Source organism: Malurus melanocephalus, unplaced genomic scaffold (genome assembly GCF_030028575.1).
Source record: "Malurus melanocephalus ecotype Western Australia unplaced genomic scaffold, MMel_1.1 scaffold_17, whole genome shotgun sequence".
In the NCBI taxonomy this organism is placed as follows: Eukaryota; Metazoa; Chordata; class Aves; order Passeriformes; family Maluridae; genus Malurus; species Malurus melanocephalus.
The window spans coordinates 922,529-994,204 of NW_026623249.1; the positions used below are offsets into that span (position 1 = coordinate 922,529).

Genomic DNA, 71,676 nt, shown 5'->3' on the forward strand with positions numbered 1-71,676 from the left:
TAATGCAGTTACTKTCCATTGAAATGTACTCTAGTGGTTTCTTTGTTTTGTGGTATCTTTCAGGTTATCAAGTTGAAAGATAATTAATGCAATATATGCTTTGCCATGTTTGCAACTTGAGGAAGAAGTATTGAGGAGGATAATTAAAACTTCATACAATGAAAAGAAATCTTTGAAAATCATTAGAATAGYTGAGTTCTGTCTCAGGAGAAATAATATTGATAGTTGCAGGTTAAATGTGGTGCTCTTTTGTCCTTTGGACAGTATTAGCAACTACTGTTACAGTACTAGAAAGTATAAAAAAATGAAGTTGATGCTGTGACTGACTGAATTAATAATCTTCCCCTTTTTTCCACTTACTAGACTTGAATGTGTTTTTAGTAAAACTGATACTTTTGCAGAAAAATTTAAACTCAATTTTTGGAGACAGCTATGTTCTTGCCTGCCCTGGTTCTCAGCATTTGCCATCTTAATTGTGTCATTCTGGAATTGTTGCTTTAAGATGTGCTGCATTAGATTAAAATTAATAAAATACCTACTCCCTTTTTTTTCCGTTGATAAGCCTGTAACTGAGTGGCCTCAAAAAAGACTATATAACTTTTGAACTCAAGGAGAGATTAGGAAGTGCTCTTTGGAATTCCCTTGCCATGTTAAAATATGCTGATATGTAACATTTTTGTATAATACTGTGCTAAGTTATTAAATGGCTATATCAAAATGATACAGGGTCAGGCTTCAGTTTTGCAAAGATGTGGAACTGCTTTTTTTTGTGACAGTTATTTTCCTTAGCAGCTAAATAACCTGAAGAAAAACAGGGTATTGGTCAGATGCAGTAGTTATGTTTCTGGCAGCACAGTTAGTCTGCAGTAGTCTTCAAGGACATGAAAGCATAGACAGGGTTAGTTTGGCTTGCAGTTGGCAGTTTCACGTGCAGTGATGTATGAAAAAGGCACAATACACAGATAGCAACAGCAACAATATTTAAGAAATGCTGTATTTTTTTTCCTTCAGTTTAGGCCTGACCTTTAAAAAATTATCAAAAAAACCCTTGGTGAATGAAGTATATCTAATTAATTTCTTTATGAATGGTTTGAGCACTGCTCAAGGTTAAGAGAGATGTCACAAAGTTACCACATTTTAAAGAAATGTATATGCATTGCTAAGGATTTTGGCTGCCTATGAAATATATATTGATGAAGAATCTGGTAGGTTGGGGACTATGTTATAGATACAAAGTATTTATATTTGCAAGTTTGCAGAAACTTAAATTAAGATACTTAATGCCCAAATGAGCTGGGGAGAGGCATTRCTGAAGTTTTCCTCAGCTGCAGGATTACAGCACTCATGGCATAAAAATGCAGATGATATTGAGCATCATGAGAGGCTTGAAATCTAGTGACTGAAACAGCTGAAACAGTGTTTTGGTTATGTTTTTAAAAGCAAGCTTCTGTGTAAATACACTCAAAATTGAATGCTTTGACTTGATTCTAGAAGTTCTGTCAATTTTACTTTTTGCTGTAATTGACAATCTTCTAAATGTAGATGACTAATATTGTCTATTTGGAAAAGAATTGTGTTTAGAGCCAGCAGGTTTAGTTAGCTGATAGYACCTGAGATACTGAGTATGAAGTGAGTAGGCATAAGATATAGCCAAATGTGAAGTCTGCMGGGTTATTGTTACCTCTCAAACATGACTGTAAATGGTGTTGCTGATTCTTGGTGCTTACATGCTCTGCTCCTTGGAAACCTCCCACTGGTATAGATTCATGRAATGGTTTGGGTTGGAAGGGACCTTTAAAGGTCATCTGGTTCAAGCCCCTGCAGTGAGCTGGGACATCTTCAGCTAGATCAAATTGCTCAAAGCCCCATTCAGCCTGACTTTGAATGATTTCAGGGATGGGCATCTTCCACCTCTCTGGGAAAACTGTTGCAGTGTTTTGCCACCCTTATATCTCYGTCATGCACTGGTTTTGCTGAGTGTTTTTTGTGACCTTCCCTGTTATCTTGAGATTAAACTTACCCTGGCAYAGAGTGCTGTTATCTTTACTTCTTTGGGGTCTTTATCATTCCAGATGCAGTAAGTTCCTTTTGCTGAAACATCAGAAGATGGGTTGGAAGCAGTAGTTTCTAGCTTTTTGTTAGCTATTGTGTCTAATGCAGTTCTCTCTCATGTCCTTCATCAATCCCAGGCACATTTTTGCCTGAATTGAGAACAGAGGAATATGAAGTAGGACTTTCTGAAAACGCTTTCTCTGAGCTATATTTTTCCTCTGATATGTTTAAGTTGTCAGCTTTCAAAACTATTTTCTTAGGTCCGTGTTTGGTGTAGGGATGGAAAATGCTGATGCTTTGGTGGCAGGTTCTGGATGTTGTCTTTTAATCCATTAAATTCTTCTGCGAGAGAAGTGCTTCCRGATAGTCCAGATGCTTTTGTGTCTTCTTCGAACTTCTTTGGTTCTTTAAGATCATTTTATATTCACCTGAGCCCTTTTTCCTATAGATGGAGAGGGTGAAGGAGATGGAGCAACTGGGAAAAAGAAGAAGAAGAAGAAAAAGAAGAAAGGACGTAGGTATCAAGCACAAAAATRTAGACTGTGTGATGATTTCGTATTAAGAATATGCAAGTGCTATTCTTTGCAGCTGAAATAAATTTTGGGGTGCAGTTTGTGTTTGTAGGCTAAGCCTGGCCAAGTYGTCTTATTTCTGGATATCACAGAATGCCACTGAGGGCATTCATTGGCCTTGAGCACTGGCCACATAAAGTCTCATGAGGGTCATATGAGGGCATTGTGCTATGATGTTGTCTTGGTAGAAGCCCAGATTCTAGTTAAGGGGATCTTAAATAACTTTTACTGTTAAACTTCTATCGTTGAAGTAAGCTGGTTAGTATTTCCAGAGTGTAAAACTTTGTTAAATTATACTCAACAGCTAAGGTCCAGACAGATCCACCTTCTATTCCAATATGTGAATTATTTCCCAACAACGTATTCCCAAARGGAGAGGAATGTGAATATCCGCCAACACAAGATGGGTGAGTGTTTTCAGCTTAGGAAATAAATGCTTTTATTTTGACGTGCTGAAAAAAAATGTTAGTTCACAACAGAATGGACAAAATGAGTAATGTACTTGGGGTTTTTCCTCTTCTTCTTTAACTGGATCATCCAAGAACTCAATGAATACAAGTCTTCAGGCCAGAAATGTTTGTCCGTCCCTACCCTTTTAATTAAGGTGTAGCCAGTATGAGCAGAATTGCCATGAGGCAGGGGGCCCTTGAGACCCAGGGTACCAACAGGCTTTCAGGAGGCAGTTTGTAAGAAAAGATCTGTATTAGAAGTGAGTCAAGATTTGAAATTTAGGGAGATGAGACACTATTATGCAGAAGTTTTGTGACTATTGTGATGCCAACTTTTTRTTCCTTTTTTTTGGTAGAGACATGTCAGTGTCCACTTAATTTAAAAGCCTATGTGRTATATTCTGTACTTTGCTTCTCTCCCTGTGAATGAATACATAGTTACTGTAACCTCACCTGTTTACTGTAATTCTTTGTGATGTGGGAATAATGCGCAATTGCACTAAATAAGCAACAGCTTCTAGTGGCTTACTGGAACAGAGATCTGCATCCTTATATTTTTACTACAATTTCTTTTTTCTTTGTTAGGTACTAGGGCATAAAGAACTCAACTTCACTGAGTTTTCCTGATTTTTTTTCCTATGTGAAGTGTTGTGGAAGGTCATATTTTACTGWGAGAGACACGGGATGTGTGGCATAGAATTAGCTTCAATTGTATGAAAACCTAAATGAGAAAACCAAGTATTACTGAAAACTGTGAAACTTAACAGAAAATATTGAATCAAAGCTCTGAAAAAATAGTCTAAACCAAAGGGAGAGAGTAGGTAAATATTTGTATATCTGAAAGCATTGTCTAATTTTCAGTGACTTTTTCTTCACAATAACTTAGAAATTTTTTTGTTGGTTATTTAACACAATGCCTGTTTCTTATTSAGTGTAACTAGCATAAGTTAGAGTCCAGTACTCCCTATGAATTGTCTTCAGATAATACTGTTACATTTTTATGAGATTAAAATTCTGCTTTTGAGGAAGCTTTTTCTTCTTTTTCATGACTTCAATTTGAGCACAAGGTGTACTCCTATTTATTTATAAATGTCTGCCTTGTTTGCATGCACAAGATTAGCATGCTAATGAAGAGCTTTCATGGGATAGTTCAGACAGGCTGATCCAGGAGTGATTCTTCAATGTTTAAGGGTTAAGTTTTTTTCTGTATATGCATATTCTGCATTCCTAAGGGTATGATTGAAGTAAACCAGGAAATTAGGTGATGAGCATCTTAAGCATGTATATAGTTTATTTACAAATAACACACTGTTTTTACACCTCTGATACATATTCAGCTTTGAAGATTAAATTATTTGCTCTGGTTTAACTACTATTTATTGAAAAGAAAAAGGACAAAACAATAAAAGCAAACCTCCTTTTTCATAACAGGGTTTAAGTGGGGTGTCTTTTCTCTATCACGAGTTTTCTTGTATGGAGGAAGAATATACTCTTCTAAGGAACCTGAAATAGTTTTCCTCATCCCTGTAATGTGCTTAAGCAAATACATGCTTGCTTTTGTTCCTAATATTTAAATCTTATGCTACTTTATTATTTCCTAATATAAGTAGCTACTTAAATTAGTAGCTGACATTAATGCCAGGATATTTCATATTTTGAATAATAGCTGCATTTATATATCGGTGGAGCATTTTTGTGCCACGTTTCTTATTCATGCTGAGATCAGTAGGGTTTTGTCTTTGATTTTTTTTTTTTAAGAATTGCACTTCTATTCTTAACTCTTGATGTCATGTACTTACTAAAGTTACCTCTCATCAACCTACAATTGTGTGTTTTGTGTGAGAAGTTCACCTAGACGTGGGTGTCAAATTTCAGGAGAAGAAAAAGCAGATAATCAATACTTACATAGACAACRTACTAACAGGTTTAACATTTTTATATCTCCTGTATTTATTTTTGTCTGAAGCTTGTTTTTGTTCTTAAAGACATCTGAATTTGAAATTACACAACTGGGAAGGCAGAAAACAAATAAGCAATTTTTCATGATACRCCAGTTTTGTTCAAGTAGAATTAAGGAATTCTTGACCCTGCCTGCTAATTTCTGCCTCTGTGCTGTTAYAGAGTCACAGAATGATTTGCTTTGGAAGGTRCTTTGAAGATCATCTAGTTCCAAACCCTCTGCCATGGGCAGGGACACTTCCATAACTTCTCTGGGCAACCTGTTTCAGTGCCACAACACTCTCACAGAAAAGGATTTCTCCCCAGCTTCTAATCTAAACCTACCATTTTTCAGTTTATAGCCATTACCCACTGGCTTGTCACTACATGACCTTGGAAAAAAGTCCCTCTCCAGGTCTCCCTTGCAGATTCTGGAAGGTGCTATAAGGTCTCCCTAGAGCCTTCTCTTCTCCAGGCTGAACAGCCCAAACTCTTCTTAGCCTGCCTTCATAGGAGTGGTGTTACAGCCATGATCATCTTCATGGCCCCCTTCTGGATTCATTTAAACAGGTCCACGTCTTTGTTATATAGGGGACCCCAGAGCTGCATGTAGTACTCCAGGTGGGRTCTCAYGAGAATGGAGTAGAGGAGCAGAATCACCTTCCTTGACCAGATGGCCACAATGCTTTTGATACAGCCGAGTGAATGATTTGGCTTTCTAGGCTGTGAGTGCACATTGCTGGGCATGTGGAGCTTCTTGTTCACTAACATCCCCAAATCCTTCTCCTCAGAGGTCTCCTCAATGCATTCTTTACCCAGCCTGAATTTGTGATGGGTTCAACCTGACTCAGTGTGCAGAACCTTGCCCTTGGCCTTGTTGAACTTCATGAGGTGCACACAGGCCCACCTCTCAAACCTGTAGTGGTCCCTCTGAATGGCTTCCCTTTCCTCCAGCATAACTGGATTATCTAGGTGAAGATTATCTGATGAAATTACTTTCTGGAATTCTTTGATCACTAGAATGTAGTTTACAGTGTGATCCTGTAAATGTGCTAGTGAAAACTTCAGGCTGTGAACTGGAGTGAAAAGCTAGACCAAATGTCTTGGGGCAAGAGTTGAACGTCTTCAGCTGACATGTGGTGGGCAGCATATTCTGAAACTCTCAAAAGCTTGTTAGCTCATRTATGTATTGAAGGCCTTGATGTTTGGTGCGAGGCCTTCATCTGATTGATTGATTGATTTTTCACATCCCAAAGTGCTTTGGCCCAAGCATGGGTTCTTGTTGCCTCCCTTCCCAAGCTCCCGTAGGGCAGTACTGCGGCTTTGTCAGCAAAATGGTTTGTGTCTGATACCGTTTTCTTTTACATGTAGAGGCTATTCTGTTCCCGGATCACTTGCGTGAGCTGACTGTATACTGAAATACAGTAAGACAGAGTGAGGATGGCTTCCTGCCAGTTTGCTRGAGTTTGCAGTCAAGTCTGTGACAGATGGCAGAGCAGCTGCCCAGACTCTGTCAGCAGTTCTTGCTCCCAAAGGGTGTTCACTGCTGGAATCCAGAACAGTCTGAAAGGATCCTTGAGTGTCTGTCCCTAATGTTTTTCTGCAGTGCACCTTTTCTGTCTTCAGTGACTACTATGCTGGCAGAAGTCCRATTTTCTAGTGGCGGTGCAGGGGCCCAGGTGCTGCAGCCCATTGCTTTCTTTTTTTTTGGTAGAATTTGCCAGAATTAGACAAATTATAAGAGTAGTATATGATGCTTGCTGTTGGAGCAAGGAAACTGCTCAGAAAGGTAAATGTGGGGTTCATGCTTTGCACTGTTGTTAGCTGAAAAGGAACAGAAAGTTCAACAGAAACAAGCAAAAGGGTCTCAAAATATTTTGGGTCCTCTCATCATCCTGAGAAAGGTTTAGGGAATAGCCTGTTATCCTCCTTTGTCTTTTCAACTCTTCTTAAATACTTAGTATAAATATATATGCTTAAAAAATTAGATATAAATATATATTCTTAGTTCAAAATGCTGCAAAATTGCAGTGCATAGTCTCTTGGTTCACTCATACCTGTTTTTTGGCTGTAAAGGAAATCCTTGAAGTGGAGCTATGTTATGTATCTGTGAAACAGGTAAAAAGCTACACCTTTGGATTTCAAATACTAATCCTTTATAATCTGTGTATTCAGTTGTTTGCTTAGAATCAACCCATTTGCATTCATTTCTAAATTTGAAAACTTTGGCCTATTTCAGTATCTTTGGTCCATCTTGTCCACCACCCATTTTCTTTTAAGATCCACCTGCCAGCATGTGTAGCTGGGTATTGTCCTTAGTAGTTTTTGGCTCACATAGCATGTGCAGAGTTCTTTGAGTTATCACTAGAGGTTTTTGTACTATTACATGACTGCAGCTTTGCTGTTTGAAGGGTTATCTCTACTTTGTASTCAGAGTAGCCTTCTAGGTCAGTTCTGACAGTTGCCAGAGAACTTAAATTACTTTTTGTTTGTTTGCTTTCATAGAACCTTAGTTGCATGGGATTTTTGCATAATGAAAAACATATTCAAAGCTAATTGTATCCTTAGTCCTGTATTATAAAATAGTCTCGTATTTGTTCTATGAACCTACCAAAGAGCCAGAATGAGAGTTGCTCTCCTGTAACAAATGCTAATTCACCAYCCAGCCAATTAAAAAAAATACGTTCTGGTATGTGTCGTAGTTACCATGCTTTGTGTKGGGTGTTACTACCTAAATATTCTGTGTATGAATGAAAATAATACTGAAACTGCAAGCTCTTAAATTTTGAAGATGTTTATTGTCTATGTCAGCAACAGTTTCTGGGCCAAGCAGCCACGTTACAGTGCTGAATTTCATCTCTATACACGAACAGCACTATCTGAATGAGTAAGATTTTGAAAAAAGTAAACTTTTTGCATGAGCAAAGCCTGTTGCAGTTTTTTGCCCTGCCTAAACTTAAGGTAGAATGGCAGRCATTAATATGAATTTTATATGCCTGCTCCATCTTTTTGCAAACTTACTCATTCTTCAAGTGCCCTACTTATCTGGGCATTTGGTAGGATGTTACTGCCTTTACACACAGCTGCTAGTCTGTGGTACTGATAGATATTTTTGATAGGCTTCCCTTCTTTAATAGGCTTCTGAAAATTGTATAAATCAGGATCTTTTCTGTTGCACAGAGGAACTCAGACCTGACTGGTTAATACACACTTAGCAGGTTTGTTCTGGTTTTACTCGGTCTGATTTTTGGTGGTGGGGGGATGGGACCAAGAAATCACAAAGATRGCTCCTGTGAGGAAGTTCTAGAAGCTTTCTCCTTCTTCTCCAGCAAAAGAAGCCTTGCCCCCTGTGTTTTAGAGCCAATCCATTGTGGCTCTGAGGTTGATGGACAGGCTGCTCATCAGGCCTGGGCCAATTGCACATGCTAGTTACACATCTGTGATGATGTATGGTCTTGTACCTAAGAAGAATTCAAAACAAGATAGAGTGTGGCCGCCATTTAGTTTTTAGGTTGTTAGTATTTAGTTTTAGTATCAAGCACTGGGGAAAAACAGAGCAGGAGGGTGAGGACATGTAAGAAAAAAAATGGAGACCCAACATCAAAGTAAGGAGAAGACAGGTACTGTTGTGCTGTGCTGTGGTTCTCGAACGTGGAGAAAACCAGCTGTTCTCGAAAGGACTACTTCTTCAATGAGAGACCTGTATAGAAAAGGAGAGCGACCTTGCTCTGAGAAAAACCTGGCCTTTGAGGATTCGACTGATCAGGAGCCAAAAAGGGGAAGAGGCTTGGCTCCCCTTCACGTCTGAAGCGAGTTGACGCTTAGAAGAAATTGTGTTCTGTGGGGAGGGAAAAGGTGCCCCTGCCCCACGTCTGAAGCAAGTGGATGCTTAGTAGAAGCTGTATTCTACCAGGAGATTTGTGATAGTGGCCTTACGCCGCCGAAACAACGCAGTGGAGAACATTCTTTCCTTTCTCCCATGAGGTAAAGAAAAGAATCCCTTGCCATCAGCAGTTATACACTGACTGTTTCTTGGGAAAAGAACTTCCACAGCTTGGAGCTGTAAGGACTCTTCTCCTGTGATGCTGGATGATAACCGTAATGAGTAGTCTGATCTATGTTAAACTTTCATTCCTGCCCCCCTTTGTGTGCAGGAAGGCATGGCGGGGTGGAGAGGGATGACCCRAGACAGAGACAGGTTCCCGGAAAGAATAACAGGTGTCTTAAAATGTCCGTTTTTATTTTTCTTCTCCCTACCTTTGTTCCCCTCCCCGGTGAGGTAGTATTCTTAGTAGTTTTTAGAAATAAATCTATTTTGCAACTTAAGTTATTTTTCAGCCTGTCTGACCATTTTCTGGAGCATATATTTCTTTTCTCTCAATTATGTTATGTTAGCCATGAATTTTAGTGTTAATTGGGCTTTTGCTCTCCCTTCTGCCTCTTCGGTGGGGGGGAAGGGAAGGATTGTTGTGGGTGTGGTGCTTTTGGCCCAGTTCAAACCATGACATTTTTGGTGCTGTGACTCGGATTGGGAAAAATGGGTTTAAACTCACAACACAGGTTTTAGAAGTTGTAATGACTGCTGTGTCTATAGTAATTTGCTTGAAACACTTCCTTTATTTCAAGGCGAACTGCTGCTTGGAGAACAACTAGTGAAGAAAAGAAAGCGCTAGACCAAGCCAGTGAGGAAATCTGGAATGATTTTCGGGAGGCTGCAGAGGCACACAGACAAGTGAGGAAATACGTTATGAGCTGGATAAAACCTGGAATGACAATGATAGAAATCTGGTGAGATCACACATCTTCAGAAGACTTCTGCTGTAGATTTTCCTTCATTCTCCAGAGGGGGAGAGATTAAGTCTCAGTTTTGTGTGCTTAATTCATGAGCATTGGGGAGATTTGTTTCTGAAGTACGCAACCAGTGTTGCTGGTTACTTCCTTTAAGTTTCTTCTTGTATTTTTAGCTTGTGCAGCTTTACAGGGCTGGGGATTATACTGAATTTTAAACTAAGCTTCCCATTATGTTCACTTACTTTGATTATATGCTTCATTTAGATCTCAGTGCCTTTGCTACTCTTGAGCCTAAATTCTGCAGTGGTGCTGGGAGAAGCAGCAATAGCAGTAGCAATGCTGGCACTTGCCAGAATTGTCATGAAATGCCATGTGGACAGTGCAGGTGCAGTCTGTGGCTGGGACTGGGCAAAGAGGATAAAACCAGCATGGCTGTGTATTCAGTTCAGGGCAGGAAGGTTTGGACTATGTTTAGTCTTCATTGACTGATGTTTCTGGTGAAAACACAATGGGGTTTTTTATTCTCAGTAAGATAACTGAGCAAATGGATTAAAAGGAACATTAATTTGATTAAGTTTAAAGAAATAATTAGCCTGGACTGATTTTTGTGACTCTTCCAACTATTACTTTTTCTGTCCTTCAGTTTATCTAGAGTGAATGTCTACTGTCCAAGTACTGCACTGATCCAGAACAGTTTAGCTTCCAAAATCAGGTGCTTTCAGCCTGGTGTGACTGAGGACTGTGCTGACAAGAGTAGGATAGTAAGAAAGCTAATGAGAGCTGATCCCCAAGGTAACTGTGAAAGGATAACAGAAAGAAATAATATACCATGAAGGAAAGTAGAAGAAAGGCAGCTCACTAGGCTGGTTGAAACAAATCTKTCATAGTGAATTATACGGTTTGACTGTTTTAAGCAGTCATTTTCTCAAAACATGACTATTCTTCCTAAAGTACCTCAGGCTGTGGGGCCTTGCTGATTAAAATATGCTCTCCTTTTTTCATATTTTTCTGATTTAATGGCTTTCTTAAAATCAAGAATATGGTGCACTGCTGTGAGCTGCAGTTTACCTCATTCACTGACAYTGAAGGAGAATGCACTGGTGGGCACATATTTGCAGATCTGCAGTACCTAACATCTTGAGATTAGACAAAACCGAGAAACAAATGCTAGTCTCATGAGGTTTTATTTTATAATAGTTATCACTCAAGTTTTTAGAAAATTTTAAAAATCCTTTTCTAATCAGACTTCTTTTAATAAATGAGAGGCTTTATCTCCTTTTCCCCACCCTCCTTTTAAATGACAGTAATTGTAAAGAATTCATTTAATTTGCCTAAACTTTGGTTATCCAACCTCTGCTGCTCAAGAAGAATGGGTTAAATGTAGCTTGTAAAGGATAAATATTTTAAACTTAAAGTAAAAACAGTAGAGAAGTACTCATTTTTGCCTAAGAAAGGGTAGAGGAAACAACACGAACTGAAGATCATTATGTTGTGCTTATGTTTTACAGCCTAGGGTGTCTTGTCTACTTAGCATACAAATGGTTTGATTTGACATGAAAACATTTGCTTTAATACTTTTCTGAGTTTTTGTTTTGCATTGATTTATTTGAAGTCATCATAAGAAATATTAATGATAACCTTTTTTTTTCTTCTCCCTCGCCTCTGCCTTTCAGTGAAAAACTAGAAGACTGCTCACGTAAGCTGATAAAGGAAAATGGTTTAAATGCAGGTCTTGCATTCCCCACTGGGTGTTCGCTGAATAATTGTGCTGCCCACTACACTCCCAATGCTGGAGATCCAACAGTCCTGCAATACAATGATATTTGCAAAATAGATTTTGGAACGCATATTAGTGGTTAGTTTTCATTTATAAATTAAAACTTTGAAAACAATTTTCAGTGCAAAGTCTATGAAGCTAACTAACTTCTGCTGATTTCAGGTCGTATTATTGACTGTGCTTTTACAGTCACATTCAATCCAAAATATGACAGACTATTACAAGCTGTAAAGGATGCCACAAATACTGGAATAAAGGTATGATCGTTTTGTAAGTAATTTACAAAGTCTTTTTCAGCAAATGGTGCGATTATTTTCCATTTATATTTGCACTTTGTTTTCAGTGTGCTGGAATAGATGTACGTCTCTGTGATGTGGGGGAGGCCATACAGGAAGTMATGGAATCTTATGAAGTTGAAATTGATGGCAAAACATACCAAGGCAAGTTCTTTTCTTCTTGAAAAGTGTGTGTATATGTGTATATATTTGTACAAATACTGATTTTGATGTATGATTTTGAAAAGACCTCTGCTAGAAGTATGGTATGAGTCTTGCATAAATACATGTTTATGGCTGGCATGCCTTACCTCTGGAGAAATATTCTTGGCTTATCCTTCCAAGTATTGTTTCTTTAACAGGCAAGATGAACCCTAAACAACAGCTTCAAACTGTGCCAATTATTTACTACTTGCTGTTTGGCTTTATTAATATGCTTTTGTTACTGTTGGAGTTGCTGCTGTTCAATAACGAAGCTTTGCTGTAGCATACAAAACTAACTTGTGTCTTTGCTGGTGTTTATACAAGGTGTGTGGATAGTTCTGTGTGTAATTCCTCAGCTGTATCCTGAGTCACTATTGTACGTTCACTATGAGCTAACTAACCAAATTGCTTTAAAGTGTTTAACCATTTGTTAGGAAATTGCCTGTAATATTAATGTTTCCTTCCAAAGTGAAGCCAATTCGCAATTTGAATGGACACTCCATTGGGCCGTATAGGATACATGCTGGAAAAACGGTACCCATTGTGAAAGGAGGAGAAGCCACAAGAATGGAGGTGAGTTCTTTAATCTTTCTGTTAAATTTCCTTGGTGTTACTGCAAGAATAGTATTTCCTGTGCACTTTYAATTTGTAGTTTTTGTGATCCTGGTGGATAATTCCAGCAGAGTAATTGCTGTACTGTGTAGTGCTCCTGTAAAGGAGTGGTTTACTATCAGTGGCTTCTCCATTTCACCCCTGGAGCATTCAGGTATCTTAACACTTTCTGAAATTGAAGCYTTGGAACCCTACTATTTCAAAAACAAACCACCAAACAAAAGAAACCCACCACTGCTGAAATCTGAATTGCCATAGTGATTGATGTTTACTGTGATTCTTAATTATTTCTCAGTGTGTATATGTTATATAAGTGGAGTGTTGCATTTAGGAGCATGGAGAAGGACAGAAATTCGTATTTAGGAGTGGACTGGAATTCAGGAAATCAGAGTTTCCTGAAACGTGTTTGAACTTGCAGGTCATTTATACTTGTTTGTTTATTCTGTAATGAAATCCTGTCTTGCTCAGGTAATTCCTGATAAATATATCTGTAGTGTAGTTTTGAGTGACTTTTTGTGAGTAATGTTAGATACAGTATCGTTCTTAAAAAGCTTCCAGGGCAGTTTTTCTTTGCAGATGCAAAACAATTATGTGTATTTGTCATTAATGTGAAAGGCTAGTTGAAAGATGTTGTTTGGATAGCTTTCTGGAGCAGGGGAAGGGCAATGGCTGTACATGATGTGACAGACTGCCAATTGGGAAGGCAGTATTCAAACATGGAACCTGAGATTTAGCCACCATTTTCACAAAAGCTTGTGTTCTAATGAGATAAGAAGGCTTATTTAAAAGATGGGTGATAAGAAGCTTTTAATTTCATTCTAAGCCTCATCACTAATGATCACCAGTAAATCTGTCAGGGTAAACAAGACTTATAAAAGCTGAATAGGCAGAGCTGTGTCAGGACAGGAATGTTTTTTTGAGGTGGGCTCACTCTCCTCACTGAGAACTTGTGTCATAGTTGTTGACCTATGATGTGGGTAGTTTGCATCAAGGTGCAAAAAGACAAAGTTCTAAATACCATCTTATCTACAGGACAGTGCAAAGGGATTTAAGAGTTTTGGCGAAGGAAGATAGAAAAACTTGTGYGTTCTTCTTAGTTTGACTTGGTTAATGGGTTGGTTATGTCATCATCAGTATATTAGCAGCATGAAACTTAAATTTCTTTAAGTAAGTACTACTTAATGATTTCAGAGCTTTGAGATTGTTTTAACTGAATATTGAGACATGGGAGAGAAGACTTTTTAAAATTTCTTCATCTTCTGTAGGTTACTTAGGACACAAACCTACATCATTAAACACAGTTTTGCCAATGAAGAATGTGGAGTGTAGCCAAGGTCTTACTGTACTGTGCTAATTATAGTATCAAACTGCAATCCAGTGAGTTTTTTTTGTGAATAACAGAGCCTCTGGTGATCTTTATTCTGAAAAAGTGGGTGTTTTAAGTGAATCTTGTGGCAGCAGTGTGTGTGGTTTTTGTGGGTTTGTGTTTTTTAATGAATCAGTTGAACATTCAGGGCATCTTCAAGAGTTTGTCTTGAATTTGAAGCCTGTGTTACTGGTTTTCATATGGCTTAACTTGGGGTTGCGACTCTCAAAGCAGCTTAACAAACTGAACAATCCAACTCATGGTGTCCAGCAGTGTTTGATACCCTGRCTTGTTAAGTCCCCATCACAGTCCTGCCGTTAAGGATGTGTGAATGCACTTGGCAGAAATGAGTTTGTATAATGGCATTTCAGTATATTCTTAGCTAGAATTCTGATAATGCCCTTGCAGATGCATATCACCTTCATTTCTTGAAGAAATTCATCTTGTGGAAAGGAAATGAGCAGGTTAAGGGTATATACTAGCACCGTTACCAGAAAATTTTTGCAGAAATTGGGCAGAAAGTTCATCAGTGCAGTAAGTCTCTGTAATCAACATCTATTTGCCATGTCTAAACTATACATTTCCTAGGACTTATATCTGAATAGCAAATGAGAAGTACTTCCAGGTAGCAGATGTAATTTCTTAGCTATGTTAGATGTATGCCTTGACAATGTTTTAACTGCAGTGACTTTCAGAAGTTGTGACTAGAAACATGCTGATGCTTCTGGCTTGAAATAAAATGGTGCTAATGTAAATACTTCATTATTTGGAGATGTCTGTAACTCTAATGTGTGAAATTTCCATGCTGAATTTTTTTCCACATTGATTTGGCGATTGAATTTATTTAATTCCTTGTATTCAGAAGTTGTGATACTGAGATGTTGTATCAGAATGATCACAATGTCACATTTTCGTATTGTAACATGATCCTTTTTTCCTTTTTTCTATCCTTAGGAAGGTGAAGTGTATGCTATAGAAACCTTTGGTAGCACAGGAAAAGGTGTTGTTCATGATGACATGGAATGTTCTCATTACATGAAGAACTTCGACGTTGGGCATGTGCCAATAAGGTTGGATTTTGTTGGTGTGTTTTGAGAGCTACCACCCCCTTAGGATTCAAATTTGACACAATGCATGTTCTTCACCAATTAATAAGTCTGTCAGAGGATTATAAAATACGCTCTGTAAATCTGGAATAATCTGGAATTATTTCAAAGAAACTGAAAATGAAGAAAATATATTTTCAGAATGTTATATTGTTTTTTTAACCATCTTGATACCATTTTTTWAATTAATATATATTATATTTATGTGTTCATCTGCATATTAAGTGTACAGTGGATTTTTTTCTAGTCAATATTTGTACTGTGGTTGTGTGTCACAATCTTTGTCTTACTGCTGTTCCCAGAATATATTCTTTTGTGCTGTCTGTTTTATTTTGAGAGTTTTGAGATTTTGTTTTAGTGCATTGCTGTAAAGTGAAGAAATGACTCGTTTTTAGTTTCCCTGGGTTTGCATTTTCGCATTTTAAGGGGTGCTACTTATTTTTTGAAGCAAAGACTACCCTGGTTGGAGACCAGCAGGCAGACATAGCACAAACTAGGAATGTAAAAGAGAKAGGATGGGAAGAATTAGCCTAAGGATTGCAAAGGAACTGCTTGACTGCAAATAAGCTTAGTTCTTAATGGATCCATAAACATATTTTTTATGCCTATATATTGTAAGAATTATGAATAAAAAACTTATTGAATATTTTACTTCAGAAGTGGAAACTCAGCATTTTAAACCACCAAGTTTCTGCCAAAATTAGTTCAGATTATTAAACACTCTGGACCAGGGAGAACTGTGTTTTTCGTTATAAAATGCAATGTCCTTTTATTTTTTTGAGAAAATTATTCCTGTCCCTGTATTTAGTTTAGCTTGCAGTTAGGTTCATGATCTATTTTGAAGGGTATCTGTTTGCAGGAGGAAAATGCACTTTTACTTTCTAAAGAGAACATCTGATAGATGTGTGTGATATAGAAAGGCATCCCAGGACTAGGCAGTCTGAAAAGACCTTGCAATCTAACCTTATTCTTAATCACTGTGCTTTATYTCTGTAGTGAATGCTCGCTGGTAATACCTCTTTGGTCTCAAACACGTTCTTGTTTGGTTTTTTTTGTCTTCAAGGCTTCCAAGAGCGAAACACTTGCTAAATGTTATCAATGAAAACTTTGGTACTCTTGCCTTCTGCCGCCGGTGGCTGGATCGCCTGGGGGAGAGCAAATACCTGATGGCGCTGAAGAACCTGTGTGACCTGGGCATCGTGGATCCGTACCCACCGCTGTGCGACATCAAGGGCTCGTACACGGCGCAGTTCGAGCACACCATCTTGCTGCGCCCCACGTGCAAGGAGGTCGTCAGCAGGGGAGACGACTACTAATTCAGAGCCACCTCAGCACCTTTATACTCTAGGCTTTCTTGGAACATACTCTACCAGAATTAATTTGCAACACATTGTCTGTTTTAACAGTGGACTGATGTTAATACTTTCCATATTTGGAAAGGAAGGAATTTAATCTATGGCAAGTCTTCTAATTGTAACTAACCATGGAAAAAGCTTTCAGGCCTTTAGAAATATTTCAAAAGTTACTTATTTTTTTCTGTTCAGGGAAATACGTGCTATAAAGCTCAATTTTTAGTTTGGAATGAGTTATACATTTTGTTCTGAACATTTATGATAAAAGATGCTTTTCAAATATTTATATGACCATATTCCTACTTGAATGCTTTGAATGACTACACCTGATTTCTGCGCCCCAGTCCTCTATGATATTGCCTTTTAAACTTCCTGAAATCCATTTTGTAAAAAATAAATACAAATTTTCAAATCTGAAAATATATATACTTTTTAGAAGTCTGGTTATGATTCTGGTCAGGAGTCCACTGGGAAACTGCTCTATTAAATATTTTGCAAACTTGATTTGCCATCTCGTCTTGAAACTGGACCTTGGCTTACTCCTCATACGAAACTTGGCTTTTGATGCTTAAATAGTCTTGTCAGTGTTGGGAAACAGGGCAAGAAGGYGTCAACACTTCACAGCACAAAATGTGACAACTACTGTAAAGGTGTGTGATAAAGTCTTCAGTTTAGACTTCAGGTGTATTAGAACATGTCAAATGCAATTGGTGGTCTCTGCTGCTGTTAGCAGCAAACATGCACCTTTGGGCTGAAATCAATTGAATTTTAGGATATGTCCCTACATACTCTTTGCCATTGGCATGCCTTTTTGCACAGTCAAATTTCATGTGATTCCCAGTCTCTTTAAAGTTCACATTTGCTTGCACACGTGGTGGAGACAAGGAAGAGAATTTATTTTGGAGTGTTAAAAGTTAACTTCGTGCAGGCCGAATAATCTGGAGTATTTGATGTTTTCTTGACGTAATTATCTGCAGTGAAATCTGACTTTGAATGTCATTTGTAAAGGTAAATTAAATCCCATGGCTCTTAAGGCCTAGTTGCAATATGTCTTCCAGTGCTGTACCTTTACCTCATTACTTGCATATTAAAATTTTAAATAGTTACTGGTGATAAAATGACCGCTCTGTTAGTTAATAGGTTGATAAGAGTGCCTTAAAAATAACGGCTTAGGAAACAGAGACACTTCACCTGCTCTTTTCACAACCTCTGTTGAAGAGTTCTTATTAACTTAAATATCAGTTCTTTTCTCCTCTGTCTTTGGGTAAAAGCTGCAATTTTGTCCTGTAAAACGTGAAGTGTGTGAGCTGCTGTTTAGAGGGGAGCAGTCTCCTGTACTGCCTACAGTTTAAAAATAGACACTTGGGGGGTTTTTTTTCACCCAATGACAAGTATTGTTTAAACTCAGTACTGTTTCAACTTGTAGAAATGGATGAAATGGGACACTAAAATGTGTRTTTGTGCTGTTGCTGTTTGGGAATCTTGGCATCCCAGCAAGGAATTTTAATTTATGCAGCTCTGTAGTTGTATGTGTCTCAGCCTCCAAAGAAACAGTATCTAGTGTAGGTGCTTGTGCATTGCAAAGTAAAAGCTGGCACTTGAAAGAATCAGTGATGAGTGGGGTTGTTGGGTACATTGCTGCTGCTATTTTTATTTATGCTAACAAGACCATATTCTTCATGCACTTCTTGAYGTGATACGAGCAGGTTCTTGGCTGGCTTCCAGCCTATTTTTGTACAAAGTCTGCTAGAAACAAGACCAATTCGTTTCAGTTCTTGCCTGCTTATCTGCAATTGCCAGACTTTTCTCTCTAGAAAGTGCCTGTTCAGTAGCTTAGTGGCACTTGGTACGTTTCTACAGCTTAAGGCTGTCATAACTCCACTGATAGTTACTTTAAAAACATTTGGTTTTACAGATCAATGATGTGTTTTCTTGCCTTTGTAATTTTTTCACCTGAATATAATACACCCAGACTAGCAGAGCTAGTTTTGACTATGGCCTCTTTTAACTTTGAACTTGTTGGCTRTTAGTTCACATGTAAAGGCTGCTAATCATGTGTAACAAGTTGWAGTGGTAATGACTCAGAAAAATACTTGCAGACCGCGATGATTATTGCTCTTAAATTTAACGTTGTAATCTGGATATAAGCGTCCTGTGCTGCTGGCCCTGTGGATTTATGTCTGGGAGTATAAAAGGCAGGCCCTATTTCTCTCTCCTTAAAAAAAACTTAYCACTGCTTTCATGTTCTTCAGGCTGCCTTTTACTGTTGCTGTGTTAGTTACAAAGTCCTGGCCCTGCTGTCTCATGAGTGATCCATGTTCTCTTATCACTTGACAAAATCAAAAGTTTACTAAAAGAATTTTGAACCACATTTTGAAATTTGCTTTCAAATACCGGGAAGATAAGGTCATCTTGATTCTTGTACATGCAGCATCAGAACTGATGAGTTTTTGTAGGTGCCAGAGTTCAGAAGCTACTCGACAGTGTTTTTCTCTCCCACAGACCTTGTGAGACTCATCATTAGARCACATACTGCTTGACCTTCAGTGACATGTCCTTTTGATGAAGGTATGGCCTAACATTTTCCTAACCCTAATTAGGAACTAATTTTAGACTCACCTAGCATGCTTCTCCTCTTAGATGTGAGTAAAGCAGGGCTGATGGGTACAACAAACRTGGCCAGCCATGAAGTACAAGTTTTGCATGGAGGAATGGGTTTGGTCATCTGTTACTGAAAGCTGCTGAAGCAGACAGATTTCATTAAAAAATTAAAATAAATTTCGTGCTAAGTAGTGTTGTAAGGATTATCCCCATGAACGTACTCTCCTACTTCAGACTCTAGTTTGTGAGATAACAAACCAATTCTACCTCTAGCTTTGTGGAAGCTGCTGTGTAGCCAACTGCAAGGAGGATGGTGTTTTAAKGGTGAGTAAAACCATAACATTTTAAAGAGGAGGCTGAAATAGGGTATGTGGGGAGGCACATGAAGTTCCTGTTACAGGAAGAAACTGCAGTGTCTTTTGATGTGATTGTGTCATGTTCACATCAGGGTATCACAAAACACTGCTTGTATTTCAGAACAGTACAAAAACACAGTTAAGATGGTATGGAAACTTAATGATGGGATGTGTAAACATAACTGGCATTCGTTAATTTGATTTTTACAGCTGTTGGAGAGMGAAGAATTTTGCCAAATTCTACTTACTGAGACAAAAAAGGAGTAAGGCTTTTCATTGTTATTAATTTCCAAGGATTATGCAATGGTGGTACTCTGCATTCTGTGGAACATCAGTCAGCTGTCCAGAATGGGAGGTGGGCAGGCTATTTTCCTGAGTCATTGACAGAATAATGCTTTTGCCAAACACTTTTACAATGGAGTGTTCAGAGATAAAGACTGTGTTACTTGAGATAAGCCTAGCATGCTTTGAAGCAGATTATCATTTTTTAAGACATGCATAGTTATTTTTTTCTACAAGGATTCAAGAGGCTTTTCTGTTTTTAAAATTTTGGCTGTCTCAGTATTTTTTAAGTAGAAGAAAATACATTCAACTCTGCTGTGAGCTTTTTATCACTTTTGACTATTTTGCCAAGACAGGCACCCAGCTCTTAGAACTCAAAGTCGTATTCATTTTAGCTTTGCTTTGCACTTCTACTGATGTWACTTCTCCCTTCTTTTGCAAAGGTACAGTGCTTTAGGGAAAAAAATCCAAAAGCTGTGTAGGCTAGTCAGCAGTTAAAATGAACAGTAAATATTTTGCCTAGTTGTTTTTGAAGTGTCTGTGTCCCCAGTTTTTGAAATTACTTTTTTTCTTTMAGTAATGCCAAATCCCTGAGTCTCTTGAAGTGGGAGAGATCTCTAAAGAAGTCTTTACTACTAGAGAAAAGTAAAGGCACATGCTGTCAGGATCCTTAAATTACCACCTGGGACTGGAAACTCTTACTATTTTTCAGTTTAAGATGTTTGGCCTACGTGCTGCATCCCTGTGATCTCTCAGCAAGTTTGCAGATGACACAAAACGGGAGTGCCTCCAGTTCCACAAAACCAGTGCCTCCAGTTCCACAAAACCAGTGCCTCCCAGCTGGCTGGGAGGCCAGCTGGGGGCACTGCCACAAAATGGGGAGCAGGGCAGGCCCAGGAAAGGAGACTAGGAACCTCCTCATACTGCTCTACAAAGAGAGTCACCATGTCCTGCTCCTGGGCAGGAATCACCCAAGCACCAGTACAGGCTGGGTGGGAAGCAGCTGTTCAGAGAAGGACCTGGGGAACATGCTGTTCATAAGCCAGTAACGTGCCGTTATGGCAAAGGAGGCCAACAGCCTTATGCCTTAATCTGGTTAAAGGGTGCAGAGCTACTACATGAACTAAGTATTAAGAACTGATGCAGAAGTGGTGGAGAAGAGCACCTGAATTAGCTCATCCTTGTGGTGGAGTGCACTAATATCTGTACCCTCCCCACTGCTTTAAATGGGAGGACTGGAACTCTCCCCTTCTCTTGTTCTACCCAAGAGCAGCAATGGGAAGAAAGCTGGATTTCTTTTGCAGGGCCGAAGATACCTTTCCGAGAAAGTCCTGTGACTTAGCCATCTTCGCTGCAATGCAGGGCAATAGCTGTAAGCACAGCCTAGGCAATCTTTCTAGTAAAGATGGCCGGGTAAGATTGCTTCTAAGGGACTTGAGTATATGCTTAATAGCGATGRTTGAAACTAATAAACTCTCACACCCAAGTTACTTTCTGTAAGTCCAAAGTTAGGCTCTTTCATTACTGCTTGAGTCTCTGAAGACACCTATGGATCTGGTAAGAGATGCAGCTGGGGGAAGTAGAAACATCAGAAGCCTGAAAGGCAAATTTTCTGAACTACCTGTAACTAGAAAAAATGTCTGAATTACCTTTATTTCCTCACCAGCTAGGGCAGCAGAGGAAARCATCTGAAAGACACTGAACAACCATAACAAGTATATTTGTTGGATCACTCACTTCAGCAGGTGGGTTTTGTCTAAAAAAATACCAAAACCATAAAAAACCCAACCAACCAAGAAAAAACCCAAACCAACACCTAAACTGTTTTGCATACTTTAATTAGGATGAGCACAAGATGAAGAACTTTGAGATCTGAGGCTGCCACGTGTTTGCTATCATATGRCATCTTTCAGAAACAGAAATGATAGCAAAAGTCATTAATAAAAACAGCTGCTAAATCAGTGACAGATGGCTAAAGCAGTTGTACAGCTAATGCCTTAACCCATGTTGGACAAAATCTAAAAATAATTTTAGAAAATGTAATGATAATGTAGGAATTAACTCCAGTACACACATGCTTTTCTGTCCACATCAAGGCATTTTATTGAGGTATAAACTTTGCAGAAGATGAGGTAACAATTTGCATAGGACTTACGCAAAATAGGTTCACAATTAAAATTTAATTGGCATTAACTGCTGTATGTGGAGGACTGGTAATTTCTGCTTGTAAATTCTCCTCACTGCACAGCTCTGTTAACGCTAGTGGTAGGACCACGTAGAATAAGGTAGAACAGTTGGGRGTAATGAAACTGGACCGAGAATGCTTTCATGCAAACATTGCAGCTTCTTTTCATCAGCTGTTTGTTAAGGGATGACTGACACAGACAATGCTTGCTACAGCTTAAAGTAAGCCGGTCCAATTCAAGAAAATGGATGCTAATACTCTTGTAGCAATGACAATGGGGTGAGTGAGTGTGGCTTTTGTTGTTGGAGGTTAATGAGTTTTTTGCTTGTTTCTTTAAGGAAGTCTTTTAAGTGATTGGAATAAAAAGCTCCTAGTTGTTAACATACTTTGAATTTGGCACTTGAGTTTTAAGTTGTCAGGCTTGTTAAGGCTAGACCATGCAAGTCTTGGTAAAGATACATTCTTGTGTTAAGATCTCCTCTTACATACATGAAAGTAACTTCATGCTCTGTTTCCTCAAGTTCAGATTTTAAGAAATTCTAGCAATGTATGTTTAGTATAGCCATTCAAGGTTGCAAAATAGTTTCACAGAACAATTCAGTTACCATCTGACATGTTTTAACATTCCTTGCTGGTCAATATCAATATTCTAAGACCTAGGAACCATTGCTGCAAGACACTAAGAATCACTTTATCAGTAGAACTATACTACTAAGTGTACACMAGCATATACAGAAAATTAACCAGAAAAATATCAGTTCCCCTTTGAAGTAAGTTTTCTAAGCCAATTCAAAAATATTATCRAAATACAAAACCAGGTTAAAAAAATAGCCTGAGGTAAAAGTTAAATGCACATAGCAATCTCTTCCTTAAAAAAATAGCTGTATTGAAATTCTGGGTACTTAGAAAGTTACTTATCAATAAAAACTTTCACTAACCATTGTAAAGAGTACTTCAACTAATACAGAACTATATAAACATTGAATAAGTACAATACTGTACTTTCATTTAAAAATACATAGTTATGACTATTTAAATCTTTCCCATACACACAGTTAACTGGCTTTGGATTAGCTGCTACAGTTGTCCATGGAACACCCAGCTAATTCTGTGTACTGCTGGCTTTCAGCTGTGCTAGGACATGGGATTCTACCATGTCCATTTGCCTGAGTAAGTCGTTGGCTGTAAAACAAAATGTAGGCTTGAGCCTTGCATACTTCTTCCATAGTGCACATGTTGAGTTTTGAATCATTGCAGTGTACCCAAAATCCTACAGGAAGAAAATACAACAAGGAGGAAAAAAAAATTAGGACATTGCTTTTAAGTAACTGCACTATATTTAGTAATTAATTAGTGTTTGATCCCATTTAATGARTTGTGTACAAATAGTAAATTGTTTCAGTTCATCGGATATATTTGCCTCAATGTTTTAAAAGCGCAGCTTAGCTTTCTTAAGACTTACAAGAGAGTTTATACCTAGAACACATTTAACAAGCCAATACAAAAACTGAACTATTGGTCTACAGAGCTGCACTTCTCATTCCAGGCAGTGCAGCTACAAGTGATCAGTTTAGAATTACCAACACCCCTTTCTCCCTCACTGCTCATTTCCCAGCTGCTTCCTACCTCCTTCGGGATTGTAGCAGTAGGCAGTGTAGTGCCCTGAGCCGAATCCTTTCCCATGATGCATTACCACRGCAGACAAATCATAGATGAAGCAGTCAGGCAGGAGAGACTTRAGGGATTCCCTGCAGCAATAAGGCTCCATGTTTAGCATTTGTTCAAAACTAACATGTACACCAATCTTCTCACGGTGATTGCGTCCTGACCACCTATAAAGTTAAGTCAAATGAAAACTTAATGCTTTTGTAAAAGAAAGAACACAGYATTCTGGATTTTGTTTTAACATAACGTTTTCACTATGCTAGGGTTTCTTCTAGGCTTCCTCTTTCACATCTTTATTTTAAGACCTTTTAAATATGTCTGTGGTACCTCCTGTTATCTTCTGAAACACCCATCTTAAGATCTGTACATGGGAGTAGGAAATACTTTCCACTCTTATACCTCTCATATTATTACCTCTTCTATATTATACTGTTATACCTCTTTGGTATTTCTCATTAATTCTATCTCATTTTCAGTTTCCTTTGTATGAAGGACAGACACAACTGATGTGTGGGCAAAGAGCTCACACAGATGCAGTGTCCACTTCCCTACTCTGAGACTAAATGCGTTTATGTATTTGGGTATAGAAAGGTTATCTGAGATTTCACTGAATACAGTCCAGGTTTGTGCATTAGTGATTATGAGCATTTACTCTACCTCGAGATAGCACAGATTAATCTTTACCAATACAGAGTTCACAGCAAGGTTAATAGGCTTTGACCAAAAACAAGGATGAAATAATTTTGGTACTAAAATCGCAAGTATCTGAAATACAAAAAGTTAATTCCCTACTGACAACATATCTTACTGATGTTTAAACTGAACAAGAAAAAGAAGTTTACAGTAAGTATTTCTCATCGTACTAGTAAAGGGAAATGAAACTAATGCTGAAAAACATTGATCCTAAGCAATGGTAGAGCAAGACTGAATCTGTCAGTTTGCAACACTTTCTGTTATGGTACTACTTACCTAAACCGTTTAAGGTGTAATCTGAGAACCTGAGGTAGTCGACACACCATAAGCTGCTTCTGAGCTTCTGTGAGTATAACTGGTTTAGAAGAAAACTTCCTTCGTTTTGCTGAGGTCAAACACACAGTTATACAATACAAATCTAGGTAACAGCCTTGTATTTCAGTCTAAGATTTATCCACCGAATTTGTGCATTTATCCACCAAAATATCTATGGTACGTGCTTTCTTAAAAAGGATACATTCTGAGAGCCATTTTGCAAGGATTATTTTATGATGCAAGTTAAAAATACTTGTGGTCACTCACATTTAGTCACCTTAATTTAAAAAGATGACAGTTTCTTCAGCTGGGAGTATTAGAAACCCCATTAATGTGTCATGAGACCATATCTAAACGAAGCCTCACACTTCAAAACATCTTTTGAACAGTTTAATCTTCTAGGGGGCAAGTAACAGCTGTCAAGTGACCACATAAGGACATAAAAAGGTCTTTGTTTGCAACATATTTTAACACTTCTATACTTGAACTTCAGTTCATATTTTACGCAAAGAACGTATGCATGAATACATACTGCCTTTACTCACTGTTGCACTGATCACATGCATATATCTTTCCTTCCAAAGCTTCAGTTTCTGTAAACTTGGCCAGCATTTCTGTCAGCAGACATGGATACTGAGACGACATCTCCTTGCCATTGCAGTGAAACCTCTCGGGAAACTCCAGGGACAGGTCCCAGAAAGGTTCTATGGTATTTGATTTACTGTCACAGGCAAGACATGTAACCTGTATGAAAGATATTTCACCAGTTGCTTACACTCAAAAATTTACTTTGCTGAAAGTGTACCATAATATAGCTCTAAAAAAAAATTCTTTTCCTAGACATAGCCAAGGGTAACCAAAGACAAGACGTCAGTTAACAAAAGAAATTATACACCTAGTTTCTTTTCTCTGAAGCAGCATGTCCAAAACTGTTATCACAAATAAGTAAGTGTTCTTATGTTTTACTGAGAAACAAAAACTGTGTCAAAATGTTCTGTCTGTGACTGTCCAAAAGAAAGCAGCTGGTGAAGTCTCAGGAGTCTTTTCTCCAAAAGGAAAATTTACACGAGAAATTATAATCTAGGTTAATTTAAAAATAAATTAAAAACACACACACAAAAGAAAAAAAAATACAGGAAAAAAAAAGAAAAAAAAAAGGAACAGCTGGGGATTTTAAAGTCATATCCTTCTTACTTTGTAAGTCTTCCAGGGAAGCCTGGATTAGGAAGCACACTTCTTCAAAGAAAAATTAACAGGTAAAAATAATTTATTTCTTCTTTCAGTAAGTGGATCCATCGTCACACTAGGGAAAGGACAAGCAGTAAGACAACATAAATAAAATGTAAAGAAGTGAAGTGAGTCAACCTGGAAAATGCAGATACTACACCAGGGGACAATTAATTTACTATAACATTAAATACTTTGGAAAGTAAGTTAAAAGCAGTATCTTTTCTAAGCTGGAAAGAATGAATTAGGTGTTGCACGCTTCCTATTTAGGAAAACACCACAAGCTGTTTGGAATAACCAACACAAAGACATAGTAATAAAGGAATGAAAATTCATGTGACATCCAAAGATTGTTATTTCACAGACACTCYTTTACGCTGCTGCTGTTCTACATACATTCAGTATAGTTCCCTTCAATTTGGTTAGTACGCCTACACAAGTATGAAAATACACTCAATTTTGTTCAGAAGCTCTTTTGTTTTCCTCTGAAGGTCTGCAGTTAGGTTATTATTCACCCTGCTTTGTTATTTCATGATCATTTATGTAAGGACTGATCTGTCACCTCTTGGTATATCTTCCYCCGAAGTGTTCTTGTGAGTAACCGCACTCCTTAGCTGCAACAACTTGTACTCAAATCTCTGCACTAGCAACCTCGTGCACCTGTGGATTTGTGCCCCAGCATGAATGTTTAGCAGGGCAGTTAGGAAAGCTGCTAATTGCTTTAAGATGAAGACACCACTGCCTTGTTCTCAAAAAACAAARCTTCAAACTTTCATGACGGAAAAGAGGAGATTCTTCTGTTTAAATCTGCACTGACAGGAGCATCTTTTGTAAGTACTAACATCTGACAACAYTTCAAAGCCACAAATTATTAGTAATTCAGAGCTGAAATCTAGACTTGGGAGACAAAATGCTGTTTGGCCACAGTTCAACCACGTTCCAGTTTCAACCCAGAATGACTAACAGATTGCTGCTACACAAATTTTGTTGGGCCAAAAGTTTATTTAATTGATGAGTTGCTTAAGGATTTGTTGCCCATGAATGCACACTTAAGATTAATGAGCTCAGGTTGAAGAACACGCATGAACTCAATACAGATAATTTTAACAAGTTCTGAGGTTTTAAATTTAGTGGTTTATGTTAATAATCTAGGTTAAGATCTTCTTTCCCAACTAGTCAATGAGTATTATCCCAGAGAAAAAGAAATTAGTAATACACCCAGCTCCCAATTTTTGCCAGTCAAAGAACCTGAAGAATATAAACAGATGCAATAAAGCTGCTTGTCATCTTGCCATGCATCTGTGAGCAAAGGCGATTTGTGGAGACAAAACCCTGTACTGATACACAGCTGCACTGATTTCCTCAAATGCCAGCCAGTCCTCACGGTGACACTGMAGCAGAGTTAGACTCTGGGATTGATGTAGCTGCCAACAACCCAGTAACCTGACACACCGGGGCAAGTGCGTGCCCAACCCCATCAGCTGCTGTGCGCTCACTGCTCCTGTACGCTGTGGGAAAGGAGAACTAAGCATGGCTGCAACATGGGTTCAAGTATTTTTCTTAGCCAGGCCTGAGCTTACTAAAAAAGCAGGATTCCTAGCCTTTTGTGGAATTCATCTGCACTGGCCTGACAATTGGCCCTAGCTTCACAACATTCCCATTACTCTTCTTTCTGTCCTAAATGGGACTCCTTTATCTCACACTCCATTATCATTCACACAGTTCAACCCAGATTTTCTTTTTTCATGAAGGGCAGAAATTGTAAAAACTGTTCAAAAATTGGTTGAAAGAGATGAGATTTTATAAAACACAAAACAAACAGAAGGCCAAACATGAACTCAAAGGGCAAAAACTTAATACATTTGTCCAGTGTAACTTTGTATAGTGTAAGTATGCACCACAGTAATAGGGGAGTGAGTCTACTCTAGCAATCTGCTTAGTGACATCTATCTTTATGATTATACTTTATAAATTCAGTTTGATTCCATCTTCCCACTGTAATCCATAGTTGCTATTACAGGAAGCTTTAATGCTGTCATTTATAATAAAGCCACATGAGAAGTTCACATTAGAGCAAAGCAAATTACAGATTTTAGCTAGTCTGAAATCTCTACCTTATGTTCTGCCCTACCACCCTGTCAAGCCTTGAAACACGGGTACTGAATACAATTGTTCGGTTAAAGCTTAGTATTCAATCATGGGCCAAAGGCCAGACTGAAAAGAGCTGGATCAGATTTCTTGATTCAAGCTAAGCATGGAGGCTACTCAGACAAGCATCACTGTGGCCACAATAACTTGATGGACAGCCACTGCCCTGGATGGCATTCAGTGTAAATGCAGCCAAAGAAAATAGTTAACATATTGCTGCAGAAAAAGCCAACTCATCATCAATTGTTTTGCCTATGTTCCCTGCACTTGCAGGGAAGAAAGAAAACTCTTACCACCTCTGCCCCAATGCTTTTTTTTCTTTATTGTTTTTAAGAAGAGTAAAACAGCCAGTCCTATTTTTGTGCTTTCACTAGATGAAACATATATATAATTATTATTAAATCAATTTTTCCACAGGAAACTAATTGAAGTTTAAGGGGACCTCTAGAATATAGCGAGCTACAGTGCAGAATATGATAGCATTAAAAAAACCAACTGAACTTTGTAGCRATAAGCATATAGCACCACCAAAAAAATCTTTATCTATTTAGCAGAATAGCATAAAGCATAACCACAGCAAACTGTGGACTGTGATTCAACGGCCTCTTACAGAYTGATTTAAAATGTTACTTTCATCTACCTGGAAAGCAACTTGACAATCATTTTATGGCTCAGGCTAAACATAGAAGCAAAAAGACTAACATCTAAATATCGAAATCAGTATACAGGACATCAACTGGTTTAAGAGCAAATCCTCCCACTACCAACTCAATATTCTCATCTTTTTAACAATCTATTCAGTGGAAGACTTTAATACCCAGCACTACACAGATCACCCTCAGCATTCTCCTGCAAACTCACAGCATGTAACCCAAAACCAAAGACTTTCAAACAAGTCAAAAATTGCACATTTCCCCTTTTCTCAGACAATCTATCCTGAAATACACTTTAAGAATAGCTTACATACTACACTGGTTAGAACCTATTTCACACTCTGCGGCTTGGCATATTCATTTCTCTGATCACTGCAGAGGGAAGCATTTTGCTTCCACCTTAAAAATGATAAGGAAGTAATCAAGCTGCTTAGGATGTTTAAAACATGCCTAGAGGTATCAGCGGCTAGTTCTTACTTGGCATTGCTATAAAAAATACTGGAGCAAATTTTTCTGAACTCTGAGGAGCTTGCAGATTACACAAAGCAGGAGGAGTGGCTGATAGGCCAGCTGGGGGCACTGCCACCCAGCAGGAGTGGGACAGGCCCTGGAAATGGGACGACAGGAACCTCATGTAGTTCTKCAACAGGAAACACCACTTCCTGCTCCTGGGCAGCAATCACCCAAGCATCCAGGCACCCAGGCTTCGTGGGAAGAGAATGACTTGGGGGACAAACTGTCCATGAGCCAGTAACGTGCTCTTAGGGAAAAGCAGGCCAACACCCTTTGAAGCTGCATTTGGCAGAGCATCACCACGGGTCCAGGCAGGTGATYCCTCCCCCCTCCTCAGCCCTCACTGGGCCCAGCACTCAGAAAAAAAAGGAGACACAGATATGCTGGATGAGTACATCAAAGGGCCAGGAAGATGATGAAAGGCCTTGGACATATCTCACCTATGAGGAAAGGCTGAGAGAGCTGGCACCGTTCAGCCTGGAGAAGGAAGCTTAAGGTGAATTTTATCCTTGTACAAGAATTTCTGCTTGTATGATTTCTAAGTACAAGTGGCACACAAAAAAATTTGCTATTTCAATTTTTGGATTTTTGGAAATAAACTTTGTTTAATTTTGGAAATACACTTCCTTGTTTAATATGGACAAAATTTAAAATACAGGTACTTTTRAAATTGTTGCATATTGTGTTATTTAGTTGGTACCATCTAAAAAAACACAAGCCAAAATAACTCTGCAGAGATACAACAGCTAACACACTTGAGCTCTTGAAGTGTACTTTAAAGATCTATGAACCAGTGTGGGCCAGTTTACCACTGCCACATGAGTTCACGGTGCAGTGAGCTCCTTTCCCACTGAAAGACTGAGGACAGAAGCCAGAGAGTACCTTCCAGGAGAGTACAAGCACTGAGGGATTGAAAATAACTAGTATTTTAATAGATATAATGGCGTCTGCTCAGGCCCAATGGGTTTGAGAGGTACAAGCCACTTTCTCCAGACAACYGCTGCAGGAAGACCAGCATGTGAAAAGACAGAACAGAGGGGCAAGATTTTGTAACTATAAAGCAGATCTTAAAACTTCTCTTAGATGTACTGGGTATTGAAGTTTCACAGTCTGTACCGCAAAGTAAAAAGCTGAAATCCTGAAAGGGATATTAGAATAAACATAAAATAAAACAGAGGCAATTTGCTCATGTGGTTCCTGGAGTTACCCATTACCAAGTCTAGTGATTCATAAAATAGTAAAATATTTCAAGCAGCAGATGAAGAAAACCTACTTTAAATCAGCTGAGAACGTAACACAAGAATTACCTCATATAAAAGGTGCAATTGTTTTGACATCACCCAAAACTTTTTACAGTTATCAAAAAGTAATTTGTATAAGATTGTCAAACATTTAGTTCTCTGCTTTCTTCATCTTATATCCTAAATTCAGTTAATGCTGAACCAGGCAGCACTTCAACAGCAGCAGACTGATGGCAAACTTGGAATTAGAACTTCCCTTCAATTAAATTAGAAATACAAGAAGTGGGAAAATGTTTTGCTGCACGTGTGAAAGTAATGCGGTACCTAAGTAAAAACGAATCTTATCAGCACTGCAACAGATCCTCTGTGTACTTTATCAAGAGTAGTTCATAGTGTACCTGAGGTCTGAAGGTCAGGAAGATTGACTTCATGGCACTTGAATAACTCACAGAATCAAGTATCTTGAATTTATAATTTCTGTACAAAGGGCCAGTAAGTGTAGTAACATTTTAGGAGTTCTAAAACAGAAACACAGCCTTCAACTCCCCCTTTTCAATGMAGTAAGACATAACTTATTAAATACTCTAAAATTCACATCCTATTTTTAATAAGTGCAGCCGGGAACRGCTCCAACTGTCTTCTAGAGAAACTGTAGTACTGTCACAGTATTACATATTATTTTATTTCTATTACCATATTTATGAGTATTACTTTATCTTACAGGTAGATAAAGTTAAGCCTCTAAGGACTGAACATACACTCCTTGCTTTTAAGGGCAAACACTGTTTAAAGATGTGATGACATAGCAAGAACTTCAGGGKTTTTTTTCAGCCCTGCATGGATGTTTTCTTGTCTTTTTTGTTAACTTCATTAAAGCAGTTCTGACAAATGCCTAGTGAAATCATGATGTAGAAATCTTACTGAGGAAAGGAAAGGAAAATAATTGCTCAACAGAGCTTTTAAAGCTCATCCTTCCATGTGCAAACACCAGGCACTAAATCATTAAGATGACCTGAATATACTTTACAAGGAAGAAATGTCAATCTGATGGGCTTACCTTTTAATATTTATCATGTTCAAAACTGCAAGTGAAGACTGAACTAAAACAAAAGAGTGGCAGAAGACAAAGGGAACACTGGGAGGGGACAGCRTTGGACAGTCTGTGGGAACTAATGAGTCAGGGAGAAATTACTACAGATAACAGCCTCAATACTCTTTTCCATRTTCCCCTCGCTTCAGGCATTCTTGAGTTCATCAAGGCTGTATTTTGTACAGACATCAAGCAGCTGCAGTTAGAGCTGTGTACTGTATTCACAAAAGTTACAGGATATGTCAAAATTGCTTAATTCCCTTTTCGTTTTACTCAATAGTGTGGAAGTGAGGGGGTTTTGTTTTGATTTGGTTTTGGTTTAGTTTACTTAAAAGTGAATTCTCACTACTCCCCTCTTGATCTCAGGAAGATTGGGAGGGCTTCCAGTCACAAACCTCTTCACATAAAGCTAAAAAAATGTGGCAGAGGTCACATTTATTACTGAAATGATGCTGTGTCTTTAGAGCCTTGAAAATTCTTACTAAAGCAATGAATACCATAAGGAGGTTTGGAACACAAGCAAGCCCTGTCAGTATTCCTAAACAATTACTTTATTTTGCTAACAAAATTGCTCTTTTGGAGAGGAATGGGATTTTCAAACAAAAAATCTTTCACGACATACCACTTCCAGCTGTGCACCACTGAAATAATGTATGTACTACCCAAGGAAAGGAAGTATGCCGACAGAAGTGCTCGTACTGGGCCACCAGAAGGCAGCTAGTGATCTGGTTTTATTGATAGATCTAACACATTCCAGTAGTTTCACGAAACTTAGGATGCCTGAAGGTTGACATATGCTGCAAACAACCCTGTTAACCTTACTATGAAGTTTACAGGTATTGTAGCAGTGAACAATCCTACCTTAGTCAAAAACCACTTGGATTTCTAGCTCAACATATTAAAACATTAAACCATTGATCAAAAAGTCAGAATACCAGGAACAGACATTTTTGTATTAAACCTTTTCTTTACACACAATAATCGTCAAATGCTTCTGCACTCCCACAGTAAAATATTCATGTATACTACAGATCCATTCCAGGGAGCCAGGAATTTCCCAACTTCTGTTCTGCTGCAATGTGGTTAGTTTTTAGATTAATTCAACAGAAACAAGCATTTGTTTGTTCAGTCAGTACTCAGACATTTGTACATTTGGGATATGCATAACAGTCAGTGAACACATTGACATAGTTAACAGGGAGCTGAAAAGTACCAAAAAGGAAAAAAAAAATAGTCACGCAGAAAGAAGGAAAACCACCATTGCCTCCACCCCACAAATTTGGTTCCTGTGTTGACAGAACCTTCTCTATCTTTGTGTTGTAACAGACAAGGCGTATTAGTATTTCTGTACATAAAATCACGACATGCAATTACTCACTGGTCATCAATCTCAAATTCAAGCTATTTAGTGAAATAATATCCTATTTGACATCCATTACATAATCATTTTCCACTTACACGAGATTGACACCTTCTTTAACACCTTTTATCTAGTATCACTATAGTGATAAGCCAGATAATTAGAATTGTAAATTCTTTTTTTCTCCAAATAAGTTGGTGCTTAACAGCAAACAAATATTTCTTAGTAGGTGGAAAGGTGTGTTTTAAAATAACAACCTGCTATGATTACCAGGTATATAGGGTTTGCACAGCCTGGTTTTTGGTGGGGGTGCTACAGGAGTGACAGGAGTGGCTTCTATTGATATGATCTTTCTTCTGGAAACTGTGCAATATATCCTCACTACCCCCCAACCAGTAGTTAAAAATGTGCAAGCCTTTGAAGTATGTCCATCCCCGACTGACTAGTGTAAATTTAGAACTACAAATTATTAAACACCTTTAAAAAAGTAATCATAAAACATACCTGACTTAATAGCTGTCCATGAAAAATGTTATTAACCACATTCAAAACCTGCTTTATAAGTTTTCTTTGAGAGGCAGGGATGAGAGCTGGATATCTGGTCCCTGTGGTCTCCAGTTCCTGCTGTACTTTGTCCAAAAGTTCACAGAGAAATTCCTGAGCATCTTGTTGGGCATATCCTCTGAAGGCTGGAATTAGTCTCCACACAGAATGAAGCATGGCAAAAGGAGACACCAGTGCCCATTTGCCAGACCACATTACCTGGAACAGAGTATGCAACTCATGACAGAGAGAAATATGCTTTGAACTGGGCTCCCTGGGCTGAATGAGTTCCATACTTTTTGATGCTCCTCCACTCAATCCAGAGGATAAACTAGGCCGTCTCACAGAACATGATTCCTTTACTTTCTCTTGGTTCTTCTCACTTACATGTAATGTTGAGACAGCTATTGACATGCGTTTAGATGAAGATCTTTTACCATTGGTTGCTGTTGCTAGCAGTTCCTGAGTTTGGTTGAGATCAAGCTTTAAAAAGCATTCTCGAAAAATCAGTAAGTGACTCAATACTTGCAGGACAGAATTCATATAGCATGTGTTTCCCAGGTTTCTTAGTCCGGTTACTCCTGGAGTCACTGTGGGCCTTCGTTTAATTGGAGAGTCACTTATTTTTTTCACTCTCAGTTCATCTGAGGTATATATTTCTTTCAGCTCTGCTACGGATTTCCTGTTCCGAAATGTTTTTTGAGGGCAGGGTTCTGTTTTTGAGGACATTCTAATCTGATTTTGTAAACGACTGCTCTTTCTTGGAGGCATCTTTTCCATCTCTGCTTTCAACTCACGCTTTCGTTCTTGTCTTCTCTTCTTAGCTTCATCCTTTTTAATCTCTGCTTCTTCTTGACGTCTTTCTTCTTCCAAAATTCTTTTTCCAGTAGGTGTCAACTCAAGCCATGATCTGAAGACTTTGCCAAGGACCGCACGCCGTCGGTGCCAGAGAGCTGTGAACATTCGATCTTCATTCCGAAGCGTGGCTTGGGCACCACCATGTGAAAGGTAGGAGTCATCACTTGTACCCATGGAACGCAAAGTCCTCCCACTTCGAGTAGTGCACTCATAGTTTTGACTCTTGATTGCACTTAATGTACTCCGCAATAGTTTTAAATCACCAGTTGCGTTATCATTGAGAACATAATCGTCGCAGAGATAACAGAACACATACAGCTCATTTACTTCCAATGCCACGGGGTGATTGCTCTCCTGAAAGTGCTTTAGTGCATGTTCCTCGATGTATCTTCCACAAGCCACATGAGAGCAGCTGAGGCATGCCCACACAGATTCCGTAGTATTGCAGTCCATGCAATGCCATTTCTGAGGATTGAGAATGGAGTGATCTTGAGCCAGTCGCAGACGTCCTACGTGCTTACACTTATCCATTGTTAGAACTGAAATTGCAGACACATGCTGGCAAAACACATCATCCAAACTGTTTTCTGTCCATGATATTTTAATCTGCAACTAAAAAGAAAAAAAGTTATAGTTCATTAGCACCCAGCAGTATCCCTTTTACAAGAGCAGCGTACCAAATTCATACTTGAGGTTACAACCACGATCATCATCCAACCGAGTCCCACCAAACACACGAAGGTAGTCAGTCATGTGGAGCCACACTCAACACCTTCAACAGCAGTTCCACATTCAGACTAAACTGCCTGCATACCACTTGCATACCACTGTTCATACTCCCCATACTTTACTGCTCAGGACTGAAGCATACTAGCTACACCTCAGACCTGGCTTGTTGTTTTTTTAATTAAGGAACTGTGACTTTGTTAAAATATGCTATGTTATGAAGCTCGGGTACTAACACGGTTTAAAGAGAGAAAGGCTGCTCAGAGAAGCAGCAGTGGATGCCCCCACCCCTGAAAGTGTTCAGGGCTAGATGGGATAGGACTTTAAGCAACTGGATCTAATGGAAGGTGTCCCCRTGTACAGCAGGGGGTAGGACTACAGGATCTTTGTGGTCCCATCCAACTCAAACCATTCTGTGATTCCAAAATCCTCCTATAAATTCAATGCCCAAGCATACAGGTGCAGAAGTGCAATGTTCACTTAAATTTATTATGTTTATACAGTGCCAACAGTTCAGACAAATGAGGCTTTATACAACTCAAACCCTTAATTAAACCACACCTCTAATTAAATCACTGCCCCTCTGCACTCAGTCCACCCTATTATACCATTTCTACAATATGTGTCTTGAATATCTACATTTTAACACATCAACCTAACAACTCTGTCAGAGTGATTTGGCAAAGATGAACTTAGATTACTTAAGACAGAAATACCAGGAGGTTTCTACATGAGTTACTGCAAACTTTTTAAAAGCCCGTATTTTGAACCAACCTTTCTAATCCAGATCTTCAAAACATCATTTAAAAATCTGGTTAGCACTGGCTTATAGCCTTTTTTAAGTTTGTATAGGTGGATTTATTAGCTCAAAGTTGTTGTTTTTGCTTCCTTCCGTGCATTTACCCAGAGCAGACAGTCTCTGATTAGCAAAAAAGTAAAAAGACAGTGATTCATTCTTGTTTTCACCATTTTCTTTTACTATGTTGCTTAACTATATCATCTAGAGATAAATGATGATAATGCATCAGAAAATTATTCTATTTGATCTGGGGCATTTTTACCCACCACATCACTRACCAGAAGGGCCAAAGAGCACACAGCACCATTATGTACAGTGCTTGCCAGATGAAACATRTAATTCACCTGAGGAGTTCAAAGCTTTGTCAAATATCCAGAATATGCCAAGTAAGATAAGTTTGCCATAACAAATCCATGCTCTGGATCTAGCCTAGACAGTACAATATCAAAGTCCTGGACTGTATGCTTTACAGGTAAATAAATCAYACTACAAAAGCACTGAGTCATTTACACAACTCTGGATGGAACCCAAAAAACAATATCCCAGGTATTTTCCTTAAATTCACTAATATTTATCCATTTACAATTCTATAGCACACAAGAATGGGTTACTCAATACAGCACAGATGTTTAGTGTACAATAACCATTAGATRGAGGGAATCCTGAAGTACAAGGATATGACATCACCAAGGAAAGGAAACACGTAAAAGGTTGTAGCTGGCTAGAAAAAGAAGCTCTAATCTCTGTCTGGTACCTCGATAAAAAACTGTCGTTAAAAAATTCAACCAAAAATTGCTTTGTTTGGTTAATTGGTCCACGCCTAGTGCCTTTTAAAATGCTGGMATAGAGATGCCAACATAAGAGCTGTAATAACTCTCTAAGCACACAATCAGCAACCAGCACTGCATGTGTGGTAAAGAATTTATTCTGTAATGAAGAAAAGCTTGAACCAGCTGTAGAGAAACTAAAAAAATGCAGACGGTTTCATATGTCCATATTAACCTGTCTCATTCATTCTGACTTAAGAGCTGTCTCCAGTCCCTACTAACTGCACCAAGGAATTTCAGGCACCATGACCTCGGGGCACCCATTCAGAACTCCCAGATCAAGCACTAGCCACAGGGTATTAGAGGAGGTTGAAATGTCTTGTGTGCTTTGGTCAACAGATCTCGAAAGTAATGGCTTGCTTAACTTTTTCAAGTTGCTTGCACCCATAGCATTCATTCCTTCTAAAAGGCAATCTATCTGCAGGCTTCAGATTCTCTTACAAATAGTTGTGTATATAGTAAGCTTGCTTTTTATATTGTCTTTATAAATAAGACCATTAGCATTATCTCCTGTCTTCTAGTCTGACAACCTCTTTACCCAACAAAGTGGAACCTTTATAATACTGATAAAATTCAGAACAGTAATACCTATGTAAAATGTGCTGCAATAATGAAATCCAGTTCCAACAGGGAATTTTAAGTGACAAGACTCATCTTTGTGGTTTTGAGCTAACATAAATAGATTATACTGCAAAGCACTGTATTATTAACAGTGCTTTCCAACAAACCAGAAAAAAACCCACTAAACCCTGCCTTCCCACAGGGCTGTCACACACCGCAATGTTGTCAGTCAGAGGAATCTGATAGGTCAACTATTCTGGATTTCTTAAAGTCACTGCGTAAAGCCTGTGCCTTATTTTTTCTTCCTTTTAAGATTACACGGTGAGATTATTTTTTTCACACTTTTAAAAATATTCTCAAGACTGAATCTGCCTCAGTGTAAGCAGATACTGGACTGAGGACAAAAGCAGTCCACTGATTTAAAGACAACCTGTGTACAAATCAGGACTGCACAATCAAACTCTTCAAGCAAAAGCAACACAGTTCTACAAAAGCGCAAGATCAGCACCTTGAAGGGAAAAACCTAAAGCTCCAGCTCCCCTACTAGCAACCAAGCCAGCGTGACATTTTCCCACCTACGTCGATGTGTGGAGAAAGGACACAGGGTGGAAGGGGGAGGGGGAGGAAAGTTAGCATGGCAATATGTTTTTCTTTAAAAAAAAGTGAAGAAATCAAAATGCAGTTAGGTCAAAAAGACAGAAATATCCGAAAAGACTGCAAAAAAGCTTAGTCTCACAAGACAAGTGAGACCAAGAAAACTTCAGATGAATGTCAAGCAGCACACTGAAATCATCAATGTTTGAAGTACTAAGACTGCATCAACTCAAAAAAATTTAAAACTGTACCTTAGAAGAAAAACTTGGCAAAAGATCTGAGAGTAAAAATAGGAGTGAAGTGACAGATAATGGTGGAAGAAACAGAGAAAATACTTCATGCTCATTTCCACACCTACTAGAAAACTGCAGCTGGAATAAAATAGCGTAAGCTAATGCTCCAATGTTAAAATTCCCTAAAGCAAGTTATYCAGCACTAGTTTCTGCATTCTTCTCTCCTGAGGTTCAGTTCTGTGCACACACACAAAGAAACTTTGWATTAGTTGACCAGCACTTCAGAGATCGAGCCTCCCCCTGTGTTCTTAACCACAGACCTGAGCTGAAGTAGTAAGCAAAGTAACAACTATTAGCATACAGAACAGTACTACTGAAAGCATTGGGTTTTCTGAAAACAGAGAGTTATACAAAAGTCTTTTCTTACACCGAAGTCTCAGAAGCTAGAAACAAAGATATTTGGAAAAGGATTATTTTATTGTACCATATTTCAGCCTTACTGACATGCTCATTCCTTTTGTTCCACTCAAGAATGGCTGGCAAAATGTACATTTTTGGGTAATTCATGAGCTAAAAAAGGACTTGATGCCAAAATAAYTTAGAAGTCAGCAAAATCGAAGTTTTTCTTCCATGTGTATAGCTTGCAAACAAGAATTTAAGATTTTAAGAATTCAAGCTTCATTTTCGCAGCTGATAAATTCATAAAATGTAACTATAGACATAAATTCAATGATGTATTCTTCTCTTAGTCACTACTTCCATAATTAATTGCTTGRCACATAAATGAGAAGTCTCAAGCATTAGACTAGAAATGCAGTACATAGTTCTACAATTATATACACCTGTGTGTGTGTACTTGTGCCCCACTTATATTCTGGCTTTTTAATCAGATGACCCTTTACCAAACGATTTTCATCAGGTTCACAGTACCTGCTGAATGTCTAAAACCAAGGAATTATGGGTACTTAAACAACGGAAAGTTTTAGATAACAAGTACACTAACTAAAAGGCAGATGTACCGCTTTATTGCTTTTTTAAACGTGTTTTTTTTAAGAAAACAACTCAACGAAACACTCATGTGCCTAACTTCCAGCTTTCGTACAGTCCTGCAGCCGTAACAGTTTAGACTCCAACTCAAAGCAGCGCTTCAAAAAGAAATGTTGTAAATTATTTCCGATTTCTAACAGAAAGGMCTTTGACAAGAAACCCCCCCCCCCCCCCASCCTCCTTTCTTTGGAGCTGTGCAGATCGCCATTTAACTTTTTYTGGTCTATTTTTTTTACCAGTTAAGGAATGTACATCCAGTGCTGCCTAGAAGTGGCCATTTACCCCAGGACACCACAGGCAGCGATACAGCTTTACATTCGATGTCTACTACTCCAAATATCCGCGCATCTCCTGCAGCGGAGACTTGACGATAAACAATACAGACTGAAGCACTTCCACACAAGCACGAGAAACACAGCGTTTCTTACTGGTCTGAATTTACACTTGACAGTTCTTCCCCTTGAGAAAAACGAGCATCTCTGACTGTCCTAACAGCTCCTGTTCTGACAGCCCCTGTCCGTACAGACACCACGGCTAAGCTGGCCCAGGGCTCGGTGCCGCGGTGCCTTTCCCGCAAAAGGTCCGGCGCTTCCCAGCGCACCGCGACATGGCGCGACTTTTCTGGCCACAATAGGCAGGAACCATGAGCGGCGRGCCCCGCTCACCGCCACCCTCCGCTCCTCCCCGTGCACTTCCTCACCTCGACGTCCTCCCGGCCCCCCCGGGACGTGGAAGGGAGCGGGCCCCACGAAGGGGTTCCCCGCCACACAACGAGCGCGACGGGAAGGGGGCAGAACCCCTGCTGTCCGGCGTGGGAGACCGGTCCCAGGGTCCCGCTCCGCCGGCGGCTCTCCCGACCCTACACCGTAATCGATCGCCCCCGCGGCAATAAAAGCCTCCTCAGGTGCCCTCCGCAGGCACCGCGCCGCCGCTATCGTCCCTCCCCGGGGCAGGGCGCCGCTGTCCCCCGCCTCGCGCTCCCCTCCGCCGGGCACCTGCTCTCCGCAGGCCGGCCCCGGGCGGGCTGGCAGAGCCGCCGCGCCGCTCCCGCTCCCGCCCGCCGGTCCCGCACGCACCCTTCACCCGCCGCCATCTTGGGTGCCCCGAACGCCGCCCTGTCGGAGCGGCCCCTCCGCGACGTCAGTGCCGCGCGGGGCCGCCCCCGCCAGCCCCACACCCCCGCCCGGGCGGGGAGCGCAGCAGGCGGCGGAGGGGCGTGCGGGGAAACGCGCGGCGGCGGGAGGAATATCCGCGCACTCGCCCATCACCCACGGCSGCCCCGGGCCCCGCCGCCGCCCTTTCACCCACCTGCCCATCGCCATGTGCCGGTGGCGGGTCTGTCACCAGATTTGTAGTGGCTACCGAAGTCCTTCCCACGTCTCCTCCCACCTCCCCCGGCCTCCCCCGCCCGGCGGACCGAACGGGCCGGTCCCGTCGGGCTGGACGCGGGAAACCTAGCGGGCAGCGCGGAGGGGGCGTCGGGATTCAGTTCCCGAGGAGCTGCCGCTGTCTCGCCCGCTCCCGCGGGGCACCTGTTTGCCCTGAGGTGGGTCTGTACCCAGCCGGGAAGAAGCGGGGTCTTGGGCCGCCCAGAAGTGGTGTCCAGGTTTCCTTCCTGCATTTTCACCTGTGATTGTCATCGGTGGCGTCCTCCTGGTCCGAGCACAATCGGGAGCTCTGTGGCTTGTGTGCCCGGCGCCCCAGGCCTCGCCCGGTGGCTGCCCCGGCGCACTGCCGGTGCTGCCAGGGGCCATCTCCGGCCTGGCCGCTGCCTGGAGGTGACAGTCTCACAGCGTACTGGAGACCTCAGCCTATGGAACTCCTTCAGACCACATCTCCGTGCATGTTTGTGGAAACTTCTGCAAGGCAGCTCACGTGATTAAAAAAAAAAAATCTCTTATCAGGCCCCTGTTTCCCATCTGTTGAGTACTTTTTCAGTCTCAGGTTTCATTACWGAAACTTAAATGGGCAAAAGATTTGCAGACTCAGGTCCTGCAGATGTCCTGATTTGTAAGTTTGATGCATCTTTACACAGATACTTTTAGAAATGAAGTTTCTGAGGTGCAGCTCTATCACTCTAAATATAGTGTTAGAGGGTTTTCTTTTTCCCATAGTTTCRGTGACAATACAGCCAGCTGGTTTTAGCTGCCTTTCAGTTCTGCCAGTGCTTAATTAATTTACCCTTATACATGCTTTCTGCTCTGCCTGATGTTCAGGCAGGCTGTATTTGGGACAAGTGGAATACAGTGAATGCCCTCTCCYGACTGGGCAACATCACTGAAGCAGGTTGGCTTGTGGTTTATGTGAACCTGCACATAAAGAGAGACAGAGCATGGTGCTGCTGGCCATTTCAGAATGCGTGTAATGTGTGTTGCTGCTTAGTCACAATAAACAAGTAGTGGTTGTGATCCAAAAATGATCTGGGCAAGACTCCGCAACTTATATAATTTTAAGTTGTGAAGTAGGTATGTTTATTGCAGCGCCGGGTRTATGGGAGGTAGTTCTCAAAGCCGTGCACACCCCCAGCACGGTATTGCTTGGTATATATCTGGTTACATGTTACACATTCACCGAGTTTCGAAATTCGCCTATACATATGCATGATCTATCCCCGTTTCGTATTATAATGAGCTCAAAAGGCATTTCCATGTGCTCACGCCTGCGCAGTGTCATTTGGTAGTGGGCTCCGGGGGTCTTGGGAGGAAGTAAAATACTCATCCTCTTGTCAGGGATCAGGGCTCCTTCCGTTCATATCTGACCTTTTGGTGCCCTTTTTGCCTCTCTGTCCACAGCTTGTTTCCTTCCTCCAATTCAGAGCTCACCTTTTGGTGTGCCTTAATGTGCATGATTGCCACCTTCTCAGGTAGCTGGATTGTTTCCAACAGCTGTAATATTTCTTGTGAATGTTTGATGTTTTTCCTTGTGAGTTCAACAGTCCCCTTTCTTTCCAAATGGCTCTGTGTGCMTGTACAACCCCAAATGCATACTTCAAGTCTGTATAGATGTTTTTTTTCTTCTGCCATTTCCAGGGCACATGTCAGAGCAATTATCTCAGCTTTCTGTGCAGAAGTATTTGTTGGCAAAGGTCCATATTCTATTACCCTTTTGCAGGTAGTAACTGCGTATCCAGCGTGTCACTTTCCACTAATAATGTAGCTGCTCCCATCAGTGAACCAAGTTTCTGCATCATCTAAAGGGGTATCCTTCAGATCCCAACAACTGGAGTATGTAGCTTCAATGGTCTCCAGACAATYGTGGTGTRCCGGCTCTCCTTCATTTCRGCTGAGGAAAGAAGCTGGGTTGACAATGTTGGTCACCACTATTTCTACATCATCTTGTTCCACCATGATGGCTTGGTATTTCAAGAACCTCTGTGGGGAAAGCCAGTGGCTGACTTTCATTTCCAGCACTGCGGACATTGTGTGTGACACTAGTACTGTCATCTGGCCCAGTGTAAACTTCCGTGCCTCCTGAATGTTCATCACGACTGCTGCAACAGCCCTGAGGCACCCCGGCCATCCTTTGGCTGCTGTATCTAGTTGCTTAGAGAAATAAGCAACTGTCGGACCCAGGTCTTGTGCTAATATTCCCCAGGCAATTCCCTGTTTCTCATGGGAGAACAGAAAGAATGGTTTACTCACGTCTGGAAGTCCTAGAGCTGGAGCTGACATGATGGCATTCTTTAGCTGCTCAAAGGCCTTTGTGGCTTCTTTTGTACACTGGAGATCCCTCTGTTCCGTGCTTATGAGAGCATATAGGGGCTTTACAAGTAAACCGTAATTATAAACCCACAGTCTGGACCAGCCCGTCATTCCCAAGAATGTCCTGAGTTCTTTCACAGTCTGAGGATTCAGGCTCTGGCAGATGGCTTCCTTGCGATCCTGCCCCAAACTCCTAGGAAATTTAGCAGACTTACCATCCAGGTAAGACAAGCCTCTTTGGTCTGGGTAGATATTAAGAGGTCATCCACATACTGCAACAGTTTTCCTTCTGATGCTGGGACCTCCCAGGATTCTAAGTCCTTAGCAAGTTGACCTCTGAATATGGTAGGACAATTTTTGAACCCTTGARGCAACACTGTCCAGGTGAGCTGGGTTTTAGGCCCACTTTTAGGGCTTTCCCATTCAAAAGCAAATATTTTCTGGCTGGCTTCGTGGAGAGGGAGGCAAAAGAAGGCATCTTTCAAATCTAGAACAGTAAACCAAGTTAACTCYGGTGTTAGTTTAGTTAGTAATGTATATGGATTTGCCACTACAGGGTAGAGGTCCTCTGTAATGTTATTTACAGCCCTTAAATCCTGTACTACCCTCTATGATCCATCAGGTTTGTGAATGGGTAGTATAGGGGTATTAAAATCAGACTGGCATTCTTTCAATAATCCTAGCTGCAAAAAGTTTTCTATTACTGGGCTAACTCCTTCTCTATCTTATTTTCTTAAAGGATATTGTTTAACTCTAACTGGCTGTTTTCCCTCTTTGAGTTTAATTTGTATGGGAGGTGCATTCTTAGCTCTCCCKGGAACATCAGTAGCCCAAACCCCAGGAAATACCTGATTTGTTATTTCCTCACTAATTCCTTCTTCGGTCTCAGGGGTTATCAATATTAAACTTAATATTTCTACATATTGTTGATCATTCACCTCCAGAGTAATTTCCCCATTTTTAAACACAATGGTTGCTTGTAATTATTCCAATAAATCCCTACTTAAGAGTGCTTTTTGGGAATTGAGCATATATAAAAACTTATGAATTCCCCATTGTTTCCCAAGTTTATACTTCAAAGGTTTACAAAAATAATCTTTTTCAGAGTGACCAGTGGCCCCTTTTACCATGATATAATCATCCCCCACAGGCATCAGAAAAACCAAATAAGTTGCCCCTGTATCTACCAGAAATTCTACTTCTTTCTCCTTTTCCCCTAGTTTTACTATAACCAGATTTGCTAGGTTGGAATCCCCTGGTCCTCTTCAGTCTTCCCTCACATGTGCAATTTCTTTCTCCTCACAATTATCCCATCTCTTATTGGGATGTGTATTCTTCCTCTCTGGACATTCATTCTTCCAATGCCCGAATTTCCTGCAGCATGCAAACTGTTTTTTGTGCAGTTTGTTTTYTYCTTGCTTCTGACTCCCTTTCTGGTTATTTCCTTCTCCATTCTTTCCCACCAATGTCACTAACTTCTTGACCCCCTCTTTATATTTTGCCTYCCTGTTACTGTACACCCTCCATGCCTCATCTAATAATACCTCCAAGTTCCTACTCTCAGTTGAACGCAGTTTCTGGAGTTTGCATCTAATGTCCCACTGTGATTGGCCCAAAAAGAGAGACACTAGCTGTTTTATCCCCACCTCTGACCCAGGGTYCRGTGTTGTGCTTCTGTGTATAGCATCTTTTAATTTTTCCAGAAAGTCAGTTGGAGACTCGGAGGGGCCCTGTTTGCATACAGTGCAGATCGATTAATGGTTTTAGGAATTGCCTTTTCCATGGCTTTTATTATCCACTCCTGATACACCCATAGTTTAGCCATTTCAGCTGTTCTATTTGGATCCCATTKCGGGTCCTGGAGTGGCAAATATTCTTTGTGATCCTCCTGTCGTGCTTTATAATAGTCTTCAGCCAAATCCTGTGCTGTTTTCAAAATTAATTGTTTTTCAATTTCTGTTACAGCTTCCAATAACAACTGAATATCATTCCAATCAGGATTATGTGGTTAATCTTTTGCAATCTGTTTCCAAGCTTCTATGTCAATAGTAGAAAAAGGTACCTTGATCAGCATTGTATTGCCCTCAGGCCCTACTGCCTCTCGTAGGGGTGCGTGCAGGACCTGCCCCTGCTTCCCCCATCTTCTGGCACAGACCGGGCTCCCTGCTGGAGACGGCGTGTCCTCCCAGTTTGCCTCATCCTCTCGCTTCCTAGGGGGGGCTTAAGAAAATCAGTTAATTCTTGTTCCTGTGTTGCTGCCTGATGAACCTTGTGTAGTTTAGTACATCTTTGACCTATACTGAGTGCTGAACAGCACCTCTTAAGTCTGCTTTTAGTAGYTTTATTTTCTCTTTCCAAAGCCAGTATCATGGGGTCCTGTGGCAGCACAATCACACAGTCTCTCTGCCACTCAGGGTGGTTTCGGAAGTATAAAACATGTCTGCATAAGAGACCTCATCCCACTTTCTCCTCAAGAAAAGCATTAACTGCAGGAGGGTTTTATAATCTAAAGATCCAAAAAGTAGCCATTTCACCCCATTATCTAATTTATATAAAGACCACCAATTATTGCAATATTTAATAAAAATTCTCTTATTTTCCATTTCTCCTTTTCTGACTATTTCTTTCCAGTGTACTAATGTACATCTAAGGGGGGGTTTTGCCATTATTTCTTTACCCTGGCTACTTCCCATTTTATTCCAGTGTTATATTACTCACTCCAGATCACCTGTATTATATTAACCACTTTTTGTGTGCCTTTTATCTCCTCGGGTAAAACTACTGGAGCGGGAGGTGTCCCTGGGTTAGTGTTCCCTTCCCATTTTTCTCTCCTCCCTATTTAACCACTGCAGCTTAAATTATCATGCACAGCATACACAACACACGGTCACAGCAAACGCACATTACACAATACACTAATGAAGTAACTCATTTACTTCCTGAATCTGGGCTCTTGGGCAGCATCAATTCCTGGTTTCAGTCCGTGCTTCGTTTCCAGGATCTGGGTCTACCCCCGAACCCGTCTTACACACACACACCCACTAAGTCTGGGAGCTCTATGCAAACACACAAACAGGTTCTGCCCACCCTTTCTCCTGCRTCCTATACAGTCACTGGCAGGCCTATACTTGGATGGCAGCAGAACTTCCAGAACTTCCACTTGGCAGATCTTACAAAATCCTTTCCTGGCTGGCAATCAGCCGGCACTTGCAAGCCTTAACCAGGCGTCCCTGGTGTCTTACCACCACCCTGGCTATGCATACGCCTTGTAGGCTTACTGATTGATAAACATACCGTTCCTATGAAGTGCCAGTGGGTATTTGTCTGTGCGTGCAGTGGACGTACCGGAAGCAGAGTTCTTCCAGGGAAAAAGACCTGGGGYGCGCCAAAGAGTCCTGATTCTGRCCAGCCCCCGCACCGGACAGAAGTTCTCGTACCTGGCTCGCCAAAATGATCCAAAAATGATCTGGGCAAGACTCCGCAACTTAYATAATTTCAAGTTGYGAAGTAGGTATGTTTATTGCAGCGCYGGGTGTACTGGAGGTAGTCCTCAAAGCCGTGCACACCCCCAGCACGGTATTGYTTGGTATRTATCTGGTTACATGTTACATTCACCGAGTTTCGAAATTCACCTATACATATGCATGACCTATCYCAGTKTCATATTATAAGAATTCAAAAGGCATTTCCATGTGCTCACGCCTGTGCAGTGTTATTTGGTAGTGGGCTCCGGGGGTCTTGGGAGGAAGTAAAATACTCATCCTGTTGTTTTGAACTTTTCACCTTTCTTGCRCATGCTCTCTCAGTCCCTGGCCCAAGTCCAAGCAACATCTCTGGTTTTAGCCAGCATAGGGGGTCCATGAACACAAGCTGGGTCTCAGTCCCTGCTTTTGTCAATAATCTTTTACTTCTCATTCTGCTTTGACAAACACAATAAATGTTAAGTAAGCAATATACACTGTCTAGCAAGCAGTTAGCAATATATACTGTTTAGCAAGCAGTTTCTAACAAGTTATCCCTTARCTTCTAACTTCCCTGCATCAGTTTGATGCACAGTGTGAGCATTTCAGATCGCCCACTCTTGTTTTGGATCTGTTATGCATCAGGGTGTTTTCATGACACAATCARAATCTCACACATCTGTTTCTGTGTTTCTTGTGTCATCATAGAAAATGTGTTTCAGTTTAAAAGTTGAAATCTATAGGCCCTGGTTTCCTCAATTCTCCTCTGTAGTGCATTCCCAYTCTTTCTGTTTCTAATGAGACTGCTGAGACAGTGTTAGCAGGATGTGGCCAAAAAGCGCAATTCCATTTGTCTGCAGTGTCACTTTATCACAGTGCTCTCAGAAGCTCATGAAAAATGTATACAGATAAAGTAAACTCACCAACTTCAATTGTGTTTCGAACTTCTAACTTTGAAGTGAGAAGTACTGTTGCCTAATCAAAATGTTTTTATGGAAAGTATTCATGCTTAGTGATTCCACGTATTTGCATATCTGTCTTAGATGTTTTAAGACAACTTTAACAATTTTCAAGTAACGTTTGGTCAAGTTCAAAGTCTGTCTTTAACAGCAGCAGTTTCTTCTTAAGTCATAGCAAATTAACCCTTTCATTCTTTTCCATTCTGGAACTCTGTTACACTATTGTCACACTCAGCATCTCAATCCAGTTCTGTGTGCATGTCTGTCAATTGGATAAGTGGCTGTTGGATCTGCCTTCTGAAGACCAGACCGACTCATCATCCCTATTGTGACCTCTTCAGCTGCCTTTGCAGGCTGCTGTCAGAATTCCTCAGCCCCGGGAGCCTCTAGAGGGGAAGTGCAAGCTCATGATGCCTCAGCACACATTGGAGGTCWTGTCCATGTTGTCCATGAATGAAGTATAGGTGAGGTTCAGAGTATTACCATCCAGGACACTGGGAAAAAATCRCAAATCCTCATTTTCCTAAGCATCTAGAGGAGACTTTGATCCTGGGCTGCTCACAGGAAGGCTAAGGCCAGCAATGCAAATGGGAAATGGTGGCTCTCAGCCATGCACATACTTAACCCTAATCTCAGCTGGTGGCTCACTCAGACACAGCCTAAGGCTTTGTCACCAGCCCCTTTTATATTCTAAATRCCCACTTTAGGCAGCCATTCCCAAAGTGATTTTGATCCCCAAAAATTCATTTTTATTTATGCCRATTTAAAATTTTGATGATCTGTCATCTCTAACACTTCTTTCTCTTTCATCAAATAGTGCCTATATTTCAAAACTCTGTTCTAATGATAGTGGAGATTTGCCATGTCTCTGCTGTCTCTGCAGTATCTGATTTAACACAGAATAAAGTTAGTAAATTTTTTATTTTCATGTGTGTATGTGGTTTCCCTGTGTTAATGGACAATATTTCAGCTGATATTAACTAAGCACGCTTCATACCCATGTTGGGTTAAGGCAGACTTCAATCTCTGTTCCTGCCACATTGTCTAATCCATTGCAAAATATTGATTTGGAGCCAGGATTTGGCTTTGGCACAACAAGTAAATCATTGAATTGCTATGTGCTGCTCTTACCATATCTGCCTTACTTCATGTGTGCCTTTAGTGACAGCCTGTTTAAAATTGTTCACCTTCCTTTAACCTTTCTCAGAGTCATGTATTTGTTCTTCTAGATAACATCCACCCTAAAAACATTCAAGGCTGATAAGAGAATTCGTGAGCCTTAGGGACGCATAATAAGACCCAACTCACTTCCATCATCCAGACRTTACAGCTAGAATGTTGTGATTTATTGAGACAGACAGAAATTGATTTCCCAAATGTGGTTTAATTTAAAATTCATCGGGCATTTATCAAAATGTATGACAGATACAGAATGTATTGTCAAGAAGTGAGCAAATGTAATAAATCCCTATAAGCAGTGTAACCCCCTATCTTCCTATTATGTGTGAAAACATTCTCTGGAGGGGAAAATACCACCTCTAACTGAAAAACCACCTCTGACTTAAAGTTAAAATGTTCCAAAATGTCAAATAATTTTAATGCATTTTGAAATAGTTGCTAGAATTATATACAACTTTTGCATTAATACAAGTTACTTAGTGCATTTGGAAGAAGGAAGCATCATAAGCTATTATTCCGAGTGAGGCATCTAAATTTTTACAAATGTATGAAATTTCAAATTTCTGTCAAATATAAACATAATTATAGAATAGTAATAGCTTTTGATACTCAAAAACAACAAAGCGGCAGGGTAATCAAGCCTTCTGATCTATCTGAAAAGAGAATTGATGTGATATTGGGTGTCAGTGAAGAGTGGATGCAGTCTGGAACAAGACTGGAAGTCTTTGTTTCGACTAGGTCTGGGTCTGCTTGTATGGCTTGAATGCTCAAAACTGGTGAAAGGGGAAAGAGAGAAAGTCTTACATAAACTAAAGAAAGGAAAGCAAGCTTTAAACAAACACGGAGTCACCTTTTGCTCTTGATTTTACTCATCTGCAGCTCCACAGCTAGGAGTGGTTCTCCTGTATGTCCCGGTGCTTACAGGGTATGATGTCATCCTGGCAGCCACACTGCTCAGATGTGAGGTCACTGCTCTGGTTTCACTCTGCCTGCACTGGCACTGCTTGTACCGGGAACTGTCTGGAGTTCAAGCTGCTCTTATAAGAATCTTTTCCTCCTGTAGAGCCAGCCAGCTTCCCTGAAGTGCAAGACAATATTGGTGATCAGAAAATTTGTTCTTCTGCTTTTGTGACACTGCAGTCATGTCCTGTGTAGGCATTGGCAGATGGTCCTGACTACATGGAGTTAATTGCACATCCGTGGCACAGAAAATAGATGACACAGGGGAGTGATAATAAATCAAAAATTTGCATATGTTAATGTGAGCAGCTTGATGTTTTCTAGTTCAGCCCTAGATGATAAACAGAAACCTTTCTTGGTAAAACAATRGGAGCATTTCAAAACAACGCAAAAGAAAGTGAGTCTTGGAAGGCATATCTAAAAGCTCAATATACGTATGCACCAATATTTACCTGTTTGGGGAACATTTTCATTCTTACCTTCATGCAACATCTGCCGTGGGATTTTGTTGGGTTGTTGTATTTATCAATACAAATAAAATACTTAAATTTATCTATAAACAGATGCAGGGCTCAAAGAGAAATTCTGAAAATAACGAAATTTTTTCCAGCACTTGTGCAGCTTTTGGCCTACAGTTCAATTCAAGATTGAGACTCATACATGCATTCAATTCAAGGCTTGAATTCAATGAGAATTCAAGATGAAGACTCATGCATGTTGKTGTCTACATATGGACAAAATATTTTAATTCACAGTAGAGCTGGGGGTGGGGGAGGGGGAAACTTGTGTAAGTTATCCCCGAAGTATAACTTCTGTGGTGTGAGATGTTCAGACAGCGCTGGCCAACCTGGCATATAATCTACAAGACTGTGATGCGCCCCAGGAACAGCAGCTGGAGACAAGATGGGCTAACCTATGACTTCTCAAATGGTACTGTGTGCAAGACAGCTGAACTAGCACTGTGAGTCTCCTTAGGCTGACCCTAAGCAGAGAGCTGATGGCTGGTTCAATGAATCTCTAGAATTCAATCCCCTTTGAATCCATCCACTAAGAGCTCATCTAATTCCGTGACCATCAAGTGCCACTTCAGAGGCTGTGGAATGTCCTTCCTGGTTTCTGGGTATCCTTCTGGAAATGCATCAATTCCCATATGTCCTGTGCCATATCTGCCAGCTGTGGGCAGGTGTCTCAGAACGTTGGGAGTTCTCACACTGCTTTAGATGCTGACATGTAAGCAGCTGAATGAAGCCTTGGATCTCCATTGCCTATAACAGGAATGCAGACATGCTTAGTTGCTTAAACATAGGCTCTAGAGATATCTCTGGGCACCAAAGGCATCCTTGCAGGCTGACTGGCATGATGGAGGGTCTGAGAAGAACCAAATCTTCCTGAAGTTACCTTGGGTCTGGACACTTCTCCCCAACCCAAGTGCCTCAGTGGTGATAGGTGCCTTACTTATCCTCAGGCAGCTGAATCCTGCACTTAGCCTGTGTTGGGATACTTGTGTTTGGGGGTCTGCCAGTCCACTGGATCCCACCCTACTCATTTCATCAAACTTCTGCTGGGTCCAAACATGGAAGATGTATTTTGCAAATTTGCATTTTTTACAAATGGGGTGAAAGTTGGCTATGGCTTCCTGAGTTTTCAAATGATCTGCAGATTTAAAAACAGAACAAAAATKGTAAAGAGTGCATGTGACATTACTAATCACTAGGAATTTTTCCAAGACTTTCCCTACTTTCCTTCATAAGAATAAAGAAAACAGAAAATACTAACTTTAATACTGATTTAGTGAAAATTGTCATTGTTAAGGGTAATGCCATGCTTATTCCACCCTTCTTCCTCCCATTTGATTTCCCTTTACTTCTTCACATTGGCTTTGCCAGGCAAATGCAGTCAAACTCACCTCCATGGGTAAAATGGTTAAACAGTATAGAAGTGTTTGGACCGAGGGCTGTGAAGGCCTGTTGACAATGTTAAATATGTGAAAATTCTTAATGACATTTGGCAGATTTTTTGCTAATTATTTCTTATTTTTAAATAACTTGAAATAGAAGTGAAAATGTAACAAACAGCAGTTTAGGTATGTGCTGTTGATTTTAATTGAAAGGTCTGAGGCTCTAAGTTCCTTTTTATTATTAACCTGTTCTCCTTGTGTTGCTGGTGAGCTTCTGAGTTCCAATTCTAACACAAATATTGTCAGTAAAAGTATTCAGGTCCTATTTCTGCCAATCTTCCATAGAAAACAGTTAAACATACATTGGAAGTGTCAAGAGATAGAAGTTAATGCAATAAAAATATATAAATCAATTCTCCCCAATGTTTCTTGTAAAAACAAGTGTACAGGGAAAAATGTTTTTCATTTTCAGACTTGGGAGTTATCCTTTATGACTATGGATCGAAAACATTCTGCTGAAAACACGTTTGTCAATGTTTTCTTCACCTGTTCCACTGGGTCCTGCTATCGGAGCATACCACATGATGGATATCTGATTTGCTTGTACTTAGATTCGAATTGACTTTGAGTCTGGACTGCAGAAGGAGGTTTTTGAGCAATGTTGGGGTTAACAAACAAAGGAATGTTGCTCCGATTTTCCTCTGAATTAGAGGAAAATGTTACCAGAAGTAAAGATAAATGTTCTCTTCTGCAGAAACCTTCATATTCTGGATTTGGCTAACAGATGAGAGAGTGCTCAGAATCTCTTAGAATCACTTTCCCTAAATTCTATATTCCTCTGCCTTGCATGAGCCTGGAGAGTCATCCTCCCACATCCTTCCCAGAATACAAAGCACCCTCAGTGCATGACCCCRCTCTTTGGCCAAATGCAGAGTCCTTTTCTTCTACTCCAAGAGCTTGTTCTGCATGACAGTGCTTCTGTCTTTAACATGTCTTTTGTGTAGCAGGTTCTGCCCTAAGATTTGCTATGGATCTCCCATCGAGGTCATCGGATGTGGGAAGTATGTCTGCATAGCTCAACCCTGCTTTACTGTAGTTGCAAAAAAAGGCAAAGTGTTTGCATGTGATAAATGTGACATTCTTCTCTYTGGATGCTGTCTGTCGCTGCTACTGTAGCTTACTGGCTCCTCAGAGAGAACGAGGTTGCTTTTCCCCCCAGCCCTTCTACTCTCACCATCCTGTTGGAGCATCCCTACAGTCATATAGAGAGTCATCTATCACTGATGTTTTTATTCTACCCCCCTCACCACAAAGGAACAGGTCAAAACAGATGCACTGATGAGTTTGGACTTAAATGGTTTTAGGCCTAAGAGTTTGCTTCAACCAAGTTGTAGATTCAGCTTCAGCTTATTTCAGCTGCAAATGTGTGTCTCCAAGGACCTCGGTGGGAGCTGTGTCTGCAAATGGATCCGAACCTGCAAATATTCAAACCGGCAAAAGAAACTAGTCTTGATTTGGTCCCTAACGTGGCCTGTAATTGCATTAAAGAAGCAGAACAAGGACGTACTTGCCTATTAGYTTTGCTGCTACACACTTTCTTTTTGGTTGGTTTTGTAGCTACACRTTTAATGTAGCCACACATCTGGTGTCCATCTCCATTGCACTAAGGTCGGACTTCACTCTGTAATACATTTTAAAAACTAATGAGGTTATTAAATAAACCTTTTGTTACTGAATATCTCGGATTTTGCTCAGTACCTCAGTTGAGAATCAGCTCTTTGAAATACCTCTTCAATTGGAAAAAAATACGTGTAAAAAGTTGAATTTGGGGGAATTCTTGCTGCCACTGCGCCACATGGTACAATGCCAGAATTTCTGCCTTCAGATGTAAATGCCTGTGCAAATGCTGCTTTTCAATTAAACTGTAGTACAATTCGTTGAAGTTTAGCCARAGAAAGCCTGTGAATGGAAACACTTAAACGATACATTAGGATTTAGTTACAGACTTTGCATTTGTTTTCTCAACCAAATGTAAAACAATTGTTTAGTGGCACATAGGAGAGAAGATTTTACTTGGGTTTTGTTTGAGCCTCAGTGTTAACGATCAGTGCTCAAGCGTTTTAGATTTCAATCTTAAATTAGCAATTTAAAGACAACAAAGAATGATTTTCATGCTTGTCAGTTCTGATTAATGTAACATTAACCCCCAGAGAACAGCATACTGCTCCAGTACTTTATTTCAACTCGCAAGAGACCAGTCCTGCGAAACAATGAAAGATTGTTTTTGGCTCTTTTTTTTTTCTTTTTAACATGAAATGTAAAGATAACACTATTGCTGTTATCACGTTTATTTATTGCGGATTTTGTAGTTGTTATCTTCTAAGGTATGTGACAACGAGAGATTTCCTAAATCACACCTCTACCAAGTTACTACGATTTCACTGCTTCCTGCAGATCCCGGCGCTGATATTGCCGCTCTTGCGTGGATCCCGAGTAGCCCCAGCTTGCTACCTGCTGATCTGAGCTTTCAAGGGCAAAAACTGCTGGCAGCATGCACAGGAAATTTATATGTTTCTCCCCTGCTGACTAAATTACAGAGAGGAAACAAAACCAGAATGTGAAAGTGGCACATAAAATAATGGTAGTTCTGCTGTAAAAGCAGTTGCTTTTTGATAGCTGCGTGGAAACCCAAAATTTGTTGTCGTTTTCCTGTCTATAGAGCAGCAGTTTCAATGGTTGCTGTTAGTTATCCCCAATTCGGAGATGGTGAGATAAGCATATGAAGAGGATGATGGAGATAAGGAGAGGCCAGGAAGTAACACATTTGCCATCAGGGATGGATTCCGGTGAAAATGGGGGCCCTCTGGTTCCCCATGTCCCTTCCCACAGTGGGTCAGACAAAAACCCTGCMGTGTTAGGCAGCAAGAGATCTGCCATTGACACAGCTACTGTCCCCTAAAATAAACCAAGAGAAACCCGGTGACATGTTTGCAGTGTGATCAGTTGATTTTCTGCCAGACATTGCTCCTTATACATATTAAAATAAGGCCTTTGAGGCAGGAAAAAGCAGTTGCAGTACAAGAAAGAAAAAAAAAAAAGATAAAAAAAAAAGGAATAAAAGAAAAAAATGCTTGGAAAGTTTCAGCTTTCCCAAAACCAACAATTATACAGTTTTGTATAGAAACTTCACCAGACTTTCAAAAAAATTCAGATATAAATATATATATATATATATCATGGCTGAGATAACTCTTACCTCTGCAGGAGGAGAAACCCCTCTGTGGGAGAAACAAAGACCATAAATGCTTACAGGGGCACAGGAAAAACAYGGTTTATTCCATCCCAGCTCTTAATACCCTCTTGTGCATTTGCAGGGGCTTAAGCTGCATTTTGTTTTGTTTCGCTTCTGTTACTGCCTAAACACTGAGGGTGGAGAGCCAATAGCTGCCTCACACAGCAAAGAAAGCAGCRCGTACTTTTTGTGCTTACAATATTTCCCTTCAATCCAGTGGGAGCTTGAGGATCTGCAAGAATTACAAACTTAGTCTTGAAGGATGATTTATGCTTCATATATTCATTTTCCCATGGTATTTGTGTATTTGGAAACATTCACAGGTTTGAATGGAAGATTAGTGCATGCCCATGTACGTGCACGTTTGTCTCCCACAGAGACCGACAGACCGACAGCAGCATCCTGCTCCTTAATGCATGGTACAAATGCACAGCAAAAGGAAGTTCCTGCAGTGAAGAGACTGCATTGAAATGGATGATACAAACACAGGGGATAGGAGAAGAATTGTATAATTTGATTTGTTTTCACGCTTCTTGGGCTGCTTCACCTTTATGGGGTTAAATACCAAAAAGATCTTSTGGGTGTCAGCTGGCTTGCTAAAACTTGAGGTGTCTTTCAGAAAGCCCTTACATAAAGAAGAAAAAAAAATGAACATCTGGAAACACGGTGGAAAAATAATGATATTTTCTCCAGAGGGTGGAAGTTGACTCCCCAGATGACAGGGAGGGGCCAGGAAAGCAGAGTGAAGGCTGGACTTCCCCAAGGAAGGAGCTCAGAAGTCAACCTCTTTTTGCTCACCCAAGCCTTGGGGTGAGCAAAGGGGAAGGGTGGCCAGATCTTTGAGCAGGGCTGCTCCCTCAGCCCCTAAGGTAGCCCCTGGAAATAATGCCTGCTCCCACTGTTCTGTACATGAAGGCACACTTCTTCCTGCCTGTAACAACTTTCTTTTAAAAATACAGTCCTGGTGCTATTTTAATAATAATGACAATAGAATAATTTACATTTATGTTTCACTTTTTGTAATTTTTTTGGAAGCTTCTCTTTTCTCTCACTGTTTGTTGCTWACAGGGAAAAACACAAAAAGAAAGCATTGACTTTTGAGCCTAACCTAGGATTATGACAACTTCTAGTTATCCACTGCTGACATTTGGCACAGTTTACTGCACAGTCACCCAATGCTGTTGCAGCAAAGTTTCATAAAAGCTGCAATTGCAAAATAGATGTGACACTCTAGTTTACGTAGAGGAGGAGATGATGTAATTTTTGTGGTTCTACTGCCAAGATAAACAGGAACCAGGACTCACTGCAGACTCAGTTGTGGTCTTTGTGAGCAGTGAGTAGTTCAAGTTGCGTCTTTAAGAAACAACAGTAGAAAGTCCAGTTCTGAAAATATTTCACCTAATATGGGCAAAACTACCTCCTTAATGTACTAGAACCTGAAGCAATTCTGTTTGTTTACTTCAAATCCTCAATAACCTTGTGGACTTACTGCCTGTATCCTTTCTCTGTCTGGGGATTTTTTGTGCCCCACCACATAAGCGAGAGTTTTATGCAATAAAGGTGAAAACATAATGCAATAAAATGGGAGGACAAGATGGTGAAATCACTGCTGGTTGCAAAGGGCATTTGGCAGGCATGACATTAGAAACCRCTTTGATTTTTCAACATTGATTAGATTTCAAATCTGTTTTTCTGGCTTTCCAGACTTTTCACCACAATTAGTGTTTTTGGTAGGCCTCTCCTTGGAGCATACACTGACATGGGAATACATGAACTAAGTCCTCCTATACACCTCATGAACCCTACTTCAAACATCCTTTTGCTGTAGGTTTAAAAGTGTATTCTTTATGGGGAAGGGGTTATACAGCATATGTACACGCTTCTGTCATCTAGAACATCATGGGATTACAGAACCACAGGTTACTTCATGTTGGTAAGCACRTAAGGAGTACTCTGGTCCAATCTCCCACTCAAAGCAGGAACAGCTGTGAGTTCAGACCAGGTTGCTCAGAATTTCATCCAGTTTGAGTTTGAAAACTTCCAGGGACAGAGGCTGGACTACCCATCCTACTGTCTGAGTGTCCTCATGGGGAAAGAATATGTCCTTCTAACCAGTCTGAAACTCTTCTCTTTCACCTCATGCCCATTGCTTCCTATCCACCCAGCAGGCTGMAAGCAGCCTGGCCCCCTCTCCATAACCCTCTCTCACTAGGGTCTGCTGTTAAGTCCCCTCAAAGCTGTCTCACCTCCAGGCTGAGCCAACCCCTGTCCCTCTCCTCATGGGGCAAAYACAAGAAACCTGGGCCTCTCTCCAGGCTGGCCTGACCAGACTAGCAGGAACTAGGTGTAAGGAGGTATGAAATTGTGCCTGTCCTTGTTCCATGTTGCCAGCAAGTAGCCACCCTACCTGGCCACTAAATCCAGCTGTAGGCACTGTCACAGAATCACAGAATGGTTGAAATTGGAAGAGACCTCTGTACACCATACAGTCCAACCCCCCCTGCTAAAGCAGGTTCACCTGGAGAAAATTTCACACCATCACACCCAGGTGGGTTTTGTACATCTCCAGAGGGGATTCAGCAATGTCTCTGGGAAAGTGAATGGCAGGATGAACAGATGGTCCCTCCACTGAGGCACTTAGAGCAAATCAAAGCAAGGGAAGTAAACATCAGTACAGACAGGGAAGTAGGAAGAAAGATGGAGAAAAAAACACTGCTCTTGCGTCTCAGCTGGGCTCGTAATTCCTTGGGTATGTCAGCAGCAACCTCATGCAAGTAGCAGCAAAAAGGAAGTTGCTGATAATGTTCACCACAATGCCACAGGCATGTCCAGCTCTAATTACAGATGTTATAGATGGTGTCCTGGGCATGACATGAGGGACATCACATGGACTTGTCAGACTGTTGCTCTGCAGCAAATTGCAGTGTCCAGGCCTTAAATGGTCACTGGTGATAAGCACTGGGGCTTTCCAGTGGTGACCACTGTAGGTAGTTTGTGGTCAGAGGGATGGCAGCCACAGTTAAGAGCTTCAAATTTTCATTTAAAATGAAAGGTAAAACCAGCTGGAGTCTGTGGGCACTTGCGAAGACATCCAGACTATTGTAGGGAAAACCAGGCAGACACTGAGGCTGCAGAAAATGCCAATTCTTTACCAATGTCCTCAGTTAACAGAGCTACTTTTAAAACTGAAAAAAAACCTTGTGATTTTTTTTTCCTTGCTATTTTGTTAAACACTGACCAACATTTTAATGAAATCCAGACTTTGCTTTCATTTGGTTATAAACTAACCTCTAAGGATCTATAGCTACCTCTGCTACTCCCTGGTACATAAGCCCCAGGGCCAGATTTGTACAGACTTCTCTGGGACAGCTTAAGCTGAGGTTTTGCTCTTACCTCATGGGGAAAGGATGATGTCTTTCTGGTGTGTTTTCATTTGGGACTCTCACAACATCTCATAATTCAGATATAGCATGTAAGAAAGTTGAATAAACCCAAGTGTTGCTGGGCGAGGCTGGGCAAAGGCAGGTTTGGACCTAGCTGGTCCAGATGACAGGTTAATCTGGAGCGAAGACAGCTCCTCATCCTCACTGCAAGTGGTAATTGCACTGCGCTGAATTGGCCTGGCCTCAATTTAGGAATTTTGCATGGGATTCTCCTGCCTGCCCCATACCCACTTTATCCTTGGAAGAGAATAAAGGAATTATGTAGGCAAAGAAATTATGTCACATCTTTAATAGTTTTGATGAGTTAAAGACTCTTTAGAAAACTTGCTTTACCCAGAACACCTCATGAACACCTTCCTCYCCCTCTGTGAAGAAGCAGGAGGTGTGGGATGCTGCATGTCCTCCACAGAGGGCTGTCAGAGGCTCCAAGCTGCTCTGTCAGGGATGAGGGAAGACACACATCATGCTGCCTCTCTGCAACCACATGGCAGGAGAAAACAGCTGGGAAAAATTAAAACACGGAATCAGTGCCTCAGCCTGAAAGATCCCAAGGGCAGCAGGAAGCTTTTTTAGAGGTTGTSTGGGGCAGTCATGGCCCGGGAAAGGTGCCTGGCTCAAGGACTGGGGCAAAACTGTGTTTGGTTCCTGTGKGCAAACATCAGGGTTTGCTAGATGTTAGGGCACCTGAGGACAAGAACCAGGAAACAAACTCCACTCATGGTAGCTCTGGAGGAAACAGCTGGAAAGGGAACTGCACAGGACCATGCAGAGCATCCTCTGGCACTGACACAGCCGTCCTTTACTGTGTCATGTTCACTTGTTTGGGGCCTGGMGTCTGGGCTTCATGGACTGAAGCTGACAGCCTGGAACGTAGAGCCTTGATGTTACATTCGCTGTACAAGTGGAATGGAGCCTGTGAAAGTCCTCGGGCTCATGCAATTTTTCATCCAAGAGGGATAAGGCAGTAAAAGTAATGATCATCTCCACTTTATACACAGGGAAGCAGATGGCTGAGGGAGAGAAACGACTTCTTTTACGCCACCGCCACCGCAGGGAGTGCAGCCCCATTTCCCAAACTGAATTAGCAGGTAAGTGAGTGTCTCCTGGGGGTAAAGTGTTTCACAGCAGGGGCACTTACTAATTAGAAAGGAACCAGACCTTTATTTATTTTGCTTGCTCACTGGTTTCATGTGTTAAATTTTGGCCTTCTGGCAACTCAGTGCTTTCTTGTTTGTATTCTTCTAATTTCGAGGCAAGGTGTTTTGCTGACATTCATACAATATAACTGTTTCTCACATCAAATGCACAGAAAAGTTTTGAAGTTGCTGTTTTGTGAGTATAAATGGGCTCYGTTCTCAGTCAGTGCAGGATAGTAATGTATTAACCAGCTGTGATTCCTGGTTTTGCAATCAAAAGCATAGGGTATTGATTTTCCAGATTGAACATCTAAATTAAAGAGATCACATTGAGGCTTCATAACTCAGGCAAGGTAACACACATTAAGAGCTGGGAGCCACGTGGGACTGAAAAAAATGTTGATGAGTCAAGTGTCTGTTCATATACTCCACCTGCCTCGCTATCTATAAATCAGCTGTAAGAGGAAATAATTTCTTCCAGAGCACTGTACAGTCACATGCAGGTGATGTTTGTCCCTTCCCCAGCCTGTGAGTAGTTGGAATCAGGAAAGCACTGTACCTCAAACACACTGGTGCTAGAGGGAGAATGTAAATAGATCTGAGGATTAAATAATCTCTGGCTCTGCATGGCTGGAAATGAAAGACTGTTTTTCTCCAGGTCACTGTTAGAGGAAGTAATGCTGCCACTGTAGTTTGCTTTCTCTGCCTGGGAATTTGAGCACTTGGCAAGGGTCTGTGCACTACAGGTGACATCCTTGGCGTTTTTCCTTGTCACACAGCCACGGAAGAGCCAAGGTACTACTTCCTAGAAAAAAGCAGTAGCGGCTTAAGCTGACACTTTGGAGCGATTTTTTTTGGCTTCGCKCCCAAAGAAGACCTTGCTACCAAAATGTCACTTGAGCTATCAGTTGTCATGTGTACAGACTACCTTCTGCTAACTTGGACGTGTTTGTCCCCAGGTGGATGCACTCGCCGTGCCTGCGGGGCTGTGGCTTTTGGACACCCTCCTGCTGTCCTCTAGTGGGTGGATGGGGAAGACCTCGGGCATGCTGCAATGTCCCGTCCCTGCTGGGAGCATTGGGCAAGAGTCACAGCTGAACGTGGTCAGTGTCAGGCCAGCAAGGCTCCAAGCGTCCACACAGTCACGGCAGTGAGGACCGTGACGGCTTAGGGGTCAGTGAAAGCGTCTCTCCAGTCCTCTTTCTACCATTTGTGCAGACTGCGTATCTAAAGTAAGTGACTGCTGGTTTCTAAGGCCTTTGGACATTGAATAGATGATATGAATGCACAAATTAGGTCAATTCCTCCCCAGCCTTGCTCTAAAATGGTGAGAAACTCCTTTGCATGTGTCYTTCTTCAGTCACAGAAGAGGCCACTGTGTGTGGGGCAAGATGACTTCCCTGTGGAGGAGCAGCCAAGACCAAAGTGCTGGAAGCGGCATGGAAGAGCTGGGGTGGAGGCTGCAGATTACTCTGCATGTTTGCTCATTTCCAGTTGTGCAGAGCCCTGCAATATCCACAGGTTTGTCTGCAGCCAGCTGAGGTGGCCCTTAGGATCATTTTGGTGGCCAGTAGTTATGCCGTCCTGGTTTTCTGGAGCTTTCTGCCGCCTGGCAGAGCTTACCTATGGCTTCAGCAAAGCTTTGTCACAGCTGGCCTTGGGTTAGAGAAAACCCTCCAGTCTGGATTTGGAGACCATCGAGGGCCGGCATCTTGCATGAAAGACATGCTTCCACGAAGTCAGACCTTTTCTAATGCATGTGAAGAGCAGTGTAAATGTGTGTGTAAAGCACAAGTGTGTTAGGAAACTTCCTGAACACCTGCACCAGCTGGGCATACTTCTGCCAGAGGAGGAAAGATGGGCAAACACAAGGGTACCAGGTGTTGGCCAAGCTACTGTCCAGGGCATTCGCAGTGCTTGGAACTGGCAGGATGATTTGGTGACAGGACATGTATGGGACAGAAATGGCTTCTTCCTGCTTATTGTTCAGTAATTTTTAAGACTAGACTTTTCAGGAACTAAACTTGCAAAACCTTTGTAATGCCTAAGGAAACTTACAGTTTAAAATTTTGCCATAAGAGGGCAGTCTGAGATAACCACATAAGTAAGTTGACTTGCAAGGCCCTGAGTTTTTCTTAAAAAACGAAGACTGATAGGAAGACTTGTCTTAAGCTGAAATAAAAAAAAAAAAAAAAAAAAAAAAAAGGAAGACTGATTTCAAGCTGAGGTCTTATATTAAACTTTAGATAGGATTTTTGTAACTGGTGAAAGAGAATGAGTGTAAAAGGAAAGCATTTGCAATAAACAGCGATTTCTGTTTTCCTGGAAGAGACACAAAATGTTCTCTGAGTCCTGAACTCGGGACCCAGAGGGATGAGATTTCCTCTTTGCACAGCTGTATTCTTCTTCTAGGAAAGCAGCTTCTGAATTTTCCTTTCAATGGAAAAAGGTCTAATGTGGGAAGCACATGATCATGGCGAAAGAGCAGAGTAACTGCAAGGCAGGGATGGGGCACTGGCATCTTCAGAGAATCGTGTATAAGGGGCTCTGAGGTCTTGCTGTTGAGGAGRCTGGGTCCTGCCAAAAGGGGACTGGCAGCCACCCTCCTAGCTCCTGCTGAGTTTCTCCCAGTGCACATAATCTCTAACRTTGAAAATGCCAGCATGGTACAGGACTTTGAAAGGTTGCCTGCTGTTAGTCTGATTGCTGGGGTCTGCAAGACAAAATCTCATCCTCTTTAAGCCCCAATTTATCTTTCTGTGACTCTGGGCAAGGCATTTGTGTCCCCTAAGCATAAGCCACTGATGAATGGATGCAGGATACTTCCCACAGTGTCATTCAGTGGCTGCCTCTTGCAGAGTGCCTTAAAATGCTGCCAGCACTGCGCTTCCATGTCAGATATATAATGCACTGACATTCCAGCCCTTGGTTGCTCTTGTTGGTCACTCCCTGGCTCAAAAAGTAGAGGAAAAGGGGATTAGAGCTGCAGTGGCTGCTGCCTCTCAAGGTACTGCTGAGGGACCCGTGGGGCAGTGCTAGATAGGACAACCCCAAAGCTCTCTGCGAGCATTTCAAGTCCAGAGCTGGGAGAGCTGGTAGGATGCCACTTCTTCCTTCCTCTGCCTGGGCATCATGGTGGCTCAAAGCAAGTGCAAAACATATTTTATTAAAACATCCTTCTGCTGGGCTCTTTGTCCAATATGTTTTACACTTTATTAGCTCAGACAAATTAATTGGTTTCATGGTGCAGCTCAAGGGCAGTTGTTCAATCAATAAAAACACTAAAAGAGAGCAAATGTTGTTTATGCCCTAGTATCACCCTGGAAGGCAAAACCAATCAATCTTCCCCCCCGCTTCCCGCAAGAAAAACCACGAAGGGAGGCAAACATCAGAGATGCCTGGTGACGGTGTGACACATTGGAGCACAGAGGCAGGCAACATTCAAACCACAGCAGCACTCAGGGGGGGAGATTGAATCCCTGGCCTCCAGATATGGTGTGAATTGCACTCCAGTGTGCTTGGCAGAGCCCTGGTGTCCCTCTCTAGCAAGAATGAGTAGACATAATTGTCTTCTGGTAATGAACCCTTACTTCTTGTCTTGAGCTCCATCTCTCCAGTATAGATCAACCTAGAACTAATTTTGTCTGAAATGAAGTACTGGTTTGTATGGGAATGGACAGAGCTATGGAAAACTACAACTGCACTCGGCCATAGCTTTTGGATGCAAAATTAACTCTGATTTGATTTCAGTAATTCCAGTTAAAGGTTGTTTGCTGCGCATTTTTCAATGTTGTTTTTTTAAGAGTGGAGACCAAAAATATATAAAATATTTGCGAGTCTCTCCTCAGGTCTGCTTTTACAGATGCGTGCAATGGCGTAAATTGTTAAAACACCAAATACTCAGAAAAAAACAGCCTAGGGAAAGAATTGGAGGCTTCCCAAGGTGTTCCAATCCCAACAATCTGTAAAAAAACCGACACGGATTTCATGAATGTGCTATCAGAATGGATTTTTTTTGTCTGTCACGGAAGAAAAAGTAAGAAAGAAAGAAAGAAGGAAAGGAAAGAAAAAAAATAAAAGAAAGAGGAAGTCCTTTTTTAAACTCATGTTCACAACATGTAATACTTAATAAAACTGCTCCTGGCAAAATCTAAGGTAAATCAATACACACCCCATCTGACTGTAATTGCCATGTAAAATACAATTAAGTGTTTAACTAGTAGTTAGAAATAGAGATGATCTTGCTTTTTATGAGTAGGAGACAGATCTTTAATTAAAGTGAACCTTTGCCATTTCTGTCTACGTTTAGACTTTGAAACTGAGGGAACAGGGAAATAGCTTCACAGTCCAAAGAGAGTTTGCAGTTTGCTATAAATGTACACAAAAGCTTCATAGGACCAAAGTGAGCTCCTCAACTGTATATGGGCAGATTCCTTAAATCAGTGCAGTCATGCTCACAGAAGTAAAAAATGGACCTGTCATCTCTGAGAAGCAGTTAGTCCACTGCTGTGCTCCCATGGGAAAGGGAAAGGCAATTTTCCCAACAGAAGGAATTGCTCCGTAATGTGAGAGGTCATTGAAATGCAAGTAACAAACCAAAACAGATGAAATATGTGCAAAGTAAATAGATCAAAGACATTGAGATAATTAATTACCAGCGGTCTAGTTCTCAGAGAAAGACCATTCATTCACAAAGAAGCCACTGTACCCGACACTTCCCAATATTGGTGTCTACAGCACGCATTTACTGATGTTTGTTAATGAGTGAAGACAGAATTATTATGCCAGATAACTGCCTGCCCTAAAATCTATGTTCTGTTACCATAATGCCTTGGCCTACAAATAAACTCCACTATATTCACAACATTTTAGTTYAAGAAAAAGTGCCAAGTCCATTTTTGTGTTTGCTAATGTGGAAGTTTTGATTTCTATATGCTAATCATATATGAGTTTATACAGCCATTTCAAAAGGAAACTCAACAGTGTTTTGAACTCAAATTCTCTTAATTTTTAGTGCCTGGGTACCCATCTTTTTAATCCCATTAGCACAGGAGGAATATTTCTACTGCAAGGACAAGTGTAGAAAGGATGAAGTCCTTTCAGCCAGTCCTAATGCCGGCTCTTTGGCTACCCATACACTGAGATGGCTCTYTTTCCCTGAGGAATTACTGGAATGGTAAGAAAGGGACTGAATTTTCCATTGTGCTACTCTCTCTGGTCTGATGGGGTCCTGAGCACCTTCACAGGTGATTGAAGGCACAGGGCTGGAGGTCCAGGCTCTGCAATTTCTCCCACTCCTTAAAGGAAAGCAACGTGCTTTCCTGAGGGGAGGGCTGTCATAGCATAAAGGAGTCCAGGCTGTGGCAGGGAGGTCAGGMCAAGCGAGAGAAAAGGTCTCTCATGTTTGGTGTCAGCAATTTGGGACCTCCAGTATCCCACTCGAGTTCTGTATCCCCTAGAAACTTCCCTAAGGTGAGCCCATAGTGTTGTGGAGCTGCCTGGAGGATGCATGGTGCCAAACCCAGGGATTTCACTCTCTCACATAGGGTCTGTGAGTCCACCAAGGGACAGACCAGGTGACTCCACCAGCCATGGCAGGAACAGTGTTAGGGGACAACAAGGGAGGGAGGGGACAATGGCCATTAAACRCCTGGGGAGCCGGACTGGGAAGGAGGCCAGGAGGACTAAAGAAGCTTGGAGGAGAAGGGTGAGTGATGGCCAGGACCTGAGGGAGAAGAAGTGGGGGCATCTGGAGAGGAGAAAAATTCTGATGTGGCTGCAAGGGCTGGGAGGGCTCTGGGAAAAGTGGGGTGTACAAAACACAGTGCCCCAGTTGACTGTGGACAAGACTGGGATGATACCTTGAGAGGAATGGAGATGCATGTGAGGGGCAAAATCATATTTCGCAGCATATGGGATGCAGTGTTGGGGTGGTGTAATCTTTCCTCACCCTCTCCTTATTTTTTTTTTTTCCCAAGAAACATGTCAGCCATCACCTGGGTGGATKCATGCTTGTATGAATGGATGGATACATAATTGACAAGGGGTGACTGTTTCATCTTCTTCCAGATTACCCCCAGACAATTATATTCCAACTGACCATGTTCAAACCAGATGGGTTTTCAAGTCTGAAAATTTGTCACGGATTCTCTCTTCCTTTTAACATCATCTCAGTAACTATAAAGAGAATGTGGATGAAGCACTCTCTATTTATATGAACATGGGGGATGTGGCACATTAGTTGTGTGCCTTTGGGCTTCATATCTGGCAAGGATCCCGCCATTGTCAGTACACAACCACATCTCCAGCTTTAGCACTCTCCCAGAATAGTGTTCTCCCCCCAAATTAATAGAACCTAGGCAAAGGGATTTAAGGAGCAGCAAGCAAGTGATAGGAGGACAAGGCTTAGCATGAARGCTTAGTTTATTTTGTTTAGCATAGACCCTTAATTTTAGCCACCACAAATATAATAAGGCCTTTTCTTTATCTATGCAGCTGTGGGGCAGAAAGGGCAGAGGAGCTTAAAAGACTTATTCATGCAAGCAGGACTGCTGTGCTAAGTTCTCTATTTACACACTGTGAATGCACTTCATTCACATTAATGCAATGTAGAGGAAAATGGATGCAAATTCAGTGTCTCCATCTCGATGGAAGTACAGAGACTGACAGTGCAAACACAGGCCAGTAATATAGGTTTTTTCCCTTCCACTAAGTAAAAAACTCACCTAAACACAAGGGCTGAAAGTGTTTTCTAAGTCACCCTGTCTTGGGTTGCTGTTGTGCCAATCCTGTATTCCTATATTCTATCAGCTTGTATGCCCAAAAGGTKTCTGTGCCTTTAAATTTGATCCGGAAGAAGGGGCAGGGGCGGGCTGTTTAAAAGCCAGGGCTGCTGCRCAGCTGGGGGCTTCTGGACCTCAGCATTGGTGCTGCGGGAGTCCCTGCTCACTACGTGCAGTAGAGTTACATTGTTGCAGTTTAGCTAGCTCGGGTTTGCTAGTTTGGGCAAACAATTTTCTGAGGACTGCCACCCCCTCTGCAGCTGCTGTGATTTTGCTTCTGGAGCAATTTGGTGGCTGCTGGGGACAAGCAGCGCCACTCTGTCTTGTCCTGGACTCCGGAAGAAGCCAAGCTGGTGACAGAAAAACACACCAAGCCCTCTGTTTCATCCACAGTGAGGAAAGGACTATAATTGTTTTTTTCCACTGTTGCCCACGCGCCACACGGACCTTTTCTTTTTTTCTTTTGTTTCTTTTTTTCCCGGGGACGGGAGCYGCCATCTTTTCTCCACACCACGTGGCCAAGCAGTTTGTAGGGGGAGTGAGCGGCRCGTGTTCCTGAGTTTTAAATATCTAACAGTTACTTTTTATGTGTCCTATGGGCACTGTGTTTTGTTAATAATCTACTTTTTTTTCTCTTCATTTTTGCCCGAACATATACTTCATATTGGTGAGAAAACATTATCAAATTTTTCACTTCAGAGGAAACATTTACTCTGTAACGTTTTTCTCTGAAAACATTGTCTCAAACCAAGACAAATTTGGCACCCAACGTGTGGGGCTTGTTGTTTGGCACAACATCAACCCAAGACACACCACAAAAAGAACAAATTTGCTCATGTTCTGAGGCTCAGGGACTGCTATAAAAATTCTCCATCATCTTTCTGTCCGTTMTATTTAAAGCAGAATGGTTTTCCAGCCAAGGGAAAAATAGTTGAGACATTATTAGCATTTTTCAAGAATTCCTGCTCCCAGTCTCTTGCTTGTGCCAGGCAAATTGGTTTTGCTGAACTTCGGCACAGTTTAAGCAGATTATTTCCAGGTGTCACAGGCATACTTTTGGGCTGTAGGGTGGTGAAACACACTGGTGGTACAAGCATTGAAAAAAGGGGAAAACATAAATCATCTTTGTAAGGTGCCTTTCTGAAGTTGTTTTGCTCTACCCATGCACCTTTCTCCAACTGATACCTGGGGTTTTAAAATAAGAAGAATTAAAAAATCAAGGCCAAAATAGCTGCTTTGCCTCCAGAAGCCTGTGGCAGAGCTGGAGGAGAAGTGTTGCAGGTCACGGTGCCACCTATTCTTGCTATATTCTGTATGGATTCTCGAGCCAGGGCTCTGTGCAGCACCTCAGATGCCATGGTGGGAGGACAGAGCAATAAAGCCTTTTCTGCTTCTTTCTTTTCTGCTTCCTGTCCAACACCAGCACTCCTTTCTCCAGCTCCACTGCAGACAAAAACACACTATTAATGGCCCGTCAATCCTAGTGGGTGATGATTCCCAAAATAACACCTTGTACCATCCCTCCCCACCTGGAGCAGGATTATTTGCCAGCTCTACTCAACATAAGGACTAACCTGCAGCATGGGAAACCCTATTTAAAGAGATACTTTTTTAGCTGTTTCTTTTCACAGCCAAAGTTTCTGGAGAAAGGCCAAGAGTAATTGTCAGTCATCTCTGAACTGCTGGGCAATTCAGCTGTGGGAGAAGCTGCACAGGTAAGGGAGTCAGGGTGGCAGAGGATCAGTTTTATCTGGCTCACAGATTTACAGTCAGTCTTTCCAGGAACACAATCTTAACTACTCTGGTCCAGAAAGTGCATTTCTTTGCTCAGCCATTGTTGCTTTGCAGCTCATTTTCTGATCTCTGTCCTGGCTTTAATATTAAAAAAAAAAAAAAAAAAAAAAAAAAAAAAAAAAAAAAGATGTGTGCCAGGAAGTCACTGCTGGAAAGCTGCAGCCTTCCTTCTTGTCTCTCCAGGACTACCAAGGCTCCAGAGACCAGAACATGTGCTTTTCCTACTGCACTAAACATTCTGAATGTATGTTAAAAATGTTAATACGTTATTGAAGGGTCTGGAATTTTTCCTTCAGGTGTGACGCCTTTAGGACATTTGTGCTTCACACATGATTGCAGGTAAGGGCTTGTTATTCTGGCAGAAACATGCACTTAATGAAAAGTTCTTCTCTGTTCTATTATAGTCAATAAGAGAGCTCAACAGCCACTCAGCTTTAACATAAATGACATTTTCCTCAAAAGTTTTGCTCTGGAGTCATGAGGGCTGAGTCATGAGGTTCATCTTTCCTTGAGGAAAGCCCTAAATAGGTGCAAACACTCCAGGACTGGACTGACTGCTGTGTGTGCCTGGTAAAGAAGCCAGGAGATGTGCAGTGAGCAAGGAGGTGATGACAGCAGCAGGAAAGAGCCCAGGAAAGAGGGGGAGAGGGCACTGGGGAGCACCAGGAATAAGACCTCTGGAAATAGTAAGGGATGTGGGGGCAAGGCACAAGATTTAGCCCTCTCTCCAACAGTGTACCAACATCAGTTCACATTTAGCCTGGTCCTTGTTAGAGCTGCAAAGCCACAGTGCCACAGTTCAAAGCAACAAGGGGGCTCCCCAGGCTCCCTGGGCACAGGAAGGCCAGGTGTCCTATGAGTGGTGAGTGTGACACTTCCTCCCCAGGGGTCTGGCAGGGAACCTTACATCCCAGACACAGCCTGCAGGGATCCAGTCAGTCCCTGTGGCCCAGAAGGACTGTGGGCTGCTTCACACCTGAAAAGGTTGGTGCTTGTGCTTGGAGAAGCTTCTTACTGCTCTCAACAGCTTTGTAGAAGTTGRCTATAAGTCGACTGCTAAGGTAATACCCCAGGGAAGTGTCCACTTCGGGGTGGACTTTGGGTTTCCTTTCCGGCTAGCTTTGCCATCAGTTGTGGTGTGGCTATTTCATTCTGATTGCATATTACTGGTTAAAATAGTCCCACACTGTCTCATCTTTATCCTGAAGCCTCAAAGAGCCAGCAGGCTCGGCTCTCAGGAAGGTGCTGATCAATACCTGTGGATAATGGCTGAAGTTCTGCTGCATGCTTGAATCAACTTCACATTTCATTTGGGTTTCTCAATTCAGATTTAACTTCAGGCAATTTGAAGATGTGAAGGTAGCAAAGGGCACATTCCCAGGTAGCTGCACTCAACATGTAGGCACAGGCTTTCTTGCCAGATGTTGGCAGGGTCTTATTGTGTATCCATAGGCAGTGTCCTGAGGGACAATCAGGGCCTCAGAGCTCATAAGAAAGGTTCCACTTGCAAGGAGGTATATCCATATGGCTTTGCAGAAGGGAGGGATTTTGGTGGGGGAATCACTGGGCTGAGCTGATGATTTCTGAGCCATGCTGTATGCCTCAGACTTCACTGAGCTGGCTGGAACATGTGTTGTCCTCTCCCACTGCTGTCCCACCACCTTGCAGGACCGTGCCCGTATTTTGACTCCTGAACGCATGGCCTCAGCCTGGCCGGGCACTGATCCCAGCCTCTCCAGCAAGCAGAGCGTGTTGTTCCGCCTATCTGCTCGCAGCTTTTGCCTTTCTTCTGTCCTCCTGCTATTCTATCGCTACCATAAAATGCAGTTCTGACCTTTTTGTCCTCAGCAAGCTATTCATTTAAAATACAAATGTTGTCCTCAAACAGCAGTCATTAATATGAGGCAGCAAATTCTTTTCTTTGTTCTTTATTGTTGATTTCCCTCCATTGGGAACTGGGTGGTAAGGAACTGCATAGCTGCAGGATCAGCTTGCTAATTGCATACTTTCAAATACTAATTTGAAGGGGTTTGTTTGGTTAAAAAGCAAAAAAGAAACAAGCCAGGGGGTGATAAAAAATGCCAAGGCTATAAACTCCACAGAATCTCTCTGGCCTGGAATTTTTATTAATTCTTTAAATGTAAATTGCAGGCCCATGGCTGCACATCCATGCCTCCCACGGAGTGCCAGGTAGTGCGGTGCAATTTGCCCTGCAGACCTTGGGTGCAGCTATCAACCCGAGGAACTGAGCTCTGCCCTCGGCTGCCCGGAGCCAGGCCGGCGGGTGCCAGCCAGGAGCCGTTCCAATACGGACATTGCTCCCAGCTGGCGCCTGGCTGGCTGTGGGCAGGAGCCAGCCTCTGGCCCAAGTGGGGTCAGACACTGGTGGGGTTAAAACATTTCTGTGTTTATGGATGTTTGGAGTGCTATCAAGTCAGCCTTGTGTCTGTGATGGACTAAGGGAAGAGGTAAAAAAAGGCACTCATCAAGGAGTGACACTTAACTAAACCAAGAGGTATAACTGAAAAAATATAAGTTTTTGAGCACCTGTGCTTAGACTGCTGCTCAGAGATTCCCCTACATGCATCCCCATATCTGCCAAAGAAAGCTCTTACTCAGCATGAAGAGCAAGCTTTCCATGTTTTGTAATGTGACTGGATGATTTGTACTGGAAAATGAAACAAGACTTACAGATACTCAGCTCTTTCTTTTTATGCCATGCTTGATGTCTTCCTATAGATTCTTCCTTGCCACCAACTAATGTTTGCCATTTCTCTTTTTAAAAGGATATTTTTGGATGCTCTCTTCTAAGAAGCTCACAATGCCCATGCATGGTACTCATGCACAGTGGGGCCGTTGCTGCCTGCAGCAACCAGATCTGTTCCATTTGGTCATTATTGTGACTTCATCTCCTTTCCTGTCTCTGTTTTCTGCAGTCCTTTGTTTAGAGAAACTCCCCGTGCTCACTCTCAGCACCAGCACTACACTTGCACCCAAGAACCATGGCAGCCAGCAGCCCCTGCTGCCTGCAGGGATGTTCCGCCAGAACAGCTGCTGCCCATGTAAGGGTGCCCTGAAATGTGTGCTGAACTACTGTGAACATGGGAGAAAACCAGCACTAAGGACCCCCTGTGCTGCTACTGCGTGAAGGATGTGACAGAAGCCAGTGCCAGGAGGGACCTTCCCAGGGCAGTGAGGGCTGGAGGGACAGGCACAGTGCAGGGATCTGCGATTTGCTGTCACTCTGAGCACAGTGGTCAATGTATCAGCAGTGAAAGATACTGGAGGGCTGCAAGGCTGTGAAGGTGAGGGAGGCAAAGCTAAGGAAAATTTTTATTAACTGTGTTATTTTGTGTCTGTTTGCTCAGAATGGTAGCTATCTCTGTTYACTTTCTTGTCACATAATGTGATACAGAGCTAAAATGGATTTTACTGTGTACTGCTTGCATAAAAAACAAATCCTTTCCATTATCTACTACAATAAGTCATTGTTATTATTTCCTGCTTTGCTTAATAAAGTTATCATGGATGCATGGCAGCATCAAGGGAAAAAAAGCATGTGGAGGCACCAGCTCTCTCAAAAATATCTTGTGCTTCATTGATGACAAAAGGTCAGAATCATTGGCCAAGTCCCACAGCTCAAGTGGATTTGCAGTGGAAAGCCCGTAGCTGCAGGCTTGAGCAGTAACAAAACCAATGTCTAATTATAACACATGCAAATGTTGTGTTGGCTGGGAACTGATACTTGAAGATTGTTTCTCRGTTTCTAAAGGGCAAAACAGTGGATCCCTTAGCAGGAATCTCAATTTTTTTTTGTTTTGTGATGCTTAATATGATTTACCAATTGTCCATTTCCTTAACGTAAGAGCAAGGATGAGTCTGTAACCTTTATGTCTTATTATTATTACAATAGTGTTTGATCAATGAGTGTCAGGGAGAGAATTGCTGTGGAAGTCAGTGCTTAGCAGCTTGGGTCCTTAGGATAAATCTGCTTGGTTGTAGTGAGTGAGATCTGTAGCACCTCTGGTTTGCAATGGGTGACCCTTGCTGGGTGTCAGACT

General features: G+C 41.3%; 3 protein-coding genes and 1 long non-coding RNA gene across 8 annotated transcripts in view; 2 read left to right on the top strand and 2 right to left on the bottom strand.

Annotated features, from left to right (window-relative positions):
- The window catches only part of METAP2 (methionyl aminopeptidase 2), a 19,077-nt gene extending 2,079 nt beyond the window's left edge, over nt 1-16,998 (top strand). The window contains exons 3-11 of the mRNA XM_057387040.1: nt 2,501-2,566; nt 2,929-3,031; nt 9,638-9,799; nt 11,476-11,657; nt 11,742-11,836; nt 11,923-12,019; nt 12,528-12,631; nt 14,991-15,106; nt 16,206-16,998. Coding sequence (XP_057243023.1) covers nt 2,501-2,566; nt 2,929-3,031; nt 9,638-9,799; nt 11,476-11,657; nt 11,742-11,836; nt 11,923-12,019; nt 12,528-12,631; nt 14,991-15,106; nt 16,206-16,458 — 1,178 coding nt within the window. The 3' untranslated portion in view covers nt 16,459-16,998. The remainder of the gene's footprint in view (nt 1-2,500; nt 2,567-2,928; nt 3,032-9,637; nt 9,800-11,475; nt 11,658-11,741; nt 11,837-11,922; nt 12,020-12,527; nt 12,632-14,990; nt 15,107-16,205) is intronic.
- A 4,567-nt stretch (nt 16,999-21,565) lies between these two features.
- Nucleotides 21,566-40,458, bottom strand: USP44 (ubiquitin specific peptidase 44). 5 transcript variants are annotated; one of them, XM_057387060.1, is made up of 6 exons: nt 40,320-40,458; nt 33,328-34,836; nt 25,137-25,335; nt 24,553-24,661; nt 23,545-23,750; nt 21,566-23,188 (listed from the first exon to the last, which is right to left on the bottom strand). In XM_057387060.1, exons 2-6 carry the CDS (start codon nt 34,753-34,755, stop codon nt 22,989-22,991), a joined length of 2,142 nt encoding a protein of 713 aa, XP_057243043.1. In that variant the 5' UTR covers nt 34,756-34,836; nt 40,320-40,458; the 3' UTR covers nt 21,566-22,988. The 5 variants fall into 5 exon arrangements, with proteins under 5 accessions (XP_057243043.1, XP_057243036.1, XP_057243067.1 ...); XM_057387053.1 differs by lacking the exon at nt 40,320-40,458 and adding an exon at nt 40,088-40,163; XM_057387084.1 differs by lacking the exon at nt 40,320-40,458 and adding an exon at nt 40,007-40,026.
- A 1,687-nt stretch (nt 40,459-42,145) lies between these two features.
- On the bottom strand, nt 42,146-48,133 carry LOC130585847 (uncharacterized). The gene is given in 3 exon segments (XM_057386513.1): nt 42,146-42,613; nt 42,928-43,688; nt 48,130-48,133. Coding segments are annotated over 3 exon segments (1,233 nt in total).
- A 10,394-nt stretch (nt 48,134-58,527) lies between these two features.
- On the top strand, nt 58,528-63,949 carry LOC130586373 (uncharacterized). Its single transcript, XR_008966697.1, has 3 exons — nt 58,528-58,991; nt 59,999-60,271; nt 60,400-63,949. It is a non-coding gene; the product is annotated as an uncharacterized LOC130586373 (long non-coding RNA).
- Nucleotides 63,950-71,676: the final 7,727 nt, after the last annotated feature.